This window comes from Camelus dromedarius, chromosome 25, assembly GCF_036321535.1.
Source record: "Camelus dromedarius isolate mCamDro1 chromosome 25, mCamDro1.pat, whole genome shotgun sequence".
Classification (NCBI taxonomy): domain Eukaryota; kingdom Metazoa; phylum Chordata; class Mammalia; order Artiodactyla; family Camelidae; genus Camelus; species Camelus dromedarius.
Genome location: NC_087460.1, coordinates 5,430,577 through 5,489,467, shown reverse-complemented (window position 1 = coordinate 5,489,467; position 58,891 = coordinate 5,430,577). Strand labels below are relative to the sequence as shown.

General features: G+C 39.7%; 3 protein-coding genes and 1 long non-coding RNA gene across 8 annotated transcripts; 3 read left to right on the top strand and 1 right to left on the bottom strand.

Moving 5' to 3' along the window:
* The first annotated feature begins 7,159 nt into the window (after positions 1-7,159).
* On the top strand, positions 7,160-18,609 carry NECAP1 (NECAP endocytosis associated 1). The gene is made up of 8 exons (XM_010990812.3): positions 7,160-7,275; positions 12,160-12,260; positions 12,416-12,520; positions 13,213-13,294; positions 14,093-14,201; positions 14,295-14,478; positions 16,530-16,632; positions 16,959-18,609. The coding sequence occupies exons 1-8, from the start codon at positions 7,181-7,183 to the stop codon at positions 17,005-17,007; spliced, it is 828 nt and encodes a 275-aa protein (XP_010989114.1). The 5' UTR covers positions 7,160-7,180; the 3' UTR covers positions 17,008-18,609.
* A 3,653-nt stretch (positions 18,610-22,262) lies between these two features.
* LOC105098181 (C-type lectin domain family 4 member D) lies at positions 22,263-36,934 on the top strand. 4 transcript variants are annotated; one of them, XM_064479009.1, is made up of 9 exons: positions 22,264-22,819; positions 22,977-23,136; positions 23,885-23,977; positions 30,257-30,368; positions 32,036-32,128; positions 32,978-33,082; positions 33,817-33,971; positions 35,044-35,159; positions 35,398-36,934. In XM_064479009.1, the coding sequence occupies exons 4-9, from the start codon at positions 30,341-30,343 to the stop codon at positions 35,687-35,689; spliced, it is 789 nt and encodes a 262-aa protein (XP_064335079.1). In that variant the 5' UTR covers positions 22,264-22,819; positions 22,977-23,136; positions 23,885-23,977; positions 30,257-30,340; the 3' UTR covers positions 35,690-36,934. The 4 variants fall into 4 exon arrangements, with proteins under 4 accessions (XP_064335082.1, XP_064335079.1, XP_064335081.1 ...); XM_064479012.1 differs by lacking the exon at positions 23,885-23,977 and having other exon boundaries at positions 22,263-22,819; XM_064479011.1 differs by lacking the exons at positions 22,264-22,819; positions 22,977-23,136 and adding an exon at positions 23,247-23,545.
* A 3,792-nt stretch (positions 36,935-40,726) lies between these two features.
* On the bottom strand, positions 40,727-45,591 carry LOC105098182 (C-type lectin domain family 4 member E). Its single transcript, XM_010990814.3, has 6 exons — positions 45,389-45,591; positions 44,467-44,559; positions 43,769-43,858; positions 42,623-42,774; positions 41,881-41,996; positions 40,727-41,075 (listed from the first exon to the last, which is right to left on the bottom strand). Exons 1-6 carry the CDS (start codon positions 45,423-45,425, stop codon positions 40,925-40,927), a joined length of 639 nt encoding a protein of 212 aa, XP_010989116.1. The 5' UTR covers positions 45,426-45,591; the 3' UTR covers positions 40,727-40,924.
* LOC135319303 (uncharacterized) lies at positions 44,464-47,824 on the top strand. 2 transcript variants are annotated; one of them, XR_010377785.1, is made up of 4 exons: positions 44,464-44,580; positions 45,644-45,720; positions 46,026-46,187; positions 47,336-47,824. It is a non-coding gene; the product is annotated as an uncharacterized LOC135319303 (long non-coding RNA). The 2 variants fall into 2 exon arrangements; XR_010377786.1 differs by having other exon boundaries at positions 44,469-44,580; positions 45,624-45,720.
* Positions 47,825-58,891: the final 11,067 nt, after the last annotated feature.

The window sequence follows — 58,891 nt, the reverse complement described above, 5'->3', positions numbered from 1 at the left end:
CTTTCTCCTTTGCCTTTTCTTCCCCATTTCATTTCCACTATAATAGGGGCAAAGAAGGTGGCATGACGTAACGGTACTCGGTTGGAAAACTACCCAGTTTTTCTTTCTGTGTAGAGAAACCCGCAGGTCTCCATTTCCTGTCTCCATTTACTTTCCCACAGCTGACACTTCACTTCTGACACTTCTGGTCACCAAATGTGTGTTTGTTGGTTTTTTTTTTTTTCCCCATCATACAATTCTGTGATGCCAAGTGGGTGTCCCACAATTTAACTGAGTCCTGACACTGTCTACCTGGAGACAGCATTGCATCCCACAGGTTAAAGGTGAGTGCCACAAAACTGCTGCTCAGCTCAGGTGCCAATCTCAAGCAGTAGGTAGATCCCCAGGTCACCCACAACTTTTGTCCATCTTGGCTACAAATCTGAGGTTCCCAGGACTTCCTTCCCCTGGGATGTGATTATTTCCTAGAGTGGCTTATAGACTCAGGGAAATGCTCATTAAGTTCACCGGTTTATTAAAGGATATGATAAAGGACACAGATGAACAGTCAGGTGAAGAGATACATGGGGCGAGGTCTGGAGGGTCCTGAGTGCAGGAGCTTCTGTCTCAGCGGAGTTGGGGTGTGTCACCCTCTCAGTACATGGATGTATTCACCAACTTGGAAGTTCTCTGAACCCCATACTTTTGGGATTTTTATGGAGGCTTCATCACACAGGCATGATCAATTATTAATTCCATTTCCAGCTCTTCTCCTTTCTCAAGAGGATTGGGGTGGGACTGAAAATTCCAAGCTTCTAATTAAGGCTTGGTCGTTCTGGAGCCCTCACCCAGGAGTCATCCTGGAGCCTGCCCAGAGTCACTTCATTAGAACACTCCTAACACTAGAAAATTACAAGGGTTTCAGGAGCCAGAGGCACAGATCAAGATATATATTTTTCTTATTATAAATCACAATCTCAACATACTCATTTCAGATGAAATGTCTTTCTACATTGGTTACATTTGTCAGTCATTTAGGGAAAAATGGTGTTAGAATGTTAACTCCATTTTAGTTATTATGTTCTCTGTTATGCAGCTTCTGAAATTCTAAAAACCAACGTGTCAATGTTTATCGTTACCTAAACAAACATGATAAGTCTTATTTCAAATGTAAATTAGTATTACTAAAAAATTAACAATAGTAATAACTTACACCTCGAAGACTTAAGTACCAGACACTGGGCTAAGTGCTTCATTGGCTGTATGTTATTTAACTCTAACTATATACCCCAGTGATGAAGTAGGTACCAACACTAGTACCTCATTGTCAAAAAAGACACTGAAGTACAGAAGCTGATGAATTATCCAAGTTGTGGTTACATCCACACCACGATGTAAATGGCAGATTTAGAAACAAGACAGCCAGCCTCCGGAACCTTTGCTCTCAGCCCCCATGCTGATTAGCCCTTTGACTGTTAATCTAGTCTATTCTCTCTGTAATTATGATGGTTACGCTTTATAAAGTCACCAGGAACACTGAATTAGCAGACATCGAACCACTGCTGCGAGGAGAAATACAGGGTAGTTTCTGCCAACTTCTGGTCACTGCATTTTGGTCAACTGATAAATGTATCATCTTGTATTTATTTATTTATTTATTTATTTATTTATTTATTTATTTATTTATTATTTAAAAAATTTGGGGGGGGCAGATTTATTTATTTATTTATTTATTTATTTATTTATTTATTTATTTATTTATTTAATGGAGGTACTGGGGATTGAACACTGGACCCCATGCACGCTAAGCATGCTCTCTACCACTGAGCTATACCCGCCCGCTACATCTTGTTTTATATGTGTTTCTGTTTAAAGACACCTTATTTAATCCATATTGTTGATTCATGAACATTGACCTCTTCTCCAAAAGCACTGTGATTCATACTTGAGTGAGATTAACTAACACATATTTTCTCTGTGAGGCACCTCTCAGCCTTCAGCACTATGCTTGGGAGTCATTTTAAACAGCAAAATCACCTACAAAAAGCACAAAAATGTGAACTTGGCACTAAACAGACTGTGCAAAGGACACTTCCTTACAGGATGAAAGATGAAACAAGAAGTCGACCTTGATTGACAGCTGAGTACGCACATGTCTGGTGATTCAAAATTTTTGCCATCCTGTGCGTAGCTGGGAGTGACTGTGAATATTGATTTGGGGGTTACAAATAAATTTAAGTGAATAGGAGATCACAAATACTGGAGTCCATGAATAACAAAGATATACTGTATTTGCTAAGATCCTTGTATATTCTGTATATTTTCTGGATGGAGAGGTTAGGACAGAAGTGCATATTGGTTAAGGACCTGGGCTTGAAGACACAGATTTATGTCTGCCACTTGTGATGGACAAATCACTTAATCACACTGTATTAGTCTCTTTACCTAGTAAGCAGGGTAATAATAGTAGATACCTGTTGCACACAAGCATGTAGAATGGCACCCAGTACTTAATAAATGCTAGTCATTACTGTAACTCAACCAACAGGGGCAGGAGTCCTAATCATACATACAAACATTTAAGTATAGCGTATAGGCAGCTGTTATGTTGGTATCAGAAGTTTAAGGTTTTCTCTCCTGACACTTAAATATTGGATGAGAAAGTCAATGACCTTTCTGTATCTCAGCATATTTTTAAATAAAAATGGGGATAATACTACATACTAGGCGAGATTGCTGTGAGAAATAAACGGAATAGCGTAAGTGAAAGCATTTTGTAATCTGAAAGGCGCTATGTAAATATCAGGTAATATCATCATTATTGTTACACAGAATGTTTACTGTTGAAATCAATGACTAACAACTTAGTTGCTTCACATATCACCTTTTTAAAAAATTAATAATTTTTTGTTGTTTTTGTTTTGGGGAGAGGTAATTACGTTCATTTATTTACTTATTTATTTTAATAGAGGTGCTGGGGATTGGACCCAGGACCTCCAGTATGCAAAGCATGTGAGCTAGCATCGAGATACACTCTCCCCTCTAGAACTTTTGAATTGTGTAGCTCCTGCCCCCTAGTGGTACGCAGAGATGAATTCCCACCAAGACATTTTACATTTTCTTAAAGAACACTTCATCCTTGTAAAGAAAAAAGGAAATGAACATTCACTTAACAAACAAAAAAAATGTATGGAGTTCCTACTATAGTCTGGAAACTATGATAAATTCTGGATAAATACAAACATGTTTCTTGCCCTTGGAAAACAGACATACCTAGAAACAGTCGAATGTAATGTGATAAGAACTTAAACTGAAATATAAAAAATGTTGTGGGAGCACAGAGGAGGGAGTCACTAGTTCTATTTAGGGAAGATGAGGAAAGCTTCTCAGATAAATTGATATTTAAATTATATCTGAAGGCATTTTACCAAAGAATGAATGGGAAGGGCATTTCGGTCTGTGCAAATATGTTGGTGTGTTTGGAAAATAATAGCAGTGTAATCAGATCAGCTAGAGAAGACATCGAAGGTGAGAGTGAGGAAGAGGGGGTGAGGGAAGTGGCTCTAGATGAGTCTGGAAGGAAAAGTTGGGGCAGATTATGAAGATGCATCTAGTTAAGGTGATTAGACTTCATTGTGTAGCCAGTGGTGCATTTGTAAGATAACTGTTTCAAAAAGCAGAGCATAATGCACATAACAATCTTAGTACATGTCCTAATTATCAAAAATACTCTAGGTCTTTCTTCATTACTATTTTTTTAACTGTAAAATGGTGAGCAATGTTAGATCCTTTTTTACTTTTTCACTGAGTCAAGATGCATTCATGGGTCTTAAAATCAATTTTGTGTGTTGAGAACAACATAAAATAGAATAAAAACATAATAAAAACTATAAATTGCCATCACTTTTAGTAAGGGTATCATTTTGGAAAACTTTTTTTTTCACTGATACATATTTGTGTATATATGGGTACACTGGGTTCTAATATAAAATATGCCCTTACTGTGTGGGTAATGATTTTTTAAAAAGACTCAAAAAAAAAAAAAAAACTACTAAGTAATGTCTAAAGGATTCTCCTAAATTAAAGTTCCTACACTTCTATTATCTTCCAATGATTGACTGATTCTTCTGAAGTAAATCTCATTAATTTAACTTACAGGTAGTTGGAAAAGGTTCTAGGTAGTCTTTCAATGGAATGTATGAATTGTTAAAAAGTTTGAGGTCTACCTACATGTACTGACATAAAAAGGTGTCTTGATGTATTGTTAAGTAAAAAGCAAAATGTGCACAGGCTGTATAACATGATGCCATTTGTGAAAATTCATAGACTCACACATACACCCATAATGCATAATGCATAGAAAATGACAGAAAGAATATACAAAAAATTGTTTACAGTAGTTAAGTCAATGAAGAATGAAAGGAGGGTGGATCCTAAGGAGCAGGGTGGTGGACTCTGAAATTTTTAATATAAATTTTATTTAGTTATAACTCATATAATAAAATGCATGCCTTCTGAGTACACGTTTTCTTGAGTCTTGACTAATATACACACTTTGTGTAACCAACACCACAATCAAGATAAAGGATATTTCCATCACTCACTCTTCCCTCAAATAGCCTTGTATCTCTTCCTATTCAATTCTTCATTCTCTTTGGCATTAGGCAACCACTTAATTTCTGTTACTGCAGATTAGTCTTTTTAAGAACTTCATATACATGGAGTCATACAGAATATATTCTTTTGGGCCTGACTTTTTGTTGTCTTGTTCAGTATAATGTTTTTGAGATCTATCCATATTATTGTGGGTAATACTAGTTTAAGTTTTTAAACTGCCATCCCTGAGTATTCGTATTTGACCCTCTCTACTGCTATACTGTTTATCTTATTACTGTCGTATGTCAGTATGACTGTGTTCTATTACAGCGATACACCAAAGTTTGTTTATCAGTTCACCTATTGATAGACATTTAGTGCGGTTTCTTGGTTTTGACCATCTACAATTTACAAAACTGCTATGAACATTTGCATGTATGTCTTTTTGTGAACATATATTTTACTTTCTCTTGGGTAAATATCTTGGAGTAAAATGCTGGGTCATATGATAAATGTGTGTTTAACTTTTAAGAAAATACAAAGCTTAGTTTTCCAAAATGGTTGTGCCATTTTAATTCCCCACTAGCAATGTATGAATTTTGCTCCACATTCTTGACAGCATTTTGTCGTTGTCATTTTTTTTAAGCCATTCTACTAGCTGTGTCGTATTCTCATTGTAGTTTCAAATATATAAAATATATATAGCATAAAATTGTTAATAATATAAAGATGTGGAAATTTCACTTTTCATTTTATACGCTTTTAAACTCTGAAGTTTTTTGCAAAGTATATGTAGGGTCTGAAATTGGGGGATTTGGGGAAATGCCCAAATTAGATGATTAGACTGAAACAGAAATTTTGTATTATTCAACAATTATTATTGCCTATTATGTGAAGGGCCTCACGCTGGGTGCTAAAAAAGCAAAGTTCCTGCCTTTATGGAGCTTATGGTTTAGTGGGAGATATTCGAAGAATAATAACGCATTAGGTAAAACAAAAAGGTGTAACAGAAGCAAGCAAGTGGAAGCATTAGAGAAAGTTCATCTAAAGCACTTGACAAAGTCACAAGAGGAGGTATTATCCGAGCTGATTATGTGAACATATTAATTAGTTTGCCAAACTGACAGGATAGGGTAGAGAGTTTAAGGTAGAAGATTTAATGCATGAAAGGGATGAAGACTATGAAGAGCATGGACTATTCAGGAAACCATAAGCAGTGCAGGATTACTGAAATTTTAAGTGAAAGTTTATTTTAAAAAAAATCTTGAATCCTTTTCTATGGCCTTAATATCTATACTTACTTATTTACTATCTCAAAGCATCCTATCCTAATGGACAAGCCATTAACAATTTTCTGTTGATAGACATTCATGTCGTTTCCATTTTTTTCACGATTACAAACAATGGTGTAATAAAGATTATTGTATACACTTTCTTGCACATTAATAAATTAATAAAATTAATAAAGTAAAAAAAATTTCTCTAAAATAGCTATTAGTGGATTTGCTAAATTGAAGGTAATGATGTACAGAATTTTGATCAATTCTGCTAAACTTCTCTTCAGAAATGAGGTACAAATTTACAATCCTGCCAACAGTGTATGAGAGTATCTGCTTGCCCATATCCTTAGAAGGGCTAGATATTATAAATCCTTTTGAATTTTAACACATCACTTTGTCATGCACAGTAGACAAACTAGAGACAGGTTTTCAACTAGTCAACATAAAAAAGTGGTGAAGTCCTCCACTGTTGTTGTCATTTCGTATCTCGGTTTTCCAGTTGCTGTCCGTGCTAATCAAATCATTAACGTGACAGTGTTGTGGCAAATTTACATTTGGAGCCTACAAGGAACATATTTATGGAGAGAGTTCAGTAGGATTTATTATTATTATAGAACTGGGAGCAAGTAACAGCTATTAAATAAATGCTTTCCCAATTGCTTAGGAATTGAGTAGATCCCATTTACAGTTTAACATGGTCAAAATTTCCAAAAAGTTAACCAGAATACACACGGAAAGTGTGGCAGATTATTTCAACAGGTACCGTTCTGGAAACTCCTAGATAAAAAGATGCTATTATAAGGCGATATATCAGGCTGGGCATTTTTGACGTTTAGACTCTGGAAGGTTAAAATCCACGTTTACAACTGGGTCATACACTTCCTGTAGGTAGTCAACTTGGGTTTACCGACGGATGGGTACCCCTTTTCTGCAAGGAAACTAGGGTTACGAAATGACTCTTAGAAGAAAAAAATTCGCCAGACTTCAAGATGGTCGTCGTCTTCCCAAAGGACCGCGCGCACCTGCCGCGGAGCAAGATGGCGCGTCTCCTCATCACTTCTCCGGGATGGAGATTTCCTTAACGTGAATTACGCACTTGGAGGGCATCCCTGCCATTACCCAAGATGGTGAGTCGCGCAATCTCACCGTTTCCAGGTTTCAACATGGCTCCCTCAAACTGCGCCACCGGAGCTTAATCTCAGGAACCAAGCTCAACTCGCGCGGAAGTAGCGTCAGCGGAAGTTGCTGCGTAACGCGACGCCCCGCCCCCACGCCCGCCCCCGTTCCGACGCCCCGCCCCCGGCGGCGCTGAGAGCAGAGCCAAGATGGCGGCCGAGCTGGAGTACGAGTCTGTGCTGTGTGTGAAGCCCGACGTCAGCGTCTACCGAATTCCGCCCCGGGCCTCCAACCGCGGTTACAGGTACTGACTCCGAGGCACTACGGCGCACGCGTGCCGGTCGGGGATGACGCTTCCCTCCTCGGGTAGCACGCTGCCTATCCCTGCCACTGCCAGCTCTGGGTTGTCACCTTGCTAGCTTCCCCACCTGGATTATTATCGCCCTGGTCTGCTCTGCCCCGATTCTGGACTGCCATCATCCTTGTTTCCTCCGCTTAACAAAAAAATTACCCTCCTGCGTCCTCCCACTCCTCCTCCCCCGGACCCTCTAGGTTCCCCATCTGCTCCCCATCATTCACGTCCAGTCTTGCCAGCTCCACCGCCGGTCACCTTTCGTTCGCTCTTCCCTGCGTCCTTCAGCTTGTCACCCTCATCTCCCCTTCCCTCCCTCGCCGTTTCACACACGCTTCCAAGACCCCGTGCGCATCTGTGGGTAATCATTGTGTTCTTGGCTCCTCTCGGGATGAGCTCATTTTTCTTTTGTGCTGTTCAGTCTTGCCACCAAATATCGTCTTCCATCGTATGGTTTTCCCTTCAGCTCTTTTGCCAGTGAGCAAAGGTTAAGATCCTAAGTTTTCCAACGCTTGTCCAGTCCGTTACTTTTCAGTGTCTTTTCTCTGTGACTCTGTAGTATTTGCTGCCTCCCTTCTCTCTTAACTTCTCCTATAGCCTTTGCTTCTAGAGTTAACGCAGCATTTTCTTTGTAGGGTTAACAAACCACCTTGTAATCCCATGACTGTGAGGGTCTTTGGATGCTGTAGGAAGTTGTGAAGTCATGCAGTCCAAAGAGTTAACATAACTCAGTGGGTTACATGTTTAAAAATACGAGCATGAGCCCTGGCAACTTAACAGCGATATGATTTGGGACAAATTTCTTAACCTCTCCAAGCCTAAGTTTTCTCATCTGTAAAATACGAAAACAAAGTTGGTAATAAAATCTGCTCTAGCTGTGTATCCTGTAGAAGTTTTTGGAGAGGTTATTAAAATCATGTAATAAGTGTGAAAAAAGAATCTAAAATGAATTTCCTATAAAGAATTTAGGAAAGAGTAAAGCAGTATATAAATATAAGATACTGTTTTTATTTCTCTGACTCACATCACCATCATGATTTTCCTCTTGGCATTTATTATTACCTTCTCTGAAAAGTTATCCTCTCCTTATGTCCATTATTTTGCCTCCTTACTAGAGGTTCCTTCATGAATCAGTATCTCTGTGCTTACTGACCTGTGCACTAGACCCTGGGGGTTGTACCCTTTGGCACAGAGGTAGTCCTAATTTCAGGCTTTCCATCGGATTCCCAAATTGCTGATGAATAGGAATCTACATATTTTTGGATGGTAGTCGCAGGTACTAATATGTGTGAGTCAGCTGAGACATCTTCTTCCTGTGAAGCCCTCCTGGATCTTCCATCCTGGCTTAGGTGTGGTCTCCGTGCGCTTCTGTAGCACCTGCTCCTTCTGCGTTGTAATAGATTGTTTGGTCTCCCATGCCTTCAGACTAGACTCTGAACACCTTGAGGTCTTTTTAAACTTTGTATTCCCAGGGTCTAGCACAGTTTCTGGCACATAATGAGGATTCTGTAAATGTTGACTGAAAGAAGAAATTAGTAGATTACACTTAATTATAAAAATTAGCATTGATTGAACTGTTAAATAAGGTAAAAAATAGCTCATGACGTCCAACTTTAGGAGCTAAGACATCCTAAGGGATATGATACACATTGAAGTGGCATTCTGTTCTTTTTCTTCCACTTCATGCATTTTTTTTTTTTTTTAATGAATGTACCGGGGATTGAACTCAGGACCTCATGCATGCTGAGCTCCCCACTCTACAGCTGAGCTGGACCCAGCCCCACTTGAGGCTTTTTAAAAGACCTTTTTCTCTTGCCCATCTACAGCCTCTATCTTCACTTCCGGGTTTATCCACAGCCTTTATCCTTGTGTCAGTAACTGCACTGAGCCATCAAAGTGATTTCTTAATTTTCCTCTTTTACTCTTTTTCTCATTATCATTCTGTGTTTCCCATGCTTATTATTGGCATCTTATGCTATAAAAGGATTTTTACATCAGTCACTCTTCGCTTAGTACAGTCGGTGGAGAGAGCAGAACTGAGTTTGAGTCGTGATTCTCATTGATTTGTTGGGTTACTTTTGGCAAGTCACTTAACTCTTTTGAACTTTAGTTTCCTCATTTATAAAAATGGATATACTGTTACTAACTTTGCAAGATCCTCTCACTTAATTTTTACCAGAATGGGCATAATTCCTGGCACATAATAGATGCTTGATAAATAGTACTTTTCTGTGTTTTTGTCTGTGTCGTCTATTCTGTTGTTTACCAGAACCCATTTTATATTATGAGCATGATTTACACTCCAGGCTGCCATTAAAGGAAAAACTCAACTTTATAGGAAGCAGGAGAGAGAAATGCTTTCTTTGAGTGACTAATAAGCTCAGAGGGAGTAACTGACTTTGATTCTCCTAGTGTATGTAAGCTGTTGCTTCCCAGACTCTCAGTGACCAGACTTACGGAAGGAAAATTTAGGTTGATGCCAAACTTATAAGTGGTTAGAAAATGGTTTCCCAATCTGTAAAACTGTTTATTTAAATTCATTATTACCTGCTTCCCCAGCTAAATCAGTATTAAACTCAATAGTGTGTTTTAATGTAATGAACAGAATGCTGGACTTTGAAGTTAGGGATCATTCCTTACTGTGCTATTGTCCTTTTCTTCATCTGGAGAGAGATGTTAGGCCTTTCATGCCTATTTCATACGACAGCTGTAAGAATTTATTGCCAAGTAGATGAAAATTTCTGAGGTCAGTTTTGAAGACCAGTAAAACCAAGATTTCCTCAGGCTAGGTCTGGGGTGTGGGAGAGGAATTAAGGCTCAGGATGGAGGGAAACTGCTACCATGAGCATCCATTCACCTACTGAGAATTTGTTACACATTGGCCACTAGATACACAAATAAGCCAAGGAACCTGTCCAGAGAAACACATCTAGGCAGGCTTGTTCCTAATATTTTCAGTAGACCATTTATACTCTGTCTAGCTGGTGGTGGTATAGTGGAATAAGTAACAGCTCATTTAAAAAATCTAATAGACAGGGACCTCTAGGGCGCTCTCGTCTGGATCAGATTCAGGTATTGAAGGTCTGTGACGCAGGGCATCAAGAGAGAAGGGCATGACAAAGATTTATCTTATAAATCCTATTCAGAACCTGTGCTAATTAAAATTTTCATTTCATCCTTTTCACCTTTTGCCTTCCATCTTGTTCAGCTTTTTAAACTTTTGGTGTACTTTACTGTTACCTTCCTAACCTGCAAGTATTAGTCTTCAGGCTCCCAAGGGATGAGTTGTCAGTAACTTTTACTTTGCCCTCCCTTTTCCACGCTGCTGGCAAAACAGAATCACAAGTGCAGTGTTTTGTAAAATTGGTCATAATGTCTTAGGTTAAACAATGTCTTAAATAATGTCTTAGGTTTCATTCAAATTCACTTATAACACAAATTTTAAGCATTCAGTGTTTTGTAATGTTTCCATGGACATTTGTATCACTAGTCCACATGTCTTTCCTGCATTCCAGTCATACATTCAAATGCATACTCGGTTACACATCTCAGACTCAACGTATCTGAAACTGAACTCCCAGTCTTTCTTCCCAGACATGTTCTACCTGTAGCCTTCCTCATCTCAGTTATCGGCAACTGCTCTGTTCAAGCTAGAAACCTTGGAGTCATCGTTGACTTAATCTCTGATTTCTCTCTCTCTTCTGCCTCACATCCAGTCTGTTAGAAAATCCTGCCGCCTTTACTTTAAATATATCCACAGTCCAGCCACTTCTGCTACTCCGTCTTCCTGGTCACCACCATGAGTCTCCTAGATTACTCTTAACTAATCCCCCTGCTTCAGCACATTCCTACACCCCATCTATTCGCAGCAAAGTAATCCTTTTAAATAAAAGGGAGGTCAGGTCACACCCTGCTTCAACCTGTAATGCCTCCTCTTTCACTCAGAGTAAAAGCCAGAGTCCTTACAGTGGCCTCCAAGGCCCTGTGTGATCAGCTACTCCCCCGCCTCATCTGTCACTTTAATCACCATGGCCTCCTTTCTTTGCACTCGCTGTTTCCTACACCTGGAATGCTTCCCCCCCCAGAGATCTACATGGGTAACCCTCACTTCCTTCACATTTTTGCTCACATTTCACCCTGTAAATAAGCCTCCCCTGACCACCCTCTTGAGTGCCGCAGCCTGTTCGCCTTCCCACTGCCTTCCGCATCTCCCTGTTCTGCCTCTGCATTTTCTTTTTACCTTAAGCGCTTACCACTGTCTGAGATATTAATTCACTTATTTTTTTTTAATTATCTATCTTCTGTTAGAATGTAAGCTTCATGAGGGCTTTATTTTGTTCCCTCACATATCCCAAGCGCCTGGAATAGTGCCTTCGGCTTAATGCACACTCTGTAAATATTGGTTGAATTCAGTGAAAGGTAAAATGTTCAGGGCTTTGGGAAGGCTTCTGTTACCCGGCGTATTTCATTTAGTGGACTTCATTGTTCCTTGATCAGTAAAACACTATTATGTAAATTACCATCTACAGTATGAAAATAGTGTCATTATGATACACTTTTAATTGCTTTTATTTGTACTTTTACATCTTTTTATTGATGCTTATTGGACTTCAGAATCCTCAAGTGGTAACATTTCTTCTCTGTGTTTTGGACTGTGTGTAACGTGAGGCGTCTGTGTAGAGGGGGTCGTGGGCTACTCTTTTTGATTACTTAATAGGTAGAAGGAGTAACGATCCAGAACAGGGAATTAGAAACATGGCAAGTGATTATGGGTAGGTTTTTAGTGTATTAAAGATGTGGACCTGAGGCCTGAGGCTTCCCATTTTCCTACCCTAGGGCATCTGACTGGAAATTAGACCAGCCTGATTGGACTGGTCGCCTCCGAATCACTTCAAAAGGGAAGATTGCTTACATCAAACTCGAGGATAGAGTTTCAGGTAACTTGTGCTGCTGACCCTCTAACATATTAAGGTGTTGATTTGGTGTTCCTTTCAAAGCACCTTCAAACTGGGGACTAGAGGGGAAATACTTGTTAACTGAGTTTCAGATTTTTGCTTCCTTTGCTCACGGAAGTCTTTTTCTTACCTGTCAGGGGAGCTCTTTGCTCAGGCACCAGTAGAACAGTATCCTGGCATTGCCGTGGAGACAGTGACAGATTCCAGCCGCTACTTTGTAATCCGGATCCAGGATGGTACTGGTAAGGATCAGGGACTTGAGTGGGATGAGCCTAGGGAAGTAGTTAATGCATTTCAGTGAAGGCGCGTCCCCATGCATTTATGTCATTTCTGTTTACTAAATTTTCTCCCTTTTCTTTAAATTTAACTATAGTTGCTAAGAGGGAAGGATTAACATGTTGTTTATAATAGATATGAATACAAGTTCAAAATGTGGTATTAAAGGTAGATATAAATCAATCAAAATGTATATCTAACCAAAGAATTGGCACATACTGCCTGCTGATTGTTCCTGGTGATGTTTGCTGGGACTGTCTTAAATCACCTGTGTTTATGGTGATCAGTATCTTTTCTCCATAGTCTGTGTCAGAGGTTGGCAAACTTTTTCTGTGAAGACACAGACAATAAATATTTCAGGTTCCGTGGGCTGAATGGTCTCTATTGCACCTATTCAGCTCTTTTGCTCTAGGGTAAAAGCTGCCGTGGATGACACGTAAACACAGTGGTGTGTTTGTGCTCTAGTAAAACTTGATTGACAAAAACAAGCTGTGGCAGCGTTTGGCCCACGGGCTGTCTGCAGTTTGCGGACCCCCGGTCTGTGAGACAGCGCTACGCGCTCACGGACTTGATCCGGCTAGGGTAACTGCTGTGTTTTCGTTGGGCAGAGTGCGCTGCTGGGTGCTTCCTGCTCTGAGGATTCCTGTCTTTCTCACAGGGCGAAGTGCCTTCATTGGCATTGGCTTCTCAGATCGGGGCGATGCCTTCGACTTTAACGTCTCTTTGCAAGATCACTTCAAGTGAGTGACGCTGGTCCTTAGTTGCCAGGTTAAGTGTTTGGGACTGCTGCTGCTCAGTTGAGTGGGCGCTCTCTTACCTCCTGGCTTCTTTATTTGATAACTAGTTCGTCACGGACATAGATCTTCCCCTCCACTCTGTTTTCTGGCACTGTGTTTGTACCCATCCTTTCCTTGTAGCTGGGGTGTGTTTCTGATCCCTGTGCAGCCGTTGGAGATGATGCCTTTGTTTCTGCCTCTGGAGACGGGCCCTTGCTTCTAGGGGGCAGAGGGGGGCGTGGCAGTACCGCAGGGCTGCGCGTGAGCTGTGTGGGGAGCTCTGTGCGTCTTGTGCCTGGGCGGCTGACGCGTCCTGTGCCCCTTGCGGCATTTCTTCAGCCCGTTTGATTTTGGCTCCGCTGCGGTGGACGGCGGCCTGTACACTGTCAGCCTCCCACCTCGGGCAGGTGTGCCTCTGCGCTTCTGCCTCGGGACTTTCTGACATTGTGGAAGGCCCCCAGTTAGCGAGGGGGCAGCCTGGAAGGACCGAGGAGTTAACGGCACCTTGGGGACAGCCCTCAAGTGCAGGGGTGGGGACTTGTGGCTCGGTGCCCTCTTGGAGGGGCAGGTTTAACCTGCGTCTCGTGTGGTTCCTCGTGGTGTTGAGCCCCGGTTGCCCTCTCTCTTGCTTTCTTTTCTCACGTTTCATGTTCCCTTTCTCTGCTTTCTGGAATCATGTTTCACATAAATTAGCTACATTCAAATTTGTCAGACCCTATTTTCAGGGAATCCCAATTAAAATAACTTTCTCTTTTACTGAAGGTGGGTAAAGCAGGAATCTGAGATTTCCAAAGAGTCTCAGGAAATGGATGCTCGTCCCAAGCTGGATCTGGGCTTCAAGGAAGGCCAGACCATCAAGTTGAGTATCGGGGTGAGTATGGTTCCCCCACCTGTCCTTGTATTTCCGTAAACCAATGACTTCTCTTTTGCTTTCTCTCGCTCTCCTCCTTTTTTTCTTTTGTAGAACATTACAACCAAGAAAGGAGGTGCTTCTAAGCCCAAGACTTCAGGGACCGGGGGTCTAAGCTTACTGCCGCCCCCACCGGGAGGCAGAGTCACCATTCCCCCGCCGTCGTCCTCAGTTGCTATCAGCAATCATGTCACTCCACCACCCATTCCGAAATCTACTCATGGAGGTAGCGATGCAGGTGAGTCTCTCCAGGGCTTTTTAAAAATTTTACCGTTTTTCATTTTGTTTTTTGGGGGGTTGGTAATTAAGTATTTACTTATTTATCTATTTATTTATTTTTCTAACTGTTTATCTATCTATTTGACTATTTATCTTGACTGTCTGTCTCTCTGTCTGTTTGTCTATGGAGGTACTGGGGATTGAACCCAGGATCTTGTCTCTACCATTGAGCTAGGTCCTCCCTCCTCTCTAGTGCTTTAACTTTGAGAAATCATATCTTGGGGTTTAATTGGGTAGCACCCATTTGCCGAGGAGAGTATTGTGGGTTTGCTATTAAATGGGCACTTTGTACTGACAGGTGATTTTGGCGGCCTCTAGCGAGGGCTTAAAGCTTTCCTAGGGAGCCGAGAGTCGTGGTTTCTGGTGGGTTCTCTGGCAGAAATTGGGTAGTTAGTAAGAAGGCTGTTTCCTTTGTTGTGCCTTGCTGAAATGCTAGGAGGCCTGAGAGTCAGACGGACTAAGATTGTGGTCATGGTGCTGCTACTTTATGTCTGAATGTGTTTGGTAACATCGTTTAAGATCTTTGAGTCTTCCATGTCCTTGCCTGCAAGAAGGAGACGTAAAACCACCCCAGGACCGTGAGGGTGGAATGAGGTGACGGCACCGAGCACAGGGCTTGTGATATAGAAGCCATTCAGCATGTGTTGTTTCTTCATCCTTTCCATTTCTTCCCAGGGGCAGTCGAGAGGAAGTGAGACAGCATCTGATTTACGAGTACATTTTCGTTTTTCCTTACTGTCTGGTGGGATAAAAGAATAGATAAAGTTATTTCCACTTAAAGAACGCAAACCTAGAACTTGGGAGGGAATTTTCCTAAGATTAGAGAATCAAGCGTTAGAATCTAGGAGTTTTAACTTTTCTCTTTAATTAATTAACTATAATTTAATTTAATGTAACTTAAGGTTTAAATTATATCATTAGTCATTTATAATTGATGGCTGAGAGCCAGGTTTCTCTTTCTGGAGTTTTTGAGGTGTAAGTGGTTATAGTCTACTTCTTTTGGTAAGTGTTGCCAGAAGGCACTGAGGATCATATCTAAGGTTTATTTATTTACTTTTTTTTAATTAAACCTTTTATTTTGAGGTAATTGTAGATTCACATGCAGTTGTAAAAAAAATAGTACAAAGAAATCCCACGTACCTTTTACCTCATTAACCTCAGTGGGACCATTTTGCAAAACGGTAATCGAATAGCCCCGCTAGGAGACTGACATTGATACCGTTCACTGGTCTCACTTGGATTTCGTCATCTCTGTGTATTCTCATTGGTGTGTATGTGTATTTACAGCTGACTCTTGAACAACGCGGGGTTTAGGCGCACTGACCCCCACCGTGCAGTCGAAAATCTGTGTCTGGCTTCACAGCCGACATCTGCAGGTTCAGTCATCCACAGATCTTGTCATACTGTACTGCGTGTTTACCGGAAAAAACCCATATATAGCGGACCCCCACAGTTCAAACCCATGTCGTTCAAGGGTCAGCTGCTGTTCTCTGCAGTTCTATCGTGTGCGGATTCCTGGATCCACCCCCGTCCCCGTGGTGAGGGTGCTGAACAGCTCCACCACTGCAAGGGTCCCTGGTCACCTTTTTATAACTGTACCTCCCCAGCCCCGTCCCCCCACCCCCAGTCCCTAACCCTTGCTGCTCAGTCACTAGTCTGTTCCCCATCTCTAATTTTGTCCCTTCAGGACTGTTATGTAAATGAAGTCATGTGGTGCATAACCTCTGGGGTTGACTTTTTCCACAGCCTGAGTCCCTTGAGACTCTCGAGTTGTGTGTATCAGCAGCTCGCTCCCGTTGACTGCTGAGTGCTGCTCCACGCGTGGATGTACCACGGTATCTTCAGTCATCACCTGTGGAAGAACGTCTGGGCTGTTTCTAGTTTTTGGCTATTATAGATAAAGCTGCTGTGAACATTTATGTACAGATTTTTGTGTGAATGTAAGTTTTCATTTCTAAAATTTTTGTAATGTTTCCCCTTTTCTTTTTCCTTTTCTCACCTCGTGTTCAGATATCCTTTTAGACTTGGATTCTCCTGCTCCCGTCACAGCACCGGCAGCAGCTCCAGTTTCCGCAAGCAGTGACCTGTGGGGGGACTTCAGCACCGCACCCAGGTATTAGCACAGGGGAGCCAGCCTGCTCCCAGCCGCCAACGGGGTCTGCGTGCGGCCAGGTGAAATCTCTGGCGTGGGGAAGCAGGGCACTCGCAGGGCATTTGGAGCCTTCGGTAGGAATTCTGGGTGAGGAGGTGGAGGAGCGCCGGGGCGGGGGGATCAGAAGGCTGCAGGGAGAAGCCTGATGGGTGTTGCAGGCCCGGGTGAGCAGGCTGCTGTGAGGCGTAGTTTCAGGGATTCTGAACAGAGATTTCCCGCAAACCGGTGAGAACAGCATTCCTGTCCTAATACGCCTTCGGCCTTCTCTCTGTTCTCCTGCCTTGCAGCTCTGTTCCAAACCAGGCGCCACAGCCATCCAACTGGGTCCAGTTCTGAAAAGCAGCGACCGGACATTAAGGACAGACTTGAAGAACAGAGATGACCTGAGGGCGCCAATCTGTGAGGGGAGTTAGGAACCCCTTCCCTCCCCAGAACCAAAATTACTGGACAATCTTTGTCACAGCTGCTCCATTGCGTTCAGGCCGGTTCGTGTCCCTCCCTTACAATCGTCCTCCGCTGTACAGCCGAGAAAGCATTTCTTACCTCCTGCTCACTGTCAAGGCGGGGGAAGAGCGGGTCTTATCGCGCTTGTGGCTGACCGCAGGGCTCGGAGGGCCAGGGTCTCTTTGAGGGGGATTGACCTCTAACATCTGTAACATTCTTCTCCGTCTTTAAATTCGTTACCTGATTTTCAGAATCATCTCATGACCCTGTGCGCCTCTTTGCGAAGCCCTGTTTAGCGATTTCAGGGGAGACAAACACCTTGAGACCTTCTTTTCCATTAACCCAAGACTCTAAACATGCACAGACCTCGGTGTTTACAGCCTGAGAATTTTGATAGGGGCGGGCATGAACAAAGACCCGTTTCCTGGGTCTCTGCCGTAGGGCGACCCTCAGGCTCGTCCTCTTCGGGGAGCGTCCGGTGCGGGTGCAGCCCTGTTGCCCTCGTGCGCTTACATGTCTCTTCCTACGATAAGAGGGTTGTGTTTGCTGCATAGTGCACCATCTTTGATCAGCGGGGGTCTCGGATGATGGGGCTTCGAGGGTCTGTGTTTTCCCAGTTACATTCAAAGAAGCATTTACAGTCTTGCAACTCCGTCCGGTGGCTGGTGGCTGCATTTGAAGCACGGCGTTACGTTGTAACAGCCCCATCATCTGACCTAACATTGAAGGGTTTAGGATTTTTAACCTGATTTGTAGAGCAGAGAGGTTGAAAGCACTTAACTCTTGTTCGGTACCCACATTGCCTTGCTGCCTGAGTGTCTGGCCCCTTTCCATGGACGTTTATTTTTCAGTCCACTAGCTCCTCAGTGGAAAGCTGCTATGACATGTATTGTCACTTCTGAAGGGAGCTGAAGAGCCATGGCTTTGGCTGTGATAAGTTTTACCCAAATGATGGCTTTGACACCCAGGGCATCTCAAAGGCAAGTTGCTCTCCCACCACTTTCCCTTCCCCCATCCCGCCATTCCTTTTACAGTGCTGTGAAGGAGTTCCCGTTCCTAGGTGAATGGGCACCATCTATCTTGTTTGTTAATGGGGAATTTTGAGGGTAAAATGGGAAGACACCATTTCTTCCCTTAGCTCGTGTTTGGATGTGTACACTCTGGCTGAAGGGAGTCCTTACGTTTAGTTTCAAAATAGATTCTCTCTCTCTTGGATTTCCTTCTTGACTCTTTTTAACTTTGGGTCCATTTTCTTTTTTCCGTTGCTTCCCGTTTCAGGCAGCTCTATTCTTACAGAGCCATGGCAGGACATTTAAAAATTCCAATAGAAAACACTAAAAGGAAAGTCTGTAGAATCACTAGTGACTAACTACTGGGAACCTATTTTCTCAGCCTTCCTCTATGTTGTGTTCTTTGTATTCTCAAGATGATAATATATTATGTATTTGAATTGCTGAAAAACTGAAAATGAAGTTTAAGATATATGTATATAAAGCGTATGCTGTATTGGTGCAATAATGGTAATTAAAAATATGAAAAAAGGTAGTGTCTCTTTTATCTTTTAATTTACCTGTTTCATTACCTTTTTTTAAAGAATTTAATTGACCCAATAGAGATGGGCCAGTAGGCAATAAAAGGACATTTTGTATCTATTATTTTGTTTTAAGAAATAGAGCTTTTAAAAGGTCAGACCTCTGTGCTCATGGTTCTGAGCCCGCAGAGTGCTCCTTGTGGAGAGCACTTGTATTTATTATTCATTTGCTGGTACAGTTAATTTCATTTGCTTCAAATTATCTTCACAATCTAGGCCGCCTCTCACATCCTACAACCCTGCTCAGCGTACGTGAAGGGAACAGTGTACGAGGTAGAACTAAAGTGGGAGGCGTGGGCTTTGGAAGCCAGAAGGATCTCAGGATTCTCATTCAGTGATTGTCACGGAGATGTATCAGAACGATGTATGTTTGTTTGTTTGAATTTAAAGTACCGTGTACTGCTCTCTCCAGGGTCTAACTTCCCCCTTGGCCCTCCCGGGGAAGGACTTGGATGGCTTCCCGACCCGGGACCTGAGGTTGTGAGGCACTGTCACCGACAGAGCGTATCCTCGACCTCAGGTTTTGTTTGGTGGAAAATGCAAACAGTGATTTTCCCAGCTCAGCCCCCTCAGTGAGGCTCTGACACCTGCCTTCTTCACGGCTGTAACGTGAGCCCTTATTCCCCCTCTCGCCTCCGGCCTGATAAGCCAGGTAGTCGGCTTCCTCTAGCTGCCTGATTCAGCTTGTGTGTTGCCACCAGAATAATCTCCCTGAAACCAAGCCCTGCTCACGCCCCTTCCTCCCCCACTGATTGTCTCATGATTTTCCTTTGCTTGCAGATTAAAGTCCAAAGTACCATTTCATCCTCAACTCCCAGTTTCCCCCTTCACTCGGTAGGCTCCAGCGCACTATTGTCCTGGTCATTCTTCAGGTGCTGCCAGCGCCGTGGGCACTGAATGCTTGCAGTTCCCTCTGCCTGGAATGCCTTCCCTTCTGTCCCGGCTCGTTGAAACTACCCCCCTCCAGGAAAGCTAGCTTAAGTGCTGCTATGCCCGCAGTCTGAGAGACGGTCTCCTTGTTTTGTTTGGGTTGCTGTTGAAATTCCCTTCCTTAGTAGTTCGTAATCTCTTTGATACGAGGACCACGTCTTCATTTTTACCTACTCAACAATACTTCCCGTGTACCTTTCTAGATGGTAGATGCTCCTTAAATACTGGTTGAATTAACAATGATTTCAGCGGAGAGAGACTGGAAATGAGTAAGCTGGGTGTTTTCCTTTTATTACTCAGCCTCGTTTTGGTTGTTCCTAGCTGCAGGACGGAAGTACCCCTCATATGCTTTGTCATAGTTGCAGAAGGTCTCATTTATATACTCCAGAGTCAGTGAACATTCGAGACCAAGAGAGGAGTGATGAAGACAAATTTTACTTTGGTCCATAGACTCTATGGCCCGAGAAAAGGAAAACGGGGCATCATGGAGCGCAGCGGCTGATAAATTTGGTAGCTTACTGTCTCACTGTAATGATCACAACTGGCTAAGACTACAGTGCACTCTGGTTATGTTTTAGTTTTCTCTTTTTTTTCTTTTTTTAGCCATTTCTGTTACTGCCTCTTAACTGTACATGAGGAAATTACATACGGTCTGTGACTGGAGACCTCATCCTTGGGAGCTCCCCAGCAGCCACATGCTCTTTTGAGAAGGAAAGGGAAAAGGGAGAATTACATTTACTCGCAGGTCCCTGAAGCCTGGGGAATGGATAGGCTTGTTACGGTTTTCACAGCAACCGTGGTTGAAACCACATGGCATTTACTTCAGAATTTTGCAAGAATTGTCATTTTCGGCCCCTTTTTGAAAGTTATCAAGATATGGGGGTGGCATGTTTTGTAAAAAGCTCTAGTATACTCGAATTGCCTACCTCTGAGTCAGGAGTAAAATTTATCCACTGAGACCTCATGTCAAGCTAAGATTAGTGTCACCCCGTCAGTTAAACACAATAATGCATTAACACCCCCTATGGATGTTTTTGCTTGCTTTTCACAGTTCTCTTTTTTTGTACTATGTGTGCTCTAGCGCTGCACCTATGAAAGGAAGAAAAGAAGGTCATTGAATCAGTTTCTGGTGTATGCTTTATCTGGCTGCATATCCGCATGGGACCACTAGAGGGCGGGCTCCCCCGCAACTCCAGCGCAGCCTAGGAAATACCGCTCAGCTTTCCCGGCTGGAGAGGCACAAATTTTGCTCTGCCGCTTACTGGCTTTTTGACCTTGGACGACGTAACTTTCGTTTGCCTCAGTTTCCTCGCATTGCAAAATGAAGATCAGAGTGTCTACTTTATACATTAATTGTGAGAATAAAATAAGCTGAGAAGCCCTCCTTCCCTTTCTACCTCCCTATCTCTATCACAGTATTGTGTGCTGATAACACTTTAACTTTGATTGCATACAAAAATTTTACCCTTTGTATTCCTCCTTTTATGTTTTTTTCTTTTTTTCTTTTTGCCCATGAAGTTGATGTCCTCTGGTTCCCACCTCTCTGCCCTTTATTGTCACTTTTTTTTTTTTTGCCTATAGAGTCTGTAAATCTGTTCATTATATATATATTTTGTGGGGGGAGGGGAGGAAAGAAAAGAGCAGCTTTATTGCCTTGCCTGGCAAAGGGAGTCACAGCAGGCTAATGCCTTAAAGACTGTGAGCCCATCTTAGGATTGGGGTCTTGAGAGGTTTTATTGAAAAACTGGACGGAACAGAAAAGGTGGTAACAATCAGGGCGTTTTACAGGGAGCTCCATTCATCTTAACTTCCATGGATCTTCAGGAGGAACTCCGGAGGGTCTGTCCATTCTTCTGAGATTATCAGCCTGTTATTTCCTTCCTGGAGCAGAGCCTCTGGGTGAATGTTATCCTCAGTAAAGTATGAATCAGAGAACAGTTTTGCATCAGGGAAGTCTGTTTGTTCATTATATTTTTAACCATTACTCTCTAAAGCTTATCAAAGTAATTAGAGCAATTTAAAATTCAAATAATCCCAGAAGGTTTATAACTGAAAATTATGGAAGTCTTGATTATTATTCTTTGTGGGAGTTTAATGGAGGCATCATAAACCAGCAATGGAAAAACAACAGTTTTGATTCTTCCAATAACTGATACCAACTTATCCCTCTTTTTAAGAGCAGGGTCAGAGGAAGAAAAATATGGCAGTTGGTTTTCTTAGTTCTTTTCAATAAACACCAGTCCTTTCCAATAACTGGTTGTCAAGTCCAGCCACTGGAATGCTGGTCCGAGGGCCTTTCGGGGCTGCTGATGCTGCCCCGTCTGCTTGCCTGCCACACTTCGTGGGCTTCCACTTCTTGGGAGCACCTGGTGTCTGTGTTGTGTGCTCTGTGTGCGTGCGGTCCCGGCCCCTGCTCCGGGTTATGATGGGCCCGCACACAGTGCTCTCTCGTCTCCATTCAGTGATTCTATCTCATCCCTTCTGGATATGTTCCTTCCTCTTTAACTGAAGTGTCTCTCACAAGCTAGACCACTGACACCTCTTTTTGATCATCTCAGTGTCCTCGGTACCTCCTATCAGGAAGCATTTCTAAGTCCCTTTCTTGATCTCCTGGAACAGGGGGTGGTAAGGGTCTCAGGGTCTGTCACTATTGCCATCTCAGCACAGGGCACTTCTCGGAGCATCAAGCCAGGAGAAACCCCACTGAGAATGGGTACTTCGCCTTGCGTTCCAGATTTACTCAACTCTCCGAGAAACTGATTGCAGCAATAACTCTGATTGGTCCACACCTTCTTGTAGAATTTGTAGCTTCTACACTGACCCTGGGCTTGACAATGAGAAATGATTTGACCAATGAAAGACAACCTAATGTGAAGCAAGCCCAGATTTGAAACATGCGTGTGCACTGGACTTGCCCTCTTGCTTCTCCTGGACCCCTGCTGGAGGATGAAAGGCCACACGGAGCCGACGTCAGCTGTCCCATTTGGGGTCATCTTAGCTGCATGCGTGTCAATCTGGCATCTGACCATAGAGACATGAACTGAAATCAGCCACACCTGACTCGAACCAGAACTATCCAGCTGAGCACAGCCTAACTTGCCAAACTCTCAGGAATTTGAGCTAAATAAATTCCACAAATGGTGGTTGTCTTAAGCTACCAGGATTTGAGATGGTTAGCAAAAGGTAATTGATACTCTTACAAGTAATTCTATTTTGTAAAAAAAAAAAAGAAGAAACGTAACAAAATAGAAACAGAGTCATAGATAGAACAAGCAGGTGATCTTCAGAGAGTTGGGGTTGAAGGAGATTCAGCTTTCTTATAAATTTCTTTTTTCTTTAGGAGATTTTAGTAGGCTTATTTTTATTATTGGCCAATGAAAAGACTTAAGACACAGGTTACAGAGAAAACAAGAAGTATGAGATTGACAACCTGAGAAGGATTAGAATGGAATCTAAACATGTTGTGACTTAAGTGGACAGCCGTACCCTTAAAAGGAAAGGTAAGTATGCCTTTGACTGTAAAAGAAACACAGATTTTGCGTCCGATCCCAGTTTCCTAAGGATATTACCTTCCGTAGGTGATCAGTCAGTAGCCTGGAAGTCTGGGTGTTATCTGCCCACGTGGAAAGAGTCCTTTGGCTACTGTCCTTGACCACAGCCTAGCATCCAGGGAGCCACAGCAGCACTCCGGGAAGAAGGGCAGACCTTTGCTGTTGGGCTGGACATGCTCACCTGTGGGCACTTGTGGTTTACTTGGGTTTTCTGCCCTCCGACAAGCATATTGCCACAGATCTGAGTTCTTTACTTAATCCACCAAAAGGAGAAGCTGTGGGTCCTCCCTGAGTCACTGGATTGTTGCCGTGGTTGTCATCCTGTTTGTCTACACCGGTTTCATCACCACTGTAGCTGGTGTGCATCATTCCTTTTTCTGCCTCTTGCAGATGCTTTTTTTAGTGTAGTCCAGTCATAATTTCCATACTAGAAACGTTCGTTTGTTTGTTTTTTTTCCAACTTGCTTTCCTTATTTATTCATTAATTTGTATTTCTTTCTTTCTTTTTCTTTCTTTAATGGAGGTACTGGGGATTGAACCCAGGACCTCTACGCGTGCTAAGCACACGCTCTACCACTGGGCTAACCCCTCCCCCCCAGGTGTGTTCTTACTCCCTGTGAGTCTGTGCTTTTCGCTCCTCTGTCAGTTGGTGTTTATTAGGGGCTTCTTATCTGATGAAATGCCCTTCTTTTCTCAGAGGAACTATAATCCAGTGGTTAACAGAACGGCTTCCCCGCCGCGCTCTCTAGACCTGAATTCCAGTCCTAGCGTTCTCTCCGGGGGAACTCAGGCAAGTTTTTACCTTTTCAAAGACTTGGATATGCTATTTGTAAAAGTGGGGAAATAATAGTACATACTTCATTTTGTGAAGATCATACAAGTTAATTTCTGTTTGGTATTAGAACAGTGCCTGGCATGTCAACAAATGTGAGCTATCACTGCTTTCGAGGTTTTTTCTTATAATGCGCCAAGGTCATCGCTGGCATCAGCTGGTACTCATATTCTCCCGGGTGTATTGCTTGGGTTACTTTCATGAACTCTTTTTTAACTAACGGGATTTTTTTATCCTTCCCACCAAGCTCTCTGTAGCAGTCTAAATCTTTGTGTATGTGTCCTTTTGAAAAAATAAAGTATTTCATTTTTTGATCAATCCTTGAAGTATTTCCAACTTTGGAAACTATTAATACAGTCTATCTTTTTCATTAATTTCAAGGGCACATGAAAAAGTCTTAGTGCCATCCAACGTGTGTGTGACTCTCCTTTCTTCATTTAATGTAAGAGTTCTGTTGTATCCATGGTCTTTTAATGAATTATTTTACATTTATATGTTCTTTAATTATGGCCAAGTATAATTTGGTCATCAAAAAAGAAATGATGGTTTAAAAGAACTAGGTGTTACTAAATGTGCTAAAAATACTCATTTTGTAATTTTAATTTTTTGTTTTTTTAGGGTTTTATAAATTATGCCCTTTAGAAAAATATATACATCAAAATCCCCATATTGTATCTGTAGTTATTTGATGCTATGTACATAAAATATGACACTTTCCTTGGTCCAAAATTGCACTAACCAGAATTCTGTTATGGGCACTTCAACACAGCTTGAGGAATATGGCACAATATGATCTTGTGGTGCCTTCTGAATCATCAGAAAGATTAAATTATGCTTCATATATATTCGTTTTTACTGTGTTTCTTTGAAAACTCTCAATCTTTACTCATGAGTCATTGGACTAATTTCTTTGACCTGCTAATTTGAAGTCTTATTGCATTGCTTCAGTTCATGAGCTTCAAACATTACTCTTGGTTGGCTTTTTACTTCCAAGTAACTTCAGTGATCCTGCTGTCACTACTATTAGAGGCATTCTGGTCTCATTTGCGTGACTTCAGTATAAGAACATTTGTGCAAAAGAAACTATTTTCCTGCACAGTAATAACAGCAATGATGGTGACTATTCCTACAGCACAACATACACCGGAATGGCCAATGATAGCTTTCAAAGTTTCTTAAAATAATTTGCCTAATTTTATTTTTATGACCCCCTCATTGAGGATGGGGCGAAGAAAGAACAGAATTGTGTTTAGGGATAAATTTCAAGTGTTGACATACAGTGTCAGGAGTGGCGGGTGTGGCAGACGCCTAAAGGTCCAGTGAAAGATCTGCATGAGTCCATCTCAACCTGTAAGACCTTCTTGTTAGGGACTGGTCTACGAAGCATCCATTCTTGTCAGCCACTCCTTTCTCTAGCCTTTTCTCACTGTGTTTACCAATGTCGACCTCCTACAGACTCAGTCTTGCTTAGTTTTTGTGTTGACCTGAACAATCATACAGGACATCGGCTCCTCTAATTTGTAGGGCTGAAAAGAATTTTGCTGCTCAAAGACTTGATATCTCTAGCACAAGTTATTTGCCATGTCTATGAATTTTGAAGTTCTTTACCCTGTCTTCGTAATACACTCCCCCCTCACACCAATATACCCATTTTCATCCATTTCATGTGATTAGGGTTCTGCCCCAGTTTTTCTGCCCTTAAGTCTGGCTCTGGTTTCTCGTTGAGTTTTAGATCCTGTGCTGGAAACTGCTCAATTGGCACTCAGTCCTCTCCTTTCCAATCCCCTCCTTTGGCTGTTCTCTGTACCTGAAAACATGTTTTTTATCAAGACTCTCAGTGTTATTACTTGTCTGATTTCAAATATGACCAGTGGCTTGAACATTCTCTGGCTGAGTCCTGCTGACTCCGGATTTTGATTTCCTCAGAGACTGATAATATTTTCAATCATGACTAAGTTAGACGTGCTTTCTGGACATTGTATAATTGACTCCTCATTCTTATTCCTGTGCTATAATGCACTCAAAAGAGAGGTTACCTTTGCCATTGTAATCTTTTAATTTCTAGTACTGACTTATGTACTCTTGCCAGTTTGGGTAGTGTGGAACAATAGGGAGAATGCAAACTCTGAAGTTATAAAAGCCTATTGTCAAAATATGCACAGGATGACGATTCAAATAATGCAAAAGTGTTCATGATGGAAAGCAGGTCTCTCACACCATCCTTCTCTACCCTAGCCCTATAGTCCTATCGTGCAGAGGTGAATTGTTTTAGCTGTGGGTTTTTTGTCTTGTTTTGTTTTTTGATTTTTACTTTCTGGTGATTTTTTCTCCCCGTGACTCTAAATAACACTAGTATCTCCATTTCTGAATATTATAATCTAGTACTCCTTGCTCCCCTAATTCTTTTTCATTTTCTATTTTCACCTTCTTTCACATTTTGATAATTAAATAGTGATTATTATTATTACCTTTAGTTATTAATTGATTGGTTACTTTTGTACCTCTAAATAATATTTTTGTTCATTTATTTTTTGTGTTGTATCTCTACTGAAATGAAAATGGTTGCTCCTACACTCCCCTCACCTTTCTTTTCACTTGTACTTCTTACCTTTTGTCAGCCACATTTTTGATTTTACCTTGTCAAGTTTGTTAACCTTTACAAGTTCCTGTGTTTTGTACAGAGGCTGACTCTAGGCAGAAAACTTCTAGATGATTATGAGTCTCTTGGGTCAAAGGATGGGCTAAGATTATGTTTGCTTCTCTGGGTCCTACGTCTCAATTCTGATTTGTTTAAAAGAGATGGCTCCTATCACTAAGGTCAAATGGAGTCTATTTGCTTAGATTCCAGAAGTTAGTTTAACTAAAGCCACATTTTGATTTGCTTCCTGAATTGGACTCTACTTACTCATATAGCTTCTTTTCCTGGTATTGCTAATTACTTTTTCTTGGATAATTTGTTTCTGTTAAACTCTTGTTTTTCAGCTCTTCCTGTTAGCCTATCTATTACACGGTGCTCAACTTTAATCTGGTTTTCTCAGAGCCTTCCTCTGCTCCTCGGTACTGGACTCATGGTTCTCTGCACCTGTTTGCAGAGCTCATCTATGGATGTCCCTTCCTGGCTCTCCTGGTTTAGATCGTTTTTGTTTTTGTTTTTAATACTGTTGTCTTTTTGTTGTTATTACAGTAGGTATAATTCTGTATACAAACTTAGGTGCGCAATTAATACCACATTCTTTTCCAAATGTTAAAATTTTATTAATTTTTTTAAAAAATTGAGATATCATTTATTTATGGCATTATGTAAGTTTCACATGTACAACATTGTATTTCAACTTCTGTATACACTACAGCATCCTCACCACTAAAAGTTTAGTTTCCAGCCGGTAACATACAGTTGACCCCCCTTACCTATTTTACCCTTCCCCTCTGGTAACCACTACCCTCTTTTCTGTATCTATGTGTTTGTTTTTGTTTGGTTTGGTTTCTTTCTTTCTTTCTTTAACATATGAGTGAAATCATACAGTATTTGTCTCTCTCCATTTAACTTACTTCATTTAGTGTGACACCTCAAGATTCATCAGTGTTGTCACAAATGGCAAGATTTCATTTTTTACGGCTTAGTAGTATTCCATTACATATACACATTTAAAAAATTTTTCTTTTTTTTAAATTGAAGTATAGTCAGTTTACTATGTTGTGTCAATTTCTGGTGTACAATATAATGTTTCAGTCATACATATACATACATATATTCCTTTTCATATTCTTTTTCATTATAGGTTACAAGATAATGAATATAGCTCCCTGTGCTATACAATATAAACATATTATTTATCTATTTCACATATAGTAGTTAGTATCTGCAAATCTCAATCTCCCAGTTTATCCCTCCACTACGTCTTTCCCCCCTGGGAACCATAAGTTTGTTTTCTATGTCTGTGAGTCTGTTTGTTTTATAAATAAGTTCTTTTGTGTCTTTTTTTTTTTTTCCCTAGAGTCCACATATAAGTGATATCATATGATATTTGTCTTTCTCTTTTTGGCTTACTTCGCTTAGAATGACGATCTCTAGGTCCATCCATGTTGCTGCAAATAGCATTATAATAGCATTATTTTATTCTTTTTTTTTATGGCTGAGGAGCATTCCATTGTATATATATACCACAACTTCTTTATCCAGTCATCTGTCAATGGACATTTGGGATGTTTCCATGTCTTGGCTATTGTATATAGTGTTGCTATGAACATTGGGGTGCATGTATCTTTTCAAATTAGAGTTCTCTCTGGATATATGCTGGATCATATGGTAAGTCTATTTTTAGCTTTTTGAGGAACCTTCATACTGTTTTCCATAACGTCTGCACCAAACAGCAATCCCAACAACAGTATAGGAGGGTTCCCTTTTCTCCAACATTTATCACTTGTGGACTTTTCGGGCCATTCTGACTGGTGTGAGGTGACACTTCACTGTAGTTTTGATTTGTGTTTCTCTGATAGTCAGTGATATATAGCATTTTTTCATATACCTATTGGCCATTTGTATGTCTTCATTGGCGAATTACTTGTTTAGGTCTTCTGTCCATTTTTGGATTGGGTTGTTTATTTTTTTGTTTTTAAGTTGTATGAGCTGTTTATATATTCTGGAAATTAAGCCCTTGTCAGTCATATCATTTGCAAATATTTTCTCCCATTCTGTAGGTTGTCTTTTTGTTTTTGTCTTGGTTTCCTTTGCTATGCAAAACTTACAAGTTTAATTAGATCCCATTTGTTTATTTTTGCTTTTATTTCTATTGCCTGGGTAGACTGCCCTAGGAGAACATTGCTAAGATTTTTGTCAGAAAATGTTTTACCTATATTTTCTCCTAAAAGGTTTATAGTGTCTTGTCTTATGTTTAAGCCTTTAAACTATTTTGATTTTGGTTTTGTGTATGGGGTGAGAGGGGTGTTCTGTGCTGAGCCCTGGGGGGATAGCTGGTTAAGAAGTGTTTCACTGTTTGCTACAGTCCTTGACCTCAAGCTCCACTGGCCACCAAAGCCAGGCAATAGAGGAGTGTATCCCGTGGGTGAAGTGATAAAGTCTTGGTGCCAGATGTGTGTTCAAGCTCGTTCTAGAAAGACAATGGTGACTCAGATGGCACCTGCTGGTCTCCCTGGGCTCTGAGGAGGATAGAAGTCTGTCCCAGTTGTGTGCTCAATTAAAAGCCTGACCCTCAGGCAGCAGCTCTTAAAGTTTGCCAATAGGCCTCTTTCTGGGAAGGAATGGGAGATAAGCATTTCTGTCTCTTGCTTCTGTGTTGGCTTTGGTGGGGTGGGGAGTAGCGCACAGTTTATTGAGAACTCTTTCTTTGTCTGCTGCGGTCCTGAGGGACCCATAAATGCAAACCTCGGTGACCACCAGAGACGAGCAGTCAAAGGTTGTATCCTTTGGATGGCAGCCACGAAAATCAGGGAGCCAGATATGTGCGCAAGCTCCTTCCAGGAGATGCTGGCAACCTGGACTAGGGCAACTTCACATTCCCTCTTCCTTTGCCTTAACAAGTCTATTTTCTCCCATCGGAAGATTTGGGGACTTAATCAAAGCTCCACCACCTTTTCCTCAACTCCTCAACAAAAGTTCTGTGTCTTTACAAACATTGCTGTGTAGATTTAAAGCTTTTGCTTATTGCTCATACTGTCTTTTGTCATTTTTCGTACAACTTATTCAGTTCCGAGAACTTTCTAGGGCAGGTTTACCTTAAGAACATAACTGCCTTTGAAAATTCAGTTCTCAGGGGAGGGTACAGCTCAGTGGTAGAGTGCATGCTGATTATGCATGACGTCCTATGTTCAATCCCTAATGCCTCCATTATAGAAAAAAAAAGAAGAAAATATAATATTCAGGAAAAGAAAACCTTGAGGAAAGTTCTGTTTTTTTATTAGGTTCAATTATTATTCTTTTAGGGCACTGCTACATTTTTTGTTTGAACGACTAAAAACAAATTAAGAAATTTTACATGACACATTGGCCTAGTTACCTCAACGTACTTATGAAAATTTCTACTGTTTTTTGAGTGTTGCTTTCTCAGTTTCCCTTTTCCTTTGCTCCAAACCAGAGTGAATCAAAGGAAACCTCAGTCTTTGAAAAGACTTCTTCTTTTGAGTTGTCTTTTATACCGGGAACTTTCTAGTCTTACCAGAATAGGTAAGATTAATGTTCAATCTCAAGAATTTCTAAATGTATATATTTTCTATTCACAGAAATATACCCTGTGGAAAAAATATAAACAGCTGCTCAGGCTACTGGTTCTCCCAACTACTGGACCATAAGAGATTTAGCACACAATGGGGCAAGAAGAACCACAAAATAATCGTGAGTACTTTTTCCCCTTTCAAATTTAAAGAGGGCATACTTAATTATGACAAATATTTTAAAACATGAATTGATGACAATTGTAGTTGTGAAGATTGAAGATGATGGGGAAAAAGAGGTTGAGGGATGTGAAAATGATTTTGGTAAAGAGGAAGGACTTAGATTCATACATTTTGAGTACCAGTAACTTGTTTATGAAATGTAAATTGGGGCAAGAGAGGAGAGAACGTCTGTAAAAATGAGATGAAAAGAAAGAAAGTTGGGAAGATTCTTTTTAAGGGAAGAGAGAGAAGAAAGATACAGAAAACACACTGGCTGAGGCAGCAGTGTATCTGAGGCTCTTACTTTATCTCATTTTATGTTTTACTTAAGTGACACAAATGGATTTGTATTACAAGAACATTAAAAAATAGTTTTGAGAAATGTATAGAATGAATGCAGAAATATGTAATTTAAAAATTAATGTTTCACTTCATCGCATTACGCCACCCAAATTTCATTGACGTCATGATGTACAATGGTCCTGAAAATCACCTTTTTGTGTAACAAGATGCTTGGAGATTTTTTTTGCCAGTACATACACGTATAGTGGGTTATCTTAATTGCTGTATAGACTTTCCTCATGTGGATTCACCATAATTTAGAATCTCTGCTCTGGATGGTACGCATCCAACTATTAGATTCCAGGGATTTTTTTTTTTTTCTATTTCCAAAATTACTGCAATGAATATTCTTTTTATAAATAAGTTATTTCTATAGGGTGGATATCTAGAATTGAAATTACGGCAAGTGTAATGCATTTAAAATTTGATAACTGGGGGGAGAGTATAGCTCAGTGGGAGGGTGTGTGCCTAGCACTGGGTTCAATTTCCAGCACTTCCACCAGAAATAAATGAATAAAAACGTAATTACCCCCCCCAAAAAAAACCCAAAATAAAAACAAAAACAAAAAAAAAGAATAAAACAAATGCAGTACTTTAAAAAAAATTGATAAGTGCTTCTAACTTGATCTGTCTAAAAGGCTTTCTAATTTACAATTCAGCAGCAACATTTATTTCCTTACTGAGTGTTTCCCTCTGCTTCACCAATACTACGTATTTTCAATTTACTTTAAAAAATCTGATATATGAAAAATCATACCATAATAATATTTTGGTTTACATTTCTCTGAGCACGCTTCTTGTTTGTTTGTTTAATGGATTTTTAAAATAATTTCAGCAAGTTAGATTTTCAGCAAATTTCCTGCTCAAATGTTTTGCTCAGTTTTCAAATTGTTTTTTGAAATTCTTTATACAGTCTGGATATTAATATTGTGACAAGATTTTTCTTTCATATATTCCTTGTGTTTTAACATTATTTGTGTTATTTAGAAGTTTTGATTTCTAGGTCCCCAAATTATCAATATTTTATGATTTGGGGGTTTTGAGTCTTGGTTATAAAAAGCCTCTCCTTATTCAAAAAATCAAAAAAGTTGTTTACGTTTTTCTTATTTCTTACTTATTTATTGGTGAGCTCTGAAGTTGATTTATTTAGGAAAAATCTTTAAGCTCTCCTCCAGATCTAAAATATTTTGGACGATCCATCCTTAGTTTGCTTCTTGGTAGAATTCGCTTCCCTGGTTCTGGTGGCTAAGAACGAGACAAGCTAGTTCTCTCGTTTTTGTACAGGAGGAGGCGGCCAGCACCCCCGGCTGATCCCTTGGGCCATGGCTACTGTTCTCATCTCACTTCTAAGTGCCTGTTTTATTGCAAATTGTGTGGGTAAGTTATTAGCAAAGTGGAACTCTCCTTGAATTATTTACCCAAACAACTTTTATAAAATTGCTCTGAATCTTTTGTTATCTTGATTTTTCTCCCACATATCAATCCATAATGATTTAAAATTCAGGGTCTTGGATTTAAAATTCAGAGCTACACGCTTGACCTTCTATTCTTTAATGATGCTGCTTTGTGTCAGGCAATGAAAGATGGAATTTAGACCCTTTTCAATACATGTGAAGGTTGGTGACCATTATTAAGTGGTAAAAGTGAAGCAGAGCACAAAGTACTTTAAAAGCCATGGCATGGTTACCTTTAAGAGAAAGGGCGGGAGTTGCGTTTGGGCTCTGACAGCCACCTGGGGTGTTGGCAACACTGTGTTTCCTGAACCCGTCATTTTTACCCAGAATACTCGCTTTACAATAACTTGATAAACTGTACACTTATGTTTTTCACTTCTTTAGATTTGGTTATATTCCAAAGTAAAAATATTTAAAAGATAAATAAATGTGTCAGGCTCACAGAACTTTGCAAGACTATCCCAGTATTCACCAAAAATCTCCACTCTAACACAAATTCTGATGGGAAAAGATGCTTAAAAGCACATGCACATGAAGGTTTGCAAAACTACCCCCACAAAGCACAAAATGGACAATGTGATGATAAAAATATTAATCTTTAACAATTCCTCTCAACCAATACACCTGGAATGGGGACAAAGGAGCTGCGAGGGAAGAATAGAGAACGTGGGGGCTTTACGAGGGCATGAGCAAGTTTAGAATAGTTGGCACCGTTTCCCTAATTGAGTCGTTTCATAGGGAAAAAAAATTAAGTTTTCTTCCTCCTTGACAGTGACTTATCACAACATTCTACGCTGTGAGAGAGTCTCGGGGGTGTTCAAGCCACCAAAGTACTACCCAAGGCTGACATGTGTCGCAGAGAAATCAGCACTGAAAGGTACAGTTAACAAGGAGCAAAAAAGAGTTTCTTTCTTATTTCCATTTCCATTCACATTCATAATCTGATTTAAAATAATTTGTTAACAAGCCCGAGAGATTAAAATAACGTAAGATGAGAATCTGGCACGAGAGTGAACACCAGTAAATTGAGACAGAATTCTTCCTTATGATATAATCAGTGGAATAATTAACTGGAGAACAGAACACATTTACGGGCCCTTTTTGGCATCAAAAACATAGCATCAATTCCATTTTCTTTTCAGTCAGATATAGCGTAAGGACTGTTTCCTCTGAGAATGTATAGCTTTGCCAAAATGTCTTTATCTCCTTTATTATTCTGGAGTTTGTAAAGGCTCGTTTGGGAGAATGAGGGGAAGTGCATGAGAGTTTTAGCAGGTTCTTTGCCTCCGTCAGACAAAATGTCCTGCAAGAGGCTTTATTATGGAAACACTTTAAATGTGATTGTAAATGGATGTAAGGACTGAAAAATGACCATGCCTTCTGAGAGAACAGCTTGTAATTTTCTCACAATCGCTATGTGATTCAGACACTTTTGTCTAGAAGATATTCAGAAATGTAATTTTCGGGATTTTTTAAGGGTGGGCAGAATGATTTCGGTAATCCTGGTTTTATCCTCATAAATGTTAATCGGACGTGAGGTAGTGGAATAGTTATGCAATGTGCTACAGAGGACGTGCTCCTGTGCAACTATTTTTATTTCGATTTTCACAGGGGAGGGAGCCTGGCATTGCTGCCCTGCTGGCTGGAGAGCCTTCCAGTCCAGCTGCTACATTCCACTTACCGACAACAAGACGTGGGCTCAGAGCGAAAGGAACTGTATAGGATTGGGGGCTCACCTGGCCGCCGTCAGCACAGAAGCTGAGCAGGTCTGCTGGGAGGCGCACATCAGTTTCTCTGCTGGTTTGAATCTCTTTGCAGAGAAGGAGGAATTTCTCTGCTCTGCTGTGCCTGTGTGCCTTTGCTTCATCTATTCCATCCACCTGGAAAGACCCTCCTTCCTCTCTCACTTCTCTTCTTATGGCCAACCTCTTCTGGTCTTCCATGATTAGATTCATGCGTTATTTCCTCCAGAAAACTACCCGACCATCCTCCCTACCCCATCCGCCCTGTTCTAATTTGGAGCCCCTCCCGGGGTGCTCTGTGCATCGTGGGAGCGTGGCCCTTGCTCCAGCGTGTGCAATTGTCCTTTCACTACTCCAGCTCTTCCAATGACTCCTCCTCTGTGGAGGGCTGGAGCCACGCCTCACTCATTTTTGCATCTCCAATGGCCTGCACGGTGCTAGGCACACTGCATAGATCTTGATAAATGTTCGGTGGTAAGTAAATAAATGAATGATTCATCAGGACTGAAATGGCTTCTCAGGATAAAACACAGGAAAAATAATTCAAATGTATGGTTGTCATTCTAAAAAAAAAAATCTCAAGGTAAATTCAATTCTGAACTGAAACTTATTTCCTCATGTAATACATTTCCATGTCCGTGCCAGGACTCAGGTTCCACTCCTTTCTTGGTTAGCAGGGTTTCCTGGATTCCGTGTTCATGGCTTTGTGACCTACAGGTTCACCGACTCTTTGAATAAAAAGGAATTTAATGAAATATACAGTTGATGAAGGCAATTTTAAAAACAAAAGTTCCTAAAAATCCAACCCTGTTAAGCACTGGGCTAAGTGACTTGAAAGCTGAGCTCAATCTTCCACAGCAATTCTGTGAAGCCGCGGAGTTGTCCCTTTTGGAGCTGAGAAAACTGGGGTTTGGTGAAATTAAAGCACTGATTAATAGTACACGATGAATGTCAGAAGCAGATTTGAAAACAGACCTGGTGCCAACGCATTTGTGCTTAACGAGTAATTTATTTGATCTCTTTCCTCTTTTTCTAACATAACAGCTTTCTCGCGGTGAATACAAATATACTTATAATAATTCACATTTTTATACAGAACTTTATTACTCAATTTTTGGATAAACGGTTTTCCTATTTCCTGGGACTCACAGATGAGAACCTTGAAGGCCAGTGGCATTGGGTGGACAAGACACCATTCAACCCACAGATGGTGTGAGTATACGGACTGGGGTGAAGGAGCTTTATAGGCAAAGGTGAGAAGACAGCAAGGGGAATTCATCTTGGGGGGAGCACACCCACGTAAGGAAGCCTGCTCAGAACAGAGCACTGTGTGCTGAGTGGCCGCCACACCAGGATGCAGCTCGAAACTGTTCCCCAGGAGCACTTTCCTTGCTTTGCCCTCTGCCCTATTTTATACACACACACACACACACAATTTTTTTCCTTCCAGATTCTGGCATGAAGGTGAACCCAGCAAATCTCAGAGAGAAGACTGTGTTGTCCTTGTTAATGACCAAGACAAATGGGCCTGGAAAGTTGTTTCTTGTAACGTTGAGACAAGTAGGATTTGCAAGATACCTGGAAAGGATTCAGGTATCTCCTGTGAAGGAGTCCTTGTGATGAGGACAGGAAAGAAGAACCAATTAGTCTACGGCAGGATGTTCGTGTGTCACTGGAACGGAGACAACGTTCTGGGTCATAGAACATTTGCAGCCGTGATGGCCGTATTTACTTTTGTTTAATTCATTCAAGATAATGTGTTTTCGTGTAAGTAATCATTTTTTAGATCATTTTTTTCTACGAGGATCAGTTTTATCAACTTTGCTTTCTTGAGAGTATTTCAAGGTATTTACTTTTCAATTGGCGTGCAATGATTACGTACCTAAGAGGGCTTGAATGGTGCAGTCGCCAAGTCATTGTTTCCTCTGCCCCCGTTCTCAGCTCTTAAAATTCAAAGGTGGACTATTTCAAGTGGTAGTGGTGTACCGTTTTTTTTTAAACCCAAATATCACAAACCCTTTAAAGGTTTTAAACATTTTTATTGTCTGATGCTTCATTTCAGACTTTTTAGTAGTTATCAGTCATTAGATTGACATCCCATGAGCAAAATACTTTCGTAACAGCAGGATAGAATAGTTGGAATTATGGTATGGCCCAGGTAAAAAACAAAATCTATTTGCCTTTCAAAAAATGTACTTCCTACTCCACTCTAAATGTCTTCCCAGAGCAGGGGGTCTCAAGCTGACAATTTCCTTTTGAGTGGAAAAGTTCCTTACAGGCCACCGTAGCTCCTCCAGTTGTATAGAAGAGGGAATGAAACCCTTGGGAAGCCAAAGGGCTCTCCTTCTCTTGGCTAGCTCATGATAGAAACAGGATTATGGCTTAGATGTATCTTTCATAGCAGGTGAAATGTATTCACTTTGACATTAGGGGAAAGTCACTGGGGGTGACATGGCCTCTTGGCCAACTGATAGATAATAGCTCTTATTTATTCATGTAACATCATATTAGTGTTTCTATACTTTTAATTGGAATCAGAAAAAAAAATCTTCAACCCATTTAGGTGAATTGTTAGCATGTTTCTTTAGAGCTATAAAGCTATGGTTTAAACTAGCAAGGAAGTCCTTTTCACAAACTGAAGTTACGCTTTTGTGATGTATGTGGTGTTAATTGTGATGCAGTCACATCCAACATCAACAAAATATGGTGGTTCTTTCTTAAAATTTTCAGTTTGCTGATGTTTCCTGCATCTAAGCTAAAAAAAATTGCAAGTGACAACTTTTTAACCTAACTTCCTTACCACTGTCTTCAAAAAACAATACTTATTTTTTATAAATTAGTGATTTTCTGAGTTTGGAATATTAATGTTTGATTGGTTGTGTGTGTATGTGTATGTATTTAAAGCAGCACCAAGTGACTTTGTGTTTGCCATAAACTACACAGCACAAATCTATAAAACTTGTTGAAATAAATTTATGTAAATGATAGTAGGCTTTGTATAGCTAATATTACCCATTTTTAGTTTGTATAAACTGTATTTAGGCAAAGGTTCAGTTGTCAATACAATGTGGCCTCTTTGTGACTTTATACACCTGTGTCTACATCCATACTTCTAACCTATTTCTTCCAATGCTGACCATTTTTCATTCCCTCCATGGCTACCGCCACAGACCAAACTACCATCTCTCCTACCTGCATTATTGCAACAGCCTTCTGACTGGTCTCCCTGCGTCCACCCTTGCTCCTTTTCATTCTATTCTCAACTCTCATGGCACCTCTACCATTCTTCCAGTTTCTTTACGACAGCTGAAGTTAGCACCAAGTGCCTTTAATGGAGGGACTGGGGGTCAAACCCAGGACCTCATGCATGCTAAGCATGTGCTCTTCCACTGAGCTATTTACCTTCCCGTCAGAGGGATGAGAATTTTATGAGAGAGAGAGAGAGAGAGAGAGAGAGAGAGAGAGAGAGAGAGAGAGAGAGAGAGATTCTTGTTTTTTATGAGCATGGAGAAATGATCAAATTATCTAAAATGGAAAAAAGCATTTTAGTATAAACTGTATTTGGAAACTATTAGATAGAAATAGAACCTACACTATTTAGAAACATGGAGCTCAACAGAAGAAACATCTGAGGAGTTGAGTATGGTTGCCTCTTGGACATAGGAATCAGGAGTTAGCCAAAAATAGCTATTTCCAATTATAACCCTTGTAGAAGATTTTGGTTTTTTAAACAATGCACATGTATGCACATAGTATGTGAGTTTATTGATTAATTAATCATATTAACATTTAGAAAGAGATGCTTAAGTATCACTTAATAAAATCAATAAATTAGTGTAAAACATTTAACAAACAAGGAGTAAAAGGAATTTTCTGCAGAGGGCCCACCACACACCTACAGCAACCATTAAAAACTTAATGGTAAATCACCAGAAGTGTTTTCTTTAAAGTCCAGAGCAAAGCAAGGATGCTCACTGTAGCCGCGACTATGTAGCAGTATATTGGTAGTCCCAGCTAGCTTAGAATAATCAGAAGAACTGGAAAGAAAAAACCCAAACCGTCACTATTTGTAGACCAGACCTACCCAAAAGAAATGTAATACAAATAAACAAATGTGAGCCAGAATAAACAAGTGACACCTAATTAAATGTATAAGCTTTTGTGCAGCAAAGGAAACTATAAACAAAATGAAAAGACAACCTATGGAATGGAGAAAATACTTGCAAGTGATGTGACTGACAAAGTCTTAATTTCCAGAATATACAAACACCTCATACAATTCAATAGCAAAAACAAACAAACAAACAACCCAATCAAGAAAGGGCAGAAGGCCTAAACAAATATTTCTCCAATGGAGACATACAAACAGCAAACAGACACCTGAAAAAACGCTCAGTATCACTAATTATCAGAGAAATGCAAATCAAAACTACATTGAAGTATCTATCACCTCACACCACTCAGAATGGCCATCATTGAAAAAAAAATCCACAAAGGATAAATGCTGGAGAGGGTGTGGAGAAAAGGAACCCTCGTATGCTGTTGGTGGGAATGCAATTTGGTGCAGCCATTATGGAAAACAGTAGGGAGATTCCTCAAAAAACTAAAAACAGACTTACTATATGATCCAGCAATCCCACTTCTGGGCATATATCCAGAGGAAACTCTAATTTGAAAAGGTACACGCATCCCAATGTTCATAGCAGCACTATTTACAACAGCCAGACATGGCAACAACCTAAATGTCCATTGACAGATGATTGGACACAGAGGTTGTGGTTTGTATATACAATGGAATGCTACTCAGCCATAAAAAAGAATGAAATAATGCCATTTGCAGCAACATGGATGGACCTGGAGATCATCATTTTAAGTGAAGTAAGACAGAAGGAGAAAGAAAAATGCCGTATGATATCACTTACATATGGAATCTAAAGAAATGAGACAAAAGAACTTATTTACAAAACAAACAGACTCACAGACATAGAAAACAAACTTATGGTTCCCAGGGGGGACAGGAGGTGGGTGATGGGATAAATTGGGAGTTTGGGTTTAGCTACTATACTGTACTACTATTACAAGATAGAAAGCTACTATGTATAAAATATATAGTACTATATACTGCTGTATATAAAATAGATAAACAATAAAGTCCCACTGTACAGCACAGGGAACTATATTCAACACCTTGTAATAGCCTACAATGAAAAAGAATGCGAAAAAGGAATATATATATGTATAACTGAATTACTATGCTGTACAGTAGACATTAACACAACATTGTAAATCAACTGTACTTCAATTTTTAAAAAGTTAACAATAAAAAAAAAATTAGGGGCCGAAATAAATCTTAACAGTGGTTTATTTGATGAATACGGTCTTGGGAATATGAATGATTAATTACTCTTTTATTTTTTGTAATGTTCTGAGTTTTCTGGTTCTTACGTATTTGTGTAGCCCTATTTATAAAATGTTATATTTTAAAAGTTTCAATTGGAAGCTCTGCTTCTTAAAGAAGAATTTTCCAGGTAAATAATCTAGGTTCCAATGACCTTTACTCTAACCACTATACCCTTAAGAATTGTTTCTTTCCTTGCCAAACTTTGAAGACAAAGTTGGTTGTATAACCTAAATCCTAAGTAAATGGGGAAATAGCACACATTAATATTTTTGTGTCTTTCAATATTGAAATAAAATTTAAAATAATTACAGCCAACTGAAGAGTAACAACAATGAATAAAAAAATTTATCGTGTTTTCAATGTTCCCTAAATTGACGTTTACAATATGAAAAAAGAAATTAGAAATATATAATTTATTTAATATAGAAATTTTTAATTTGTATAAATAGAAGATATATTTATTGAATTACTTTCAGGTTGGATGACTTGTTTTTCAAGGCATATTGACTTCAAAGCCACAGATTGTCACTTTTGACTAAGAGAAATGAATATTTGTAAAGAAAGCTAACATATGCACTTGTTCTGTTGAATTTCCCCATTCAGTGATTACATGTTAATTCCAATGTATGAATTTTGAGGGTCTCTTTATGGGACTGTGTGCAAGAAACATGGTTATAAGATCTGCTGTGTTACTTACATATTCTTGAATAAACTTACCAGTACTGACAGACTATCATGCAGTAAGTGGGCAGGCTTGAGACAGGTAAGTGTCAAGTTGAATATTCTCTTAGAATAATTTGATTGTTGGACTCTGGCTCTGGCTGAGCAATAGATACCAGTTCAGGTGAGACCCAGTTAGCCAACGGAAGGGAACAGAGAGGAAAGTGAGTTTCTGGGACGAGAGGACTGGAGGACAGCCTCTTTGGAGCTGATTGTTAGCATCGCCTTTCTAAGAAGGGGCAGTAAATGCCTTTGGCCAGAAAGTCCACCCTAGTCTCTTGAGCAGGAATAAGTTTCATGACTTGATGATGTTTCCTACTCATTGTGCAGGAGAACATATTGAGGACATACGCTTGAGTAGGGGGTAAAAGACAGTATGAAATCAAGAAGAGAAGACAGACTTTTCAGAACTAGAAAGAAGACAAATTGACAGAGCCCAAATTCAGGCAATTGTTTAAAGGCACTTTCCAAAATTCTCTTCTTGGCTGGATCCTGTACTCGTTCGATGTCCCTGTATTTTCGTATGAATACTCGCAAATGAAGCAAAAGTACCAAAAGACATTCCTTTCTTCTCACAGCATTGCCAGAGAAACTTGGTAAGTTCTGAGAAACCCCAAGACTGATGTAGAGAACAACGCACTTCAGTCAGTATCATGAATTATACTTCATTCAAAACTACTCATTTTTATTGATAGCAAGACAACAGATACTTAATGATGTCCTTATAAAGTGCAATGCACGCTTTTCTCATATGGGAGCTGTGCAGCTATTTGTTTATGCTCTTGTTACATAGTTAAGTTATGGTTCTCAGTTAAATATTTAAGTTATGCCTTCTGTGTTGGAGATTTTTCTTTGTTCAAATATTTCTTTCTGGCATTTCACAAATCCAATACATACTGAAGAAACAGGTTACGTCATTCCAACTTTGCTTTGGGTTTGAAGAGTCTCTTATGGTGGCGCAGTCCTCCACTGTGGCTATGTTGTTGGGCTCCCCTATGTCCCAGAAGCTGAAACAGACACGGGAGATTTACAGGAGGTGAAGGGACCCATTTATGAGCCAAATCCCATTTGTGTTATTTAACATCACAACACTTTGTGAGGTAGGTATTATAATCTCCTCTTTATTGATGAATAAAAGGAGTCTCTGAGGAGCTAACCAGTTTCTCTATGTCATAGAGTTTGTGAGTAACGAAGCTGATCTGGGTCATTTTGACTTTGTTCTCTGATTCGGTCCCTCATGGCTTTAGACCCAGAATGATATGTTATGGGACAGACTGGTATCCTGATGGATTTCTTTCCTTCACACTCATATCTCCTACGACATTTGGCCCCCTTTATTCTACAGAGTTTGCCTTAACTGAGGTGCATACGTCAATGGTGTTACAGTGCTGGAGTGAAACAACTTTTTAAAGGATCAGAGCCTCCTACTTTTACTCCATAAGAATCTCTTATCTTTCTCAAGTCACTGCTTTTGTCTCATTTACTGCAGTATGGGGGCATAAGACCCTGCATTGCACTCTTTGCCTCTCCTGCATTTCCAGTGAATTAGTGTTCAGTTCCAAGCCCTTTCTCATTTTTGTCTATTATTTCCCATTCATTCTTGAGGGAGTTCCAGGAAATGGGGGAAGCAGACCCTGATGCCTCTCTTTTCCCTCTTCCACATCAGCTCTTTCCCTTCTTGCATCTACTATCACCATGGGTGGACATGACTATACCTCCTGGAACGAAGGCTGTTCCGAGAACTCCCGTCAACCGCAGTCTAACTTCAGGATTTGGGGTAATGTTACAGTTCTCCTACAAGAAGGAAATTACCTGAGAGCCTTTGTGAAAGGTGTACCATCTACCCATTGCCACTGACCCTCGGTCACCTGGTCCGTCAGTCCAATATAAAACTCTTTCTTTTTAGGTTTTGTAAGGAAAAGGAATTCCTATGGAAGATACATACAAAAATTAGGAGATCCATTATTCCAGTGCTGAACAAATGTTGAAGGTAATTGTTATTAAAAGAGAGAAGGTAGGATCTGGACCAGAGATGATAGAAAAATGGGCCTGAAATTGTAAGATCATGGAAGATTATCTCCTGATTTGTTTATTCTGCTAAAACATATGTACCCTAAAATTAAACCAATGAAAAAGAACCATCAGTAAAGAAGGAGGTTCTCAATAACTCATTCAAAGTTTATCTACTGTTATTGGCAACACAAAACTTTATAAATCAGAACTTAAAGATAATACACAATTTTTGCTTGCTGTCTTTCATATGACATGTTCATAAACATGCTGGTCATTCTAAAATGAAGTCCCAGCCCTCTTTTTTTCCAGGCTTACTAATAAGTGAACTGAATGTGGGAATTTCATTTTTTTAGTTTCTTCTAGTAGTGAAAATATATTAAAGTTGGTATTGACTTACAGAAATAGTAAGACTGGCATATATTTCAGCAAATTTTTTAACACATAGTAATTGTATGCCCAATACTGGACACGTGAATGGAAAACAAGATGGCTCCTGTGAAGGATGCTCCACGGACACTGGAGGAAGCTGTACTCTCATTACCTGCTCCTCTAGCGAGTTGATAACCACCAGATGACTCCCCATGCTGGAGCAGTTTTTCAAACTTGCTGTCCAGGTCATGGTGTTAGTAGAAAAGAAGTAACAGCTAGACTGAAAATGCACCCAGTTCAATGGACAGCAATTCTTCAGTGAACCTGGAAGGAGAGGAGTTTCCGTGAGAGCCCCACATGAACTGGGTAAGACAACAGAAGCCTTCCTCGGGGCCGATAAAGCTCACCATTTACAGTCAGAAGTCTTGGAACCCCTCGTTCATGCCCCATAGCTCACCGTCTAAGACTTCTAGTTAAGTTCTATGTCAACAAGCACAGACAGCAATTTTCTTTTTTTTTTTTTTTTTTTTTGAGACATAATCCTTATTTTCCAGATGTCAGTGCCAAACACAACCATATATACAATCTGCCTCGGTTATGCTATTGGTATGGAACCCTATTATCTGTTCACGGACTGCCAAGGTCAGAGAAGGTTATGTATTTTATCTGAGTGACCTGTAAGTAACCATCTCTCGTGTTGGCCTATTAATGTACCCTCAACAGAATCTCCAAACTGCTTGTCCAGATGGGGTCAAGTTCTTAGAAATACAGCATTTAAGCCTTTGAAGTTTCTTAAAAATAAATTGTCCGATCTCTCTTAACTTAATGGTGAGGAAATTATAGCCCAGAGAAGGAAGTCATACTCCAGTCTCATGGGGCATTTTGTAAGACTTGGAACGAGACTATATGGAAGAGTTTAGGGGTATACTTCTGAGGTATTTCCAAATTTCCTCCTCTGTACTTTTTTTTTCCAAGCTCATTTTGGAAGTAGGTGATGAATGAAAAGAAAAAGGGTACCGCTGGGAATGACAGCTTCCTCTTCTAGATTTATTGTTCAGACATATAACTCAAATTTATTCTAAAAGTTTGCTATGATGTCCCCAAGAATTCCTGCCCCAATGCTAACTGACTTTCCAAAGTTCTAATCCTGTCCTCTTCCCAACTCCTCATTATTCTCTGACAGTACAGGCAAGATTTTGTATTTTGCTTTTGAAAAACAGAACCTAATCTAATTACTTTACTTATCCCCCAAATCAATCTAGAAACCAGAAAACGTTGATATGTAAATTTTGATGTCCAAAGTTGAGGGCTGTTATACTTGATCCATCACTATAGCAGGAGAGCTCCATTAAATCCTCACGTGGCTGGACCTTTTTCCCATCACAAAGTTGAAAGATGTGATACGTCACTGTAAGGAAAGGGGCACAGTTAGTGTTCATTACTCTTGAAAAAAACACATTTTATCATTTTTGTAGCCATAACAAATGTACTAATAATTATATTTTCTTACTGTCTACTTTTCCTCCAACTTGGAGAGGAGCTGAGATTTACTTACCCAAAGAAGGAAGAGGGAATTCACACTTCATGGTTTTCCTGATTTATGAAAATGAATATACTTTATTTCAGGCCCAGAGGCCCAAAGAAAACAAATGTGTTTTCAGTCTCTCTTATGCCAAGTCTAACCTCTCAACCCTTCCTTCCAAAAAGTGATTTGTTGTGTCCCTGGCTAAGATGGCATACAGAAGGTTACACTAATGATAGGGCTACAAAGGCAGAGGACTCAGGGCCACTAAGGAGGTGGAAGATGTGTACCATGAAAAATGTGTCTCAGGTCACTGAAATTTGGTAACAGCTTTGTGCTAGTTGGAGTTTCTGGCTTGAGGAATAACCTGGAGATAAATAAGGGGAAAAGTGGAACAGAAATACCCTTTGTGGGAGGAGGGAACCCACAGGCAGCAAGGAAGAATTTACTCCTAATATTCACCAGGGAGATTGAATTTGACCTTCAGAACTCACCAACACATTTGGCGATAAAACAGACACTGAGCAGTAGGATGGAGACCCCAGCAACAGTCCATAAGAACACCTGGGAAGAGAAGCATCCGTTCTCTGCAGAAAGACACAAACATGGTCAGTCTTCCCTAGGAAGACACAAAAGAGATCTAAGAAATTCGTATTCAACCTTGCTTGTTTCCTTCTACTCGCTTTGTCTATATTGAGTAGTTCTCAAACTTCGGCCTGCATCAGAATCATTTGGAAGGTTTGCTGAAACACAGATCATGGGGTCTCACCTCCAGAGTTAAATATTCAGTAGAGCTGGAATGGAGCCAACAAGTTCCCAGGAGCTGCAGATGCCGCTGGTCTGGGGATCACACTTTTAGAACCACTCAAATAATCCATCCCTGCTCTTAAGACTGGCTCATGGACATGGGCAGATGTGCAATTCTTCCTTTCTAACCCTCTCAGATGTTTTCCCCCCATCTTTCCCTATCTTTCTCTCTCCCTTTCTCCATCTCCCTCTTCCCTGCTTTTCTTGCCTGTCTCCTGTTCTCCTCTTTTCAGTGTCTCCTCTTCCAAGCCCTTCGTAAATCAATCAGATAAAACATTAACCATCTAGAAGTTCCTCTCTTGCTCCCTTCCAATATGCATTTTACAGACAAGGAGAGCAAGTTCCAGAGATGTGAGGTGACTTGCCCAGTGGGACACAATAAGCTATGCAAAGGGTAGAAACAGCAGTCAGGTAGCTCTCCCTGAACTCAATCTCCAGCAACCCCTCCTATGTTACACCTAGTCTTCTAGCCATTCTCTTAATTTCCTTGCTTTCATTCTCTGTCTCTGTCACTCCTGCTTTACTTTTCTCTTGTCCTGTCCTCAGCATATCCATCATCCCTTCCAAAAACAGGATCCTTGAAAGAAAAGGGATAGTTGCAAAGTTTACCTGTGCGTTGGGATGCTGATGATTTGGACGAGCTCATTCTTTCTTTCTCTTTCTCTCTCCTTCCTCCTCTGTGTCTCTCCTGTCTTTCTCTCCTCAGTTTCTGAGTCCGAGAGTGTTTTGTTGACAAGATTCAAAGAAAATGAATCTGAAAGTTGAACACTTCATCTGTGTTTTAGGAAGCTCAACCCTAAGACATGAGAAAATTAACTTGTTCTGTGGCTGTGTGTTTAATCAGGATTTCCTTTCTTGCATAAGGAGGACAAGGGAGTTTACTGGGCAACAAGTCCATCGCCTCGCTCCACAAAACAACAAAATGGGGAAATGATGAAATGGTAAGCTTCAACAAACCAAGCCGACCTTGGGGAGCTATGATGGGCTTAAAAATGTTGTTTTACTTTGGTGCTTTCTTCCAGGCCTAACTGACGCCTGATTTTTTCCTTAACACCTGTGGAGCCCACCTTGCACTCCCAAAGTGACTTTGATCTTTACTACGACACATTTGTCAACTTAAGAGGAGACAAACTCCAAGTCTTGACAACACTTAGCACAGAGCCGGGCACACTGTATATGAATTTATACCCCAGCAATGTGAATTTCTTTTTGTCTTTTATGTCTTTTCTTCCTCTTTCACTTGCAGCTCTTGAACAGTCTACGTGGATTTATATGTCTTTCATCAAGTGCTGACTACTAGGCTGTTTTATCGCTCCGCCTCATGCCCCGCCTCACGCAGTGTGACTACGCACTGTGGACCGCAGCTCAGTCTCTCACATCGTAACGCTTCTGAAGCTTCAGAGACTCAGTGGGTGGTTTAATTCCATTGTTCTGAATTATTTCGGGATCTTTGTTTTATATCGGAGCCTATTTCTTCTAATGGAGGAAGTGAATTTGAATGTTAGAAGAAGCAATTTCAATTAGACATTAGAATATAAATCTTTTCCAGGCTAGTTGGATATAGTAATGTCCCGTTACTATCAAATACTTAAGAATAAGATCAGCTGGTCCCAGCTGACTTAAGTTCACATTAGTTTTATATATGTAAGTATATATATATATCTATCTATATATATCTATATATATCTCTATCTTCTCGTAATCCCCACCCCCAGTGAGTCATAGACTTCTCATGTGTTAGAAAATATCTCTGTTCTTAAGGGACTTTTTATTGTTTCAGTGTATCCCTATTCTCAAAGGGACTTTTTATTGTTTCAATTCCCTCTGCATTCTCCATTTAATAGTTACATAGGTTTATTAAAGAATGTTTAAAAATTATACACACTTATATTATAAACATAAAATATACATATTTAATGGCTTTTGACCAGTAAAAAGAAAGAAATTACTTAGTGGGTGAATTAATTATATGAATTATTATATGAGGAATCATAGTGACTACAGTCAATTATTTATTAATTATGATCAATCAGCAGGAATCAATATTAAACAAATTTGCATTAATAATTTAACAAATATATAATTAGATAATAATAATTAATAGCCATGTTTCCAGCCAAACTATGTGTATGATTTTATTCTTTGTTTTATCACTTTTTCCCAAATTATAAAAATAATGCTTTTATGGTTTAAAATATGAGAAAAATATGACACTAAAAGACCACCCATCGACCCTCAGTGCACTCTTCTGAAGTCAGTCACAGTTGATGATTTCTTGTATATACTTTGAGAGACTTTTTAAAAGTTTATATATAGTGTAGTTTCTATAATATATTGTTCATTCACTTTTATCCAAATAAGATCATACCATGCATGCTTCTGTGTTTTGAGATTTACTTTTATATTCATCAGGTGTATTTGGACATCTTCCTAATTCTGCTGTTTAAGTTTTTTCATAATTTATAGACCAGGTACTTCTGAAGGATATTTAAATAATTTCTAGTTTGTTCTCCCTCTAACAAATGAGGCAATGACTACCTTTATTCTTATTTGCAGGTGCACATTTTTTGGCTCAGTGATACACAGCCAAGGGTTAACATCAATATTTGGCTTGAGCCTTCAGAAAATAACATTCTGGGATATAAAATAAATCTAAAATGTCATCTGAAAGCAATTATTTTCATTGTAACTTAATATTGAAACCTTATTAGGTAAATGTAACGCAGGGACATTACAGGGTGGGAACATTAGTTACTCGTCAGAGCAGGTGGTACTTTCTTGTGGTCACTATGCTGCAGATTTTCCATATGAGACAAACACTTCATTGTGGGGGAGCAGAGAACCACATATGTTTGGATATTTCACTTTTCTTTAATCCTTTCTTATTCATACTCTTTAACAACAGCCAAGCATACTTACTGTAACAAATATGATTTTTCATGAATTTTGTTGAACAAGATTCTGGAATTTTTCTCCCTTAATGAAATTTTGAAGTGGCAAAATGGATATTCTGCTGTTAATTTATCTTTGTAAGATGTGAACAATTCCCAGATAGAATTCATCTTAAAAGATTTATAACCTAAATGGAAATTAAACAACAAAAATGATTTATTTTATTTTTAAAGATTCTGATGTCTAACAGAGGTATTCTGCAAAGATGAGAATGATGATATAATTAATTTCTATTACATTTGTATTCAAATTTTATAAATGTGTGTTAACTATATATCTAAATTTTTATGGATGATTTTATTAAAGCTATCTAGATATTTCACTTTTTAAATATTTGTACCTACTATAAATTTCCCTATTAATTTTATAATTTTAAAATAACTTTTATAATAACTACTACTTAATATTAGTTATACAATTTTTAAATAAAGTTCTTGATATTTGACTTTGTATATAAATTTAACAGCTTTTCCAAAAGCATTATTGTAGTATTTTATTCTTTTTTTGGTAGCATTTTTATTCTTGACAATATATATAGACTTATATTTCATCACACTGCACGGAGTTTCAATATAGAAATCACATAAAGAGATTTTTTTATTCAATTTATAGGTCAAATACTTGGTTATATTTAAACAAAGACACAAATATTAACAATAAATCCAAACAAATGCTAAGTCTGTATTATTGATATTGATTAAATAAGATGATTACCTGTGTGATTACATGAGCAATAATGACACACAAGTCAAGGGAGTCCAGAAATGACCTACAGGCAGACATCCAGCTACTTGGCCTTCCACAGCTAGACACTGAGGTCTTTGTTAAAATGCAGATTCTGGCTGATAAGGTAGCCTAGAGCCACAGGCACGTTCCCTACCTTTGTATGCTTGTTTAATTTCAGTCCCCAGTTAAATTGCTAACAGGAGGCTCGCCTTATGCAAAAGTATGCATGTTTAAAATTTATAGTAGATAACAATACATTGTCATTTAAGACTTTTATACCAAATTACATGCTCACCTAATGGTAAACAACATGCAAGTTTCTCTAAATCCTTACCAACACTGGGCACTATCAACATTTAAAATATCCAATCTGAAAGGCAGAAAATGATACCTCAAACCTTTTGTTTTTTCATTTCGTTAACTACAAATGACGTTAATCTTTCAGTTTAAGGGGGGAAGGTATAGCTCAAGCAGTTGAGTGTATGCTTAGCATGCATGAGGTCCTGGGTTCAATCCCCAGTGCCTCCTCTAAAAAAATAAATAAACCTAATTATCTCCCCCCACCAAAATAAAAATGAAAATAAAACGAAACAAAAAAGGTCTTTTAGTTTAATTTGTTTATCTTTATTTTCTTAGAAACTGTTCATAATTGTAGATAATTTTGGGGAGGGTATATTTCATCTGTTTCTTACTGATTTGTAAAAGTTCTTTACATACTTAGGAATTATCCATATATTATTCATACATGTGGCAAATATTTCTCCCAGTTTGTTGTCTTTGGCTTTATTTATTTATTTAGTGGTCGAATAGAAGCTTTTATTTTATTAATTCTAAGAACTTTTCATACGATACCTTTCATCACCTGTATCCCACATTAAGTTAAAAAAAAAGAGAAAACTTTTTTTTTCTTTTCAGTTTTAGGGTACGTTTCCTTTTCTCTTCAAACTGTTTCCTCCAATTTTAGCTGACGAGATCAAGACTTCTTTGTGTCCCTCTTGCCATATTCTTACTTTGACTGTGAATTTCTTATGGATCAATGTTTGAATGAAAATGCTAACGTTTCTCCTAAAACAAAGCAACATGTCCTAACCACAAACTAGTCCAAAACCACATTTAGAGGGGCAATCACGTACTGTAGAATGTTGGAAGGGACTTTTTAATTACTGATGAGAACGAGACATGGCAGTTATTCCTGTATTGTACAAAGGGAGAGACAGCAGACCACTCACAAGTCTGGGGATATGTGAAGGGACCCATGAAGTTGAGAGTTAACATTTATTCATTCAACAAACACTTATTGATCCAGGTGTTATTCTAGGTGGCAGGAATACTGACGTGACAGAGCAGACAAAAACCCCTACTTTCATGGCAGATATTTTCGAGTGGGTGGAGAAACAATGGGTAACACCACAAAGAATTTAAGTAAACTACAGAGTATGTTAGGCGATGATAAATAATATACAGAAAAAATACAGCAGGAAAGGAAATAGGAAATCTCTACTCGGAAGGGAGGTTAAATTTTAAATAGGGCGGTCAAGGAAAGTCTTACTGAGAAAGAGATCATCAACTTGACAGAAGAGGCAGAGGGAATACAAAGCCCCAGGTCACAAGCAGACCGGCAGGTCTGAGCACCAGCCAGAGGAACAGGCAGGAAGCGGAGGAGCGAGGGGCGGAGGAGGGAGGGGCGGAGCAGCCGCTGTTGAGGTCCAGGAAGTAACGAAGCGCAACATCTCAGAAAGCTTCGTCGACTGTATTTGAGACTCTGGCTTTCGCTCTGACTTAAGTGCGAAACCACTGGAGGTTTTGCAAAGAGCAGCGTCCTAATGTGTGTTTTTTTTTTTTTTTTTTAACCTTTTAACAAGATCACTGTAGCTGCTGCATTGGGGGGAAATAAACCAAATCGCGGAAGTCATTTATACGTTTACTGTAATGATCCATATTACAGATGAGGCCTTATCAGGCCAGGTGGCAGAGTAGAAGGCAGTAAGAAATTTTAAAATGCCACGTGTATTTTGAAGGCTAACCCAGTAGGACTACTGATGAATAGGTATGAATTATCAAGGAAAGAAAGGAGTTAAGGAGATCTCCAACAGTCCAGCCCTTTGGCTTGAGCATTTACAAGGTTGGGGTTGTCCAACTGGCCATATGGTACCCATCCCTCTTATATAAGAAGGGGTCTGAACAGAGAGGGATATGTAAATATTCCGTCCGCCTTTTTAAAAGTCATTTGATCTTTTAGGAGACAGCCATATATGCAAATGGCTAAAAGCTTATTTCTCAACCAAGTTTTGTATTAATTTGATGTATTTCCCTGATTCTCACAGTCTGTTTTCTTGATCTTAATTCTTAGAGTTATTGTAGCATGGTTGAATTTTATTTATTCTTTTTTTTAGTTTCCTTTTTACCTATTTACCTCTTGTCTGCTACATGAGTTTCATAGCCTTCATAGCCTTCAGCTAGATCAGTATGTCCTTAGGACATACTCTTCGGTCTCTATACCTCTGTATCAGTACAGGACGGGGTCCATTTGTTCACTGCTGTTTACTCACATGGATCACGCTGACTTGTTTATAATTGTTGCCCAATAAATGTCGAAATTCTGAATGCCTGTGTAGATTACATAGGTATTTTAGTGGAGTGGTATACGACTCTTGGGGAAACTAGCCAGGCAGCTTTTCATTTTGGTCAGATTTACCACGTTTATTGTCTAAGAACACAACCTCATTTAGGTGTTCATGGTTAACGCGTACTGATCATTTATGTCAATTGGAGACTGATTCTTCAAGGCTCTACTTTTCCATCCCGAAGTGGTTAGCTAGTGTCTGGCAGCAGGAAGTGGTTTCCCTTTTCTTCGTTTCTCAGCTCGTTGCTCTAATCAAGGCAGCGCTACTAGGGGTGACGTGAGGGCGGGGTTACCAGACAGCATACAGGATACCCAGTTAATTTTGAATTTCACATAAACAGTGGAACTGGCTGTCGTGCATTTTTATTTGCTAAATCTGGCAGCCCTCTACAGGGGGACACCTGTGCTCCTGTTCACAATGGTTTTAATGTCACACTGAGAGTTAACAGAAAAACAGGTTCCCAACAAAATCCTTGTTTGGGGGACCTTACAAAACAGCACGGCAACATTTAGAAAATTAATCTCCCTGACCGTAAAGTGTGCTCCCCTCCCCCGCCTCTGGTTAAGTGACACCAAAATCTGAATCTGGCTGCTTAATGCAGGAGGCTACCAGCTCCACTTTGTAGATTTTCTTGGTTAGGTGAGCCTTCCTGCCACAGTGAATTTCGCTATGACTGTCCTGCACGGGAACCCACGTGATGGGACCAGCGAAGCCAAGCATTACAGGGTTGCGGTGCCCTCTAGTGGACGTCTGGTTTCCCACAGGGACCAAGGCCTCGGGCTGCCCTGAAACAGCTCTATTCCCCCCTCCCCCTCCACTGCTGTCTTGAGGGGCTGCGCGTCCTACCAGTCTAAGGAGACAGGAACTAGGAAATCTAAATGTCAGAGACCACAGTAATTCTTAACTTTGCTTCAACATTTTCAACTTCATATAATCTTTTTTATTTTTTACAAAATGGGTATCACAATGGTTTCCTTATCAATTTGTAAGGTAGTTTTGATGGTTATGGAGGAAACGGACAGGTGAGCCTCTAGCACTGTTCTAGCTAAACTTCAGATAATTTGGACTCCAAAGAATTTAGTGAATGGCTGCCTTGTGCCAACTGATGTTTTAAGAACGTTGAATGCTATGGAATTGAACAGAATAAAGGAAATGATGAGGAGAGGATAAGTAACAAATCTTTCCACCAATTCTTTGTTTTTCTATTTTCCCTTCATCATAATAATTAATGCTACTAACTTCTGATGAAAAGACTCCTTTATAGAAGAATGTTTTTTTTTTTACCAGAATTTTTTTTTACCTTCTAAAATGCAAGAATATGGTACGATTTCCATGGGTGTGGGCATGATATTCTCAGATCCTCATAATAGAATGATTTGTTCCTTTGTCCACAGATTATTTCAAAGACTCAGGACAAGTTGTGACATGGGTGAACTCTCTCCTTTTTTCTCTCCTTTTAGTCCCTCTCATCTGTTTTTCAAGATGGCAGTTATTTTGTGATGCCCTGACGGCTCCTTCATAATGGAAATGGATACCTTTCCAAAGACATTTATTTCTGTCGTAAAGTTGGTTTTCTAACAGTGAAATTTTAGTCATTTGGCCACAGAGAATGTATAATGTCTACCAGGAATTCCTGAATGACACCACTGAGCTAAGCACTTACCTGGTGCATTAACAATACAACAGCAATTGTATATTGTGCTGCGAAATTGTGGTTAGTTCTTGCTCGGTAATAATGTCTTAACACGTTTCTCTTTGGGCCTGGTTTTGCCTAGAGAGGGTTTTTGGATTTTTTTTTCTGTTTGTTTCTTTTTACTAATTTGGGGTTAAACAAATCAACAATCTCAACCAATAGGCTCTTCCTCAAACTTATATTTTGCGGGGTTGGGAGAAGATGAGTTATCTTGTAATAGTTTTGTTCTTGTTCAGAGAGAAAGAATTGTTTCATAATTAACTTGTGCTTCAACAGAAATAGTACCTAGAATATTTTTCTGTTGGAAGTAAATTTACCAATCAATCAGGCTGAACCGTTTAGTCTAAAAAATATTTGCCTACTTTGTTTTTCATTGTCCTATTGGATTGTCCATGGTTTGACTGAATTTACTACATGATGACTTTGGATTGGCGATTCAAAGTTGCTCACCTTTAACTTGTACTTTGTGACCTTTTTTTGACTTCACTCAGCATTGGCTGCCAAGCAGCAATCTGAAACTTTAGGCGTGTTGAAGCTTGCCGGAAGAAATCCAAATTCCCAGTCACATCTCTCCCCTGGCTTCCTACTTGCCATCGGCAGTGTCCTCCCTTTAGAGGTTTGGAATCTTCCAAACATATTTTTATCCACTGTCTCTATTGTAACTGAAGGCAGGTGCAGGCCCACAGGGCAGAAACTTTTTAATGACTGTAATTTTTGTCTGAAAGCGAAAGAAGAAAAAAAAAATAAAGAGTAAAGTTAATTAAATGATTAAAAGTTTTCATTAATAACAGTGGAAGTCACAGGCCCTGTGGGAAGTACCAGCTCCTGCATTTGTTTTCAGCAAAGGGCTCGAGAATATTCTCAGAGGAGGCGTATCCTTAGGCATAATTATGAAGTTGCTAAAGTTTGTTTCAGCAGAATCATCACTGTCATGGTTGCCTTTCTGATTATTAGCAAGCGTTTTCCCAGCCCTGCCTAGAAACTTTATTTCTGTTCTAGATCTTTCTTTTTCTTTCTTTTTTTTTTAATATACATTTTTATTGAAGTAGAGTCGGTTTACAATGGTGTGCTATTTTCTGGTGTACAGCACAACGCTTCAGTCATACATGCATGTACATATATTCATTTTCATATTCTTTTTCGCCATAAGTTACAGCAGGGTATTGAGTATAGTTCCCTGTGCTCTACGGTGTGAACTTGTTGTTTACCTGTTTTCTGAATGTTCAATATCTTTCTAATGCCTCGTGGACAAGCAGGCCCTGTCTTTAGAAGCGACACCCCACGCCCTGGTCTCTATATTACTTTAAATCAGAACCGACAAAAGCAAGCCTTTAGATGAAATTAAACTAAATTAAATTAAGCCTTTAAATCAGAACAATTGACTGTATGTTTCTGTTCCTTCCAGGCTGTGTCCACAGACTAAGCTGAGATGTCCTCTGTGACAGACACAGAGGTACCCACGTCCAGCTTAGGACAGGCCCCCAAAGCACTAATCCAAGAAATTGTAGGGACGTCAGTCATGCCGATAGGTTGGTAGGAAATCAAAGTTTTTCCACTGAAGCTTGCTTGGGCACCTACTAACTCATATTCTTTTCATTTAAAAAACCTTTATTACTTTTTTTACTTTGGGGGAGGAGGTAATTAGGTGTTTATTTATTTATTTGCTTATTTTTTAATGGAGGTGCTGGGGATTGAACCCAGGACTTTGTGCATGTTAGGTACGTGTCCTACCACTGAGCTACACCCTCCCTCCCAACTCATTTTCTTTTAAAGGATATCTTTTTTATTTTTACTTTTGGCAGGGGAAGGAAATTAGGTTTATTTATTTATTTTTAATGGAGGCACTGGGGATTGAACCCAGGACCCTGTGCGTGCTAAGTGTGCGCTCTACCACTGAGCTCTACACTCTCCCTTTATATTCATGTTCTTTTTGTTGAAGTCTGCTCCTCTCGCACATGCTGTTTGCCCTCTCCCCAAGTGTCCTGCACTGGCTGTGAGCTGACTCTTAGTGACCGATTGTCTAGAAACCTATTGACTTGTCTGCCTCTAAAGAGATTTCCCACTGAGTAAAGGACAGAAAATTGGGTGAATATAATCATGCCTCACATGCACCATCCTTTCCTGTGAAACACCATCGTTATTGCAACTTCTAATTATAGTTCCTTCCGCAAACCACTGTAATTCTAGGTCCTGGGATATGATCTGTTATGCTAAGGAGACAGGAACAAAGAGACCGGTCCTGGGGTACAGGTCTTCCTGTGGGAAACACAACAGAGTGTTTCATTTACAAGATACAACACATAGATTTTTCTTGTACTTTTGAGCTGTCCACTCATGAGAGCTCATAATCTAAATTTTAAAAATGAAGTATCTCTAGGATCTTGAGACTCTCTGGCAAAATGTGAATTTAGATGACCAGAGGAAGGAAGGAAAGTAAAATTTAAAATATGTAGTAGCACACAAATAAAGTATAAAAAATCCACTTTATGTTTTCCATAAACTTAGCTGAGAGAAACAGTATATAAATGAAGAAAAGCAATGAGAACTGACTTCTTTTGCAAGCCTTATCATTAGCCAGACATACAGATGAAGGTGACCAAATATTTGAGTAGATACTTGGTTTTTGGAAAGTATTACTAGTCTTATTTTACAGATTAAAATATTGAAGCTTAAAGAACTAAAATGATTTGGCATATATCATAGAGTTAGTTGGAACTGCCCAGATTCGGGGCAGGAGACCTTGAACTCTGTCCTAGCCTGCCTTTAGTGAAACCTTGGTGTGTTATATTGTTGCTGCGAGAAGGTAAAATAATAATTATGCCATCAAGGTCCAACACTGGTGACAAATATAGAGGTGATGGCAAAGGAGTTGGCTAAGAGAAATAAATAATTTGCTCTCTCCATCTTGCTGTGGCTTATTAGGGATACAGGTGAGGTCAGACTCCATACCCAGTCATTTTATTTAAAATCTATCAGTTATTGATTAAGGGTAAAACTACCTAAGTAGACAAAGTATCCATTTACAAGCTAATGTTGGATCAGTCCACTCTCACCTAATGTACTGTGCATATTCTTTGTCCCCAGTCATTGTTGATGGATACTTAGGTTGTTTCCATGGATTGACTATTGTAAATGATGCTATCTTTTCAAGTTAATGTTTTCACTTCCTTTTGGATGAATACCCAGAAATGGAATCGCTGGGTCATATGGTGGTCCTATTTTTAATTTTTTTGAGGAAACTCCATACTGTTTTCTGTGGTGGCTGTATCAATATGGTACAATATGTCTGTACCATTACAGTCCCATCAGTTATCCGCAAAGATTCCTTCTTATCCATATCCTCATCAGCACTGGTTAGTTCTTGTCTTTTTGATAGTAGCCATTTTACCAGGAGTGAGGTGTTATCTCATTGTGGTTTTTGACTTGCCTTTCCCTTCTGATTAGTGATGCTGAGCACCTTTTCATGTACCTGTTGGTCATTCACATATCTTCCTTGGAGGAATGCCCATTTTTAAGTTGGATCATTTTTGTTGTTGTCGCTTCTATTTTTTGTTTTTGTTTTTGCTGTTGAGTTGTATGAGTCCCTTACATATTTTGGCTATTACTCCTTTATCGGATATATTTGCGAATATTTTCCCTATTCTTTAGGTTGCCTTTTCATTTTGTTGAAAGTTTCTTTTGCTGTACAGACACTTTTTTATTTATTTTGTTGCTTGTGTTTTAGGTGCCCTATCCAAGAAGTCACTGCCAAGACCCGTATCCAGAAGCTTTTTCCCTACGTTTTCTTCTAGGAGTTTTATGGTGTCTGGTCTTACGTTTAAGTCTTTAATTCATTTATAGTTACTATTTCTTTATTCAGACAAGCTTAGAGATTCTACTGATACCTTTGAGAAGATAGGATAGAAGGCCTGGGAGTTAAGCTGTCACTGTACTCCCTAATACTTATCACCATCTCATATATATTTTACTAACTGATTTTGATATTTCGTTATCTCTCCCAACTAGGATACAAATTTCACAAGGTCAAAGGTTACTATTTTTTTTCTTTTTTTGTCACTGTTGCTTATTGCTGTATTCCTAATGCTTAGAACAAAGTTATGATAGTAACTAATGGTCATAGAACAAAATTACGTCAATAACTAACAGTTATAGGGTATTTACCATGTGCTTTGTAACTAGGATGATTATGTAATTTATATTGCAAACTGGGACTGTTTTTAGGCTAAAAGGGAGGTTCTATTAATAATTATGAAAGGACAATCGGAATCAAGAGTGTCTAAGGCAAACTAGGATTCACAGTTACTCTGTGTACATCTGTTCTACACAAATTGTACTTGTGTTTTACAATTATTTCCTCATTTAATCTTCATTACAACGCTTGAGGTGCTTACCATTGTTATACCCATCCTGCAGATGAGGTAGGTATCATTGTTGTCTCAGTTTTACAAACGAGGAGACCATCGCACAGAAAGACTAATTGTTTAGTTACGGCCACCCAACGAGTGTATTGAAAAGCCAGGATTTGAACCCAAGTAGTGTTCTGGTCTCAGGGGTCATGATCACTCTGGTATATTAACTTGAAAAATATCTGTGGCTTAAAGAATAAACCGCACTCTCTCTGATACCCTCTGTAGTTTCAAGTACTCTCCACTGGGACACTCGAAAGAGAGATGACTCAGGATTTTTTCTTATAAAGCATAGAATAGCTCCGTGATTCATGGATAGTTCTGTACAAACAAGAGAAAAACCCAGGCCCTTAGTGTGAGATGGTATATACCAATAGCAGACTCATATATTCATTTATCCCAATGCAAGAATTATATTCTGACTATGGATAAATATAAAAACAGATACAAGTTAATTGAAAACAATTTTATATTTACTATATAAAGTGTTTGGTTAATTATTTGGATAACATTTTAATGCCATTTACTAAAGCTTTTTTAATAGAAGATGAAGTCTATCCCATGTGATACACTTCCAAGGACATGTGCAGTGATCATCTCAGGTGTAGAATTGATGGAAGAGAAATGGGAGTGAGCTAGAGGGAGAAAAATAGATTCTCATTTTTCCAGTTTTTGAGACTAACACAGTCACTGTCTCAAGATCACTTTTACTGACTTTCTGGAGAAAATTTCCTTCAATTTAATGTTTAATTTTGTTTATCAGCTGGTCTATGTCCAGATCTCTCTGTGATGAAAAACATTAATAGCTACATTCACAGCATAGGTGCTTTTTTCCTTCCTTCCCAATATACAAAATTACATTTGTTCAGGACCTTCAGAAAACCGGTATCTGGCTCAGGAGAAAGGACAGGACACTGATGTTTTTTAAATCCTCTTCTCACCAGGAGACCAAAAAGTTTAACTTCCTAACATTTTTATATGAATTATATTCACTTTTTTTCTAGAGCTCTGAAAGAACACCGAGACACATAATGGGCAACAGTGTTAGTCTGTTATCCTCACCTAGGAAATTTCAGCAGAGAAGCACAAATAAACAACAATGACAAAGATGGGGATTTCACTATAGTTTCACTAAAGAGGAACAATGTAGTGAATTTTGGAAAGTCCGCGAACTTTGGAGTCAGACCCTGAATTTAGGCTGTGTAATCTAGCTTGTTTTTTCCATTAAGCCTGCTTCCTCACCTCTAAAATTTATGATGAAAAGACTATCACGGCCGTAGCAGAGCGATCAAGGTTGGTATCACTGAGTAATATGTATCGACATCAACTGCCCGTGGATGCGGTGCCCTGAGGAGAACCACACCAGCTTGCGCATCCTCCCCACTGCCTCGTCACTGCGCATCCTCCCCCCGTGCATCCTCCGCACTGCCTCCCCCCTGTGCCTCCTTCTCACTGCGCATCCTCCCTACTGCGCATCACTTCAAACTTATCATGAGAAACCATCAGGAAACTCACACTGGGGCATACTCTACAAAGTAACTGATGAACACCTGTCAAAAGTGACATGTCAGAAAGGCAAGGAAGAACTGAGGACCTGTTATAGTTTGGAAGGAACTAAGGAGGCAGGACAAAACTAAATCCAAGGTGCAATCTTAGATTGGATCCTGAAGCAGAGAAATGATGGAATATCTGGTGAAATTTGAATCAGTTC

Bases quoted from the DNA above. Each gene is read 5' to 3' on its own strand.
- NECAP1 (XM_010990812.3), top strand. From the start codon at position 7,181: ATGGCGGCCGAGCTGGAGTACGAGTCTGTGCTGTGTGTGAAGCCCGAC. The intron at 7,276-12,159 runs GTACTGACTCCG...TTCCTACCCTAG, and splicing joins GCCTCCAACCGCGGTTACAG to GGCATCTGACTGGAAATTAG. The intron at 13,295-14,092 runs GTGAGTGACGCT...CTTTTACTGAAG, and splicing joins TCTTTGCAAGATCACTTCAA to GTGGGTAAAGCAGGAATCTG.
- LOC105098181 (XM_064479012.1), top strand. From the start codon at position 30,341: ATGGGGCAAGAAGAACCACAAAATAATC. The intron at 33,083-33,816 runs GTACAGTTAACA...CGATTTTCACAG, and splicing joins AGAGAAATCAGCACTGAAAG to GGGAGGGAGCCTGGCATTGC. The intron at 35,160-35,397 runs GTGAGTATACGG...TTTTCCTTCCAG, and splicing joins CCATTCAACCCACAGATGGT to ATTCTGGCATGAAGGTGAAC.
- LOC105098182 (XM_010990814.3), bottom strand. From the start codon at position 45,425: ATGAGCTCGTCCAAATCATCAGCATCCCAACGCACAG. The intron at 42,775-43,768 runs GTATAACAGCCC...CTCTCCTTCCAG, and splicing joins CTGCTATAGTGATGGATCAA to GTTCACTGAAGAATTGCTGT. The intron at 41,076-41,880 runs GTAATTTCCTTC...TGTCTGTTTCAG, and splicing joins CCTTTCACAAAGGCTCTCAG to CTTCTGGGACATAGGGGAGC.